Genomic DNA, 72,089 nt, shown 5'->3' on the forward strand with positions numbered 1-72,089 from the left:
CATTTAAAAAAACATGATAAAAGTTAGCCGTTGGGCAGTTTTTGCAGATAATACTGTGTAGTCGAACAAGGAAGGAGGTCCACCCTTGGCTAATGGATAAAACATGAAGTAGCACTGATGCCTCATATGCAGCAATATACAGTTACATGTCCTAATTTTAGTTTGAACACAGCAAAATCTTAAAATCTCATGAAATTATAAGTACTGTTCCAAGTCAGCTGGTTAAGACCATAAATGCACAGCCGTGAACCTTCTGTATCATGATGTCATTTAGTCATAATAATGCAAAATTTTAACAAACAGTTTCTTGTCCTTTTCAGCAAATTATCGCTAACTCGGCTGACAAAATTATCTACAAACTCACATTACTTTGTGCAGTGCAAGCAGCTGAGATAAACAGCATTTAAACATAATAGTCACAGTCAGTGAGCATGGTTGGCTATGGCGGTTTGAAAGTAATGATTTGAACTAAATACAAATGATTGGTTATCTTTAAAAATAAGGAAAACAATTTGTGATTCATTATTGAGTGAACTGTCTTATCCTGTATTGTGTATTCATTATTGCTTTTGATTTTCTATGTATTTAGTTATTTGATGGTATTTTCTGCACAATGCCCGATTACTAAAATATTAAATATTTGCAGCCCTACCTAAAGATGCAATTCTCTACAGACACTTTTCGTCACGGGCCATTAGAAACTTAACCACTTTTTCCTATGTGGGGCCTCTGTGGACCAGGTTAAGCAAGCGCCGTCATTTATGGACGTTGAGTAGTTTAATGTTGTCAGTGAGTTGCTCATTATACTGACAAGTAGTCTCAGCAAGCCAAGTGATGAGGCGAGCATCGCAGTACAAAGCTCACTTTAGGTACGACAAAGGGAGGCTCGGGCTATCTAACGTTTGGCATGAAACACGAGAAGTGTAGCTGTAGTGATCAACTGTCCGACGGCAGGTGAACGACGCCAAAATGTATTTCGTTGACCAACAATTCTGACCAAAAGGTTTTCACTTAGCCATTTAGCATTAGCCAGCCAGGTGTTGCCTAGAACATCATCTGCAAAGTTTGTGATTCTCGGAATTGCCTCGGAGTACAATGATCAGTTCAGTACACCACCTGCACCGGAGGAAGAAGTGACGGTGTCAACAAAACACGAGCAGGCTCGTCTCCGATGCGGTGGTCACTCTTCGGCTAGCTGGGGGTTAGCATGCCAAGCGTCAGCTGTCTAGCTACGGTTAGCCAGCAACAACTCGCTGAAACCCAAACGCACCGTGGCCAAATTGGACAAGGTCCACCAGGCTTACGTTCAGCGAGCCGTCGGGGGTGGAGCTGGGAGACGCGTGTGTCATATTCTGAGGTGAAAATGTCGAAGTGAAGCGTAGACTGAGCCGCGACGGCTTTCGAGCCGAGGGACCAACGCAAGGCCACGGCTAGGCCCGACGAGCTGCCATTAGCTAGCCGTGCAAAGCCTTTGCGTCTGCAGACACACAAGAGACGCTTTCAGCTACAACGTTCTTGCCCTCGTCAAATCGACACGTTACACTCCGTTCTTACCCGAGTACGACGGTGCATGCACATTGGCCAAAGAAGAGCGAATAGTCCAAGCGAGGGCTCGTTCTGATCTTAAGGGGGGAGTAAAGGAAACCTACCCATTAGTTCTGTTCTATCTGCCTTTGCTGGTTCTCCTACACTGGGATCTTGGAAATGATGGAGAGCGTCTCTGCGCATGCGTGCTGGCGACAGAACAGAAGCGATGCTCCCCCAAAAGACCCAACACGCTATCAGTTATCTGACGACCATGAATACCCGTCCTAAAAATAAATAAATACATATTTAAAAAATTATCTAACAGTAATTATAGTGCTGGGGATAAATGTTTAATAATAATAATAATGTTCATAAATACATAAACAAATATTTAAAACTACTGTATCTAATAGTAATTATCATACTAGGACACATATTTAATAACAACGAACTAATATAATGTTCATAAATATAGACAATAATATTACAGTAGTAGCGGCCCCGTGGTCCAGTGGTTAGCGCGTTGACCTCACAGTGTAGAGGTTGTGGGCTCGTTCCCAGCTCCGGCCTTCCCGTGTGGAGTTTGCATATTCTCCCCAGGCCTGCGTGGGTTTTCTCCGGGTACTCCAGTTTCCTCCCGCATTCCAAAAACATACATGGCAGGCTGATTGAACACTCTAAATTGTCCCTAGGTGTGAGTGTGAGCGTGAATGGTTGTTCATCTGCATGTGCCCCGCGATTGGCTGGCAACCGGTTCAGGGTGTCCCCCCGTCTACTGCCCGAAGACAGCTAGGATAGGCTCCAGCACCCTCCGCGACCCTTGTGAGGATAAAGCGGTTCAGAAAACGGATGCATGAATGGATGGATATTACAGTACAGGTAGTCCAGAAGGGAAGAGGAACTGACCTCAAAGCAAATGGTATTGTCCAACTTGATGACTGTCGAAAATCATCGTTGCCATTTAAATCCATCACACCATTCCACTGAACTGTTTCGAGTCAAATACTCCCAAATTGTACCCAAATCCAACAAAAACCAACCTCTTTTTTTGGATTTATATCTCAATGTATATTTTCAATCATGTTCACTATTTGTTGTTATATAACATTATGTTATATTATTATATGTCATATTCACTAGATAACCCTAACCCCAACCCCTAACCCTAACCCTAACCCCTAACCTCCTAACCCTCTAACCCTAATCCCCAACTCCCTAACCCTAATCACTAACCCTAAACCCTAAACCCTAACCCCAACCACCCGAACCCTAACCACTAACCACGAACCCTAACTCCTAACCCTAAACCCTAATCCCAAACCCCAACCCCAACCACCCTAACCCTAACCCCTAACCCTAAACCCTAATCCCGAACCCCAACCCCAACCACTCTAACCCTAAATCTAACCCTTTAACCTCAGCCTAACCTAACTATTGGCGTTAGGATTTGGGAAAACGGTTTTAGGTACATGGGTTCGGAGTTTAGGTTCAATAGTTAGGGTTTAAGATTGAGTTAGGGATCAGGGTTGGAGCTCAGGGTTTAAAGTTGGGTTACGGGTTAGAGGTTCAGGCTTATGGGGTTTAGGGTAGGGGATTCAGTGGTTACGATTTAAGTTAGAGCAGGAGTGCCCATTACATCGATCAGGATCGACCGGTAGCTCGCAGACTGAAACAACTGCTTATGTGTATGGAGTAAGGTTGAGTTTTAAGATTAGGGTTACGATTTCAGATTTATACTATTTTTTGGAGGCGGCCCGGTAGTCCAGTGGTTAGCACATCGGCTTCACAGTGCAGAGGTACCGGGTTCGATTCCAGCTCCGGCCTCCCTGTGTGGAGTTTGCATGTTCTCGCCGGGCCTGCGTGGGTTTTACAATTTATTATGGCCAACATGTAACACAGCAAATCACACAGCTAATCACAAAAAATCTTGGTGCTCTTTCTTCTGGCGCAGATTCACATACATTTTGTATTTGTTTTTTTTATTCGGTGTAACTGTGAATATTGCTGTTTGTGCCAACAAATTTCCCTCCCGGGATGGAAAGAGTAATCAGGGGTCACCAACATGATGCCCATGGGCACCAGATAGCCCCCAAGGGCCACAAGGGTAGCCCGTGGGCCTGTTCTAAAAATAGCTCACCAGTGATGGCACTTTGTGAATGTTGTAAAAGTGAACATTTCAAAAGGTGAATACTGGCAGAGATTGATAAAAAATCAAATAAAGCACTGCAAAGCAATCTGTTTCTTAATTATTGAGAGAAATATTTATTATGTTATTAATAACATTATTGATAGTGTTTAGTGCGTATTTATTTCAGAAGTGTGTGTCAGTTAAACTGGTAATGCTCCTGCACATTCATCGGTACCCAAGAAGGAGCACTCGTTTCAAAAAGGTTGGTGACCCCGGGTCTAGTATGGTTAATTTACGCCATCGTGTGGACATAATGGAGAACCACAAGTGCTGTTGGTTTCTTCCCCCATTCTAATCGAAAGCGTTTATTCACAGCCCTCTCGTGGGGACATGAAGGGGAACTAGATGTACAGATAGTCCTAACGAAACGTGCCAAAAGAACAGAATTCCCGATTATTTTGTGATAATCCTGAGAAATACTGCTCGTATATAATTTTTTAAAAAAACGCTTATGGTACAATTTTGATTTTTGTGATATTACTGTGCATGTTTATGTGGGCGGGAAGATGTCAGAGGGATTCGTAGCCAATCAGCGACGACCACAGCGGAACTGCAGTAAAAAGCCGGAAATACATAGACGTGTCTTATCCCGCGAAGGTTTGTTTTCCGATTTTGCGAGGTAGAGTCACGATATTTGGGTATGGTTGGGTTCAGACGTTATTTTAACAACGTGAATATATCAACATCGTGCGAGTAAATTTAGTTTGGATAAACATGTTTGCGATCGAGCCCAAAATACGTTTGCAAAAAGGTGCTTGTTCATAATTTTGAACTGGCGTAATAAGACATCTGTCAATCTATGTCGGGTTATGGTCAAAGCAATTCATGTATAATCGACCATCGACCTGGTTCACTTCTCGAGACAAAGTGGTTTTGCGTGAACTTCTGTGATCAAATCGCAATTAATTGCAACTGAACAACGAGAAATGGTGGGAAGTAACGAAATACTTGGTCGCTGTGTTAGATGTTAAAGATATGTGTACTTGAATATTTCAATAGTTCATGCGTGTGTCTGTCAGGGTATATTTGAAATGTCTCATTGCATGCAAGTTTCTGTTAATCTGTCTTTCTCATCCTCAAAATGCACGCCTTTTCTCTTGTCTATTAAATCATTATTCCCTTGATATAGTCTTTCCAGAGTGGCGTGATCATGAGTAAACAAAAGGCCAAAGGTGCTTCGAAGCCAATCGGAGAATGTATCTCACAGGTCTGCTGACTTTCTTTCGAGTAAGGTTTCTCATTTATAACAAGAGTGACTGACACTCCTCAATGTGTGTTTGCAATATCAGCTTCAGAAGTGTCTGAGGGAGCGACTTTGCCACAATCGGATCCCCAGCCGGCTTGAGGCATCAGAGGCCCAACACAAGTACATTTCAACTTGCTCTCTCTCTCTGGAGTGTTGTTTGTCGCATCTCCCTGAATTCATGTTTTCATTTCAGGCACTTACTGGGCTTGCTCCAGCGAACGGCCAACAACGGGGAAAGTAACTCTGTGCTCATCATCGGTCCCAGGGGATCAGGGAAAACTGCGGTGAGATCACATAGGAACTGCTCCCGTGCTTCTTTCATCTCAGCGTGGTGCACTGGTGGTGTGCTTTTTGTATGCAGCTCCTCAAGTGTGTGTTAAGAGATCTGCTGCAGGAAAAGGAAGTGCAGAAAAACCTCCTGCAGGTCCATCTCAACGGTGGGTCACCGCTTCACTCTTCTTTGCTCCAGTCCAAGTTCAACACATCTTTTGTCTTTTTGCGCAGGCCTCTTGCAGACTGATGACCGAATAGCCCTAAAAGAAATAACACGCCAACTCAACCTGGAAAATGTTGTTGGCGACAAAGTGTTTGTGAGTGTCAGCTCAATTCCCTGAAAAAGTGAATGCAATTTAACAATGTAATATTCTTTTGAGATTATTTACTTACTCAAGACTACTTTCTGTTGAGGGTTTTTTTTTTTAAATGTGAGAATGCTACAGCCATCACACACATATTTACCATTTCGCAACAAAAGTGAATACACCACTCACATTCATGTTAATATTTTTTTAGACGGTATCTTTTCATGGGGCAATACTGGAGAAATGACACTTTGCTACAATGTGAAGTCGTCATTGTAGAGCTGATTCGACTGTAAACTTAATTAGTTTAAAATAACTCGACACAAATTAATGTCTGAGCCGCGAGGAAACAAAAGTGAGCATACCACTAATTGAAAATGTTCAATTTTTGCACTTTTGCTGGCTACTGACTTTCTTCCAGGAAGAAACTGTGTTATAACTTTATTTTGTAACTGTAGACGTACTATGCACGGGCGATAATTACTTCCGCCCTCTGCTGCTTGATGCCAAATCACCACACAAATATCACGGTGGCAAAAGACGTCATGTTCTCTACCACCGTGGTTTGAATGTATAATTGTCAGTTTAAAAAATAGGTTGCATGAGGGTAAAAAAAAAAAAAGTTGAAATTCAGATATATTTAACACGATCATTGTGGGAATTTGAGAAAATACCTTTCACACACCCGATGATGGAGGTTTGCTTCCCAGTCTTTCCCTTGAGAAATTAGTGGCTCTTGTTTGAGGGCATTCTGAAATGCTCCGTGGTTCCACTGTGTGCTGGTGATGGATGGATGGTGACGTGAATGTGATCGGTTTCAGGGGAGCTTTGCGGAGAACTTGGTCTTCTTGCTGGAGGCGCTGAAGAAAGGTCAGATCACAACACGCAGATAAATCTGCGGCATTGTTTCCCCCTTTGCTGGTTTGACACGAGTTTGTGCTTAGGCGACCGCAGCACCACGCGACCAGTCTTGTTCGTCTTGGATGAGTTTGACCTGTTCGCTCACCACAAGAACCAAACTCTGCTTTACAACTTGTTGGATGTGTCTCAGTCGGCCCAGGCGCCAGTTGCTGTGGTCGGGCTCACCTGCAGGCTGGTCGGTTATCCTCCTGTCAAGTTCACATCATTATTTGAACTCGATTGTGTCTTTATTGTTTCTGATTCAGACATCTGGCAAAGTTGATGTAAAAAATGGGGGTGTTCATGAGTCATTCCATTAAATCGGCGCCATTTACAGTAGGTTCCCAGGGAATGTAAAATCAGTGGAGGTTTTTGCGCCGGTTGTCAGGATGTCCTGGAGTTGCTGGAGAAGCGGGTGAAATCGCGGTTTTCCCATCGTCAGATCCACCTGCTGAGCACTCTGACCTTCGCTCAATACCTGGAGCGAGTCGCATCCCAGCTCAGCCTGCCCGACGACTTCCCCGACAGGGAATTCGCGCTCGACTGGAACAGCAGCGTGCGGGTAAGGCAAACAAACGTTGGCGCCGTCAAACAGCACTAGAGTCTTATAACTGTTTGTTCTCATATTTTATCACCAGAGATTTTGTGAAGACAAATCAGTGGAGGGGATTTTACAGAGGCATTTTAACTCCAGTAAAGACTTCCGCTCTTTGCACATGCTACTGGTGAGGGAATGATCATCACTCAAGCTAGAAAACCTTTGCCATTTGTTTCTCCAAAACGAATGAGTGAATATTGACTCCATGTCACAAAGTTGAACCCGATTTGTATTTTCCCTCCCAGATGTTGTGTTTAAGTCGCATCTCTACCGTAAATCCAACCATCAAACCTGCCGACATACTGGAAGCCGGCAGACTGCGTTTCAGCGATGCAAAGTCCAATATGCTTCATGGTAAATAAAACATGACAGAACGGCATCATTCAGGGATGGAGTTGGATGGTCGGACCCTTCAGTTCACATCGGCCGCTGCATATCCTGCTTTCCTTCAGGTCTGTCGATCCTCGAGCTGTGCCTGGTCATCGCCATGAAGCACCTCAATGACGTCTACGAAGGAGAGCCATTCAACTTCCAGATGGTTCACAACGGTACGGGCGATTAACATGCCAACGGACATGATCAGTTTGCTTCTTTTCTGACCCCTTTTCATTTTCAGAATTTAAAAAGTTCCTCCAGAGGAAGTCCAGTTCCGTGTACAACTTTGAACAGCCTGTTGTCATGAAGGTGGCCGCAAACGCTCAAGCTCCTTTAACCCGCAGGCATTGTCACCAGCGGCTTTCTTGCTTCCCGCAGGCCTTTGAGCATCTGCAGCAGCTGGAGTTGATCCGACCCGTTGACGGCTCTTGCGCCAAAACGCAGCATGAATACCAGTTGATGAACCTGGCGCTGGACAGCAGTCAAATCGTAGAGGCCCTGCACAAGTATCCTCAATGCCCCACAGATATCAAACAGTGGGGCATGTCTGCCTTCGGTTAGGGTTCAAATCCTCACCATGTAAGAGAGAATGTGTCATTTTATCGTTGTACTGTTGTCTTTCTCAAAGAATAAAGCTAATCTTTTGATGACAGTCTGAGGTTTTAATGTAAGGGGCATTGCTGAACGACGCTCACCCGCACTCGTTAAATAATCCGTGCCAAAATGCAGCAACATTCTTTTACAAGTAAGTGTAATTCTTAAACTTTTTTTTAAAACAGAAAATACCTCCTCAGGTTGTGTCAGTGTACCTTGTGTATTTGAATGTCGCATACCCAATCTGTATTTTTGGCTCTGCAGAAAGAGATGTGAAGTGTCACAAAACTTAAACGTGTGTGCATGCAGGGAAAGAAAAGCCAAGTGTCAATTCTCACAATCTAGAAACATTTATTTACATCACATGGATCACTTAAACGGATTAAAAACCTCCACCGGCTAACACCAGTTACAGCGCTGATCACAGATCAGGTTCATCTTTTGCGGGATGAGTCCAGAGTTGCTGATGGCTTTCATCTCTTTTGTCACCGACATGAAAATACACACATATTCCATCGTGTATCTATCTTCGAAGACCAGTGACCCAAAAGGAAAAGAACCTTCCTTCTGTGTTCTCCCCATGAGAAGCTGTATGTCTTTGATCAGCGCTGCATTTTAGAGAACCTCAAGAATAGTGGGGTCAGAAACTTGTAGTGTTTTTTTCTGTTTGTTTTCCTTTTTTTTTTAAAAGAAACTTCTGACCTCGCAACCAAACGATCACAGTCGTGGTAATGAGGTCATTGGAGATCAACGCTTCCTCTTGAATTCTTAACAACAGCAGGGACAAGAAGGAAGTTGAGGCGGTGGAATGGAACACCAGGAGCAAATGATTTCATGATCACATCGAGAGTATTGCAAATGTCAGGGGAACTGCTCGGGTTCCCTGAGCAACACCACTTTTAAGTGCTTTCTGGGGAAAATCTGCAAAATACTCCAATGAGCCTCTAGCTTACACAAAGCTCAATTGTGGTGGACAGTTGAAACCAAAACACAAGAAATACAAATGAATGTTCTGTATAGGAAACCGATTTTTCACACACACACACTTATAAAGATTCAGCTCGTAGTATATACTTGATTTAATACGTTCGCATGTCTGTACAGGTCCTCGGCTGTTTTCAATAGAAGGGCAACAAGACACAAATGATTCACTGGTATTCAGAAGCACAGAAATGCCGCTGGCCTGGAGGAAGTCAGGATCGAAAGGGTAAAGCTTCTCGCTGGGAAAATCCATTCATACACCTTTAAATATTCCTATTGAACACCGAGACCACGGCGGAGCCACGAGTCGAGCCGATTTTCCAAGATTGTCTCCCATGACCTCATTTGGAAACGCATTAAGTGCTTCATGAAGACAACTGAAGTGCTTCTTTCTGTGGTTTGAACGAATGAGCAACCCGCTGATTTTGGTTTCGTCAGGAGGCGTATGAATGAACCTGTAACAGTTGGACCGTTTTCTACCAAAACAGCACAATCACAGGATGATCAGCTGAAAGCGCAGCCCGACTTAGATGCGCGGGCCACGCCTGATCTGTCAAAGTACACCAAACCAGAGTCCAGGAGTCTCAACAACATTCATTCATTTGCGGTCTTAGTACGGAGACGAAAGAGTCAGGAGCAGTTTGCATCTTTTCTTAAAAGAATGAACTGAAGTCCTTCCTGAATTACAAGTAAGGATACCCCAACCCATTTCCCGCAAAACGACAAGCTGAACTCATGCCAACTCTTAGTGGTTTGAGTTGCAGCCGAGTTTGGAGCCCCATAACTTCAGGTCTTTGAGTAAAAAATAAATACCGCACGTCAATATGCAAGGATTAAAATCAAAATTAAATGCTACCCCAAGTTATTTGCGTGCGTACTGAAAGTCACCCTTGCAGCTCAAGTGTTGAGTGGTTTGCGGCTCTGGTTGCATATAACTTGCCAGAACATAGAAAAGCATAGTAGTACTGAATCCCTGAATGGCGTTTTGGGACTGTTTCACTGATGCAGTTTGAAGTCACTGAACAGTCAGACGCTGTTGACAAGATGTGGGTTTAACTACACATTGCAGATCATTTCCCTTTTCTAATGGGAATCTGAATAGCGGGAGCGATTTGAAATTGCAAAGGCTTGATGAAAGGAGAGTTTTCAATTTGGTTTACTTGCCACACCTCCCGCAACCTGAAATCCCTGTGAGTGAGGTAGTGCCAAGCTTTGAGAGGGCAATAAACAAGGAGCCAATCAAGGGGCAGCGACAGCAGAATTAAGAGAAAGGAGAACGTTGCACTGATGCAAAGATCATGCTGCGGTAACAAAGTACATTGATGGCTTTGACTTCCCTCAGGTCTACCGTGCTGCTGAAATAATGTTTCATTCCAAGCTTTGGGTCTGCTTGACTTTAACAGCAGTTCTGAATTACGACGCGAAAACAGACAACAGTCCACAGCTCCGCTCACTTTTAGAACGCCAAACGGTGTCTGCATTCACACATTTCCCCAACTCATCTGCTGATTTTAAAACCGCATCATGTGGAACAAACCCAAAGCTCGAGGAGAGACTGCAGTTTTACCGGCACCGGTGTTTGATGTCCATTAGAGCAAATAAAAAGCTGGAGGAAAAAAGAAAAAAAAACCCTGTTGCCTCTACAACAGCGACAGATGCATCCGTTTGGCCTGACATCTACAAGAGTAACGACTGTACGGTGGAAGAAATGGCACCAGGATGAAAGATGCGCTCCCTCGTCTACTCTCGTTTGATGGCGGCACATACTTGACGCGTTTGGCTCGGAAACGGCATATGACTGGCAGTTTAGTTTGGTGGGAACCCGACCTGGATCGTTACTACTGTGGTGACTTGATTTGACTATGAAAGGTGCAGCGTTAAAAGTCACAACCAGTGCGGAAGCGAGACCTGGTACAACGCCTCGGTCGGCGAGCTCACACCGTAACCTGAATTGAACAAAGAACGGCAGTCTTGTGACTTTACTGTCCAGCATTAGTGTCGAGATGAAGTGAGAAGAAGCACAAGAAGTCACGACCTGACAAACGCTGTTCTGAGAATCGCGAGAGTGACGAGGATGGCTAGCAAAGATTCCTGAGGCGTATAAACAGAGAGCGAAAACCCTTAATAGTAGTCAAATGAGATGTGTGCTATCAAATAAAGAATTGAGCTGGCTCTGCTGAATACATTTCCAAAACGGGGCTGGTACATTTGGAACCTTCCTCAAAACCACACTTGAAATCTGAAACCTCGAAGACAAACAAGGGCTGATTTACTGTGGCATTCAGGCTATTAAAAAACAAATAATAATAATTCAGACAACATTAACAAATTTCCAAATGAAACGGGGGGGGGGGGGGGGGGGGGGACACAAACTTGACGGGGCTGTAAGATTTTGACCGCTTCCTTTTGCTGGAGCAATGCTAACTAATCAACTGCAAGAAAAAAAAAATAATCATGGCTAAACAAAGGGCAAGGTATTCAATTGACAAGCAAAGAAGCGGGAACACTCGCTGATGTGCGGCCATGCCTACCGATAGTCTGCTAACTACATTACCCATGAGCACCAACAAGGGTTATATCGTTTCGATGTAATGAAGCTTGTGAAAGGTGATGAGTGAGCTGTAACTATGAACAGTGAGAGGGACTAATCATGTGTGTCCATCTGAACTGAGGTATACCTGGTTGAAGGAGGTCTATGGTTTTTATCATCGTAATGCTTGAAAAATGGATCGCCCGGCCCATCCCCACCCTATCCCCTTAAAACAAGATAAAATGGATTAACAAGTCGACTGGGTTCATAATACATTATGTACAGCAGCATTACACTATAAACATTCAAAAGCCGTTGCTTATTGGCAGAATGTTAGTCGATACTTCAAAAACAAACAAACAAACAACCAACCCAAAAAATACACGCACAAGAAAACAGCAAAGGTATCAAGAGCCACATGCCCGTATTCTTTTTTTTTTTTTAATGTATTGAGAGTTTGGTGAAATTCTGCAAATTTGCAAGGTCTTTTCTCACTGTTGAAGATCCAGTTGACCCTCTGACGTGTCGTACATAAAACCGTGATCCAGCCGTTTGTCGAGTCTCGCCGTTTCTGCACCGTCACTCGTTTGCTCTGTCATAATTAGCCTAAACGGTTCCAACTGTTCAAATCCTCAGGCACACACGTCGACATGAGGTGGAGATCATTTGATGTGGTGAGGTGGGCGCATGGTATGTCCTGAGCGCGAGTAGCGGCCGGTACTTTACAAAAACTGAAACCGACAACAAAAACGACGACCAAACCAGAATGACAAAAGCTAACGCAACCAACCAACCAGGGTCAGCTGCTCATGCCCCGCATCTGATTCCGATGCTCGTCGGGTAGCGCGTTGGCTGATCATAAGCTGGACTCCTTCGGTGGGAGGTCCACGTTGGTCACCATAGTGACGACGGTGACGATCTCCTCAGGACCGATAATTGGAGCCTGTCGCTGCATTTGGCCAATGCGCTCCTCTACACAGCCAGCGGAGAGTCGGGCCTCGGCCTCGTGGTCCCAGCAGTCTTCAATAGTTTCACAGAGCATGGCTAGACCCTGACGGATGCCAGAAGATCAACATGATTATCGCGGCGAGAAACAATTACTCTATTGGCAAGTGATGGATATTCATCTTTAATCTTTAGAGCTGAAATTAATTTGACCGCACGCAAACATTTCTATGCACATGACCAACTGTTCAGTGTCGTGGTACTTTTTGGACAACTCGCTGTTCTGCAACATGGAGCAGAAGGTTAAAAAAGAAAGATCCACGAATCAATCAAAACATTTCCGAGGACGTTCAATCGGAGCAGGAGAAGCTTATACGTGCTTTTATCTCCAGTAGACTTGATTATTGACATCATCCTATTTGATGGAGATTCGTCAATTCAGCAATTGTTAGATGGGCTGGCACAACTCAAGCGGTAGAATCAGCCAACCCTAAATGTTGCAAGTTTGCTCTTGAGCCTCTGTGACAATGTCACGACATCATTGAGCAAGATCCGGAACCCCGAATTGCTCCCGATGCCGCTTCATCGACAGTTGAATGAAGACAGTGCTTTGAGCTTGCTTTGAACTGTATGACCTGTGAAAGAACATATGTGTGTTGTCTGGGTTTTATGATGTCAAAATGCGATCATGATGATGAAGATGACTGTAAATTCCATCGATTTATTTGTGAATCAAACATCCGTCTTGAATTTTGCCATTACACTTCTTGTTTGAGAAAAGCAAGTGAAAACAATATTAAAACACTGAACAGTGGGACGTGGATTTACAAGTCTAGAGATGGTCAAATTCAGGCCACCTGTAAAGGTAATAGTGCATTTTTGATTCATCCTGAAATTTCAGGCAAAAGCTCAACATCTCAAAATTTGCACGAGAAGTGCATTTTGAAAATAGAGCTACAATTTAAAGGGGAGGGGGGGGGGGGGGGGAGAAAACAGGGCGCACCGTGTGTTTCTGCCAGCAGTCTCGAAGGCAGGGGCGCAACTTCTTATGCACAACCACCTCCTGCATGTCCTCCAGAGACGGATGTTGACCCACCTCTTCCTCAAAGGGCAGCATGTACTCGTCTACTGGGCCTGGTGGCACACGACTCCCCGATTAACGTTGTCATTACGATATTATCACATGATCCAGCAACGGCCGATCAGCGAAGCGGCTCACCATCCGCGGCAGTGCATCGTGAAGAGAGTTCCCACAGGACAAGACCGAAGGCGTACATGTCGATGCGCAGAAAGGAGTCACGCTGGAAGTTAATGGCTCCCTCGAGGACCTCTGGAGCCATGTAACGCCGCGTTCCCACCTTTATGTCCAAAGGAAACACATTTCGAAGGTCAAAAGCACATTACGGATGGCACAATATAATACAATACATGCCGATTTATACAGCGCTTTCACAACAGCGGCAGCTGTAACAAAGCGCTGAACAAAAGAGTTAACAAAGTAAAATAATAAACACAACACAGAACATAAAACGCGGACAGTCTACACAAGGCAGGTGTCTGAGCATACTTGGCCATGTGTGTCTCCTGCTGATTTTCCAGCTTCGAATTTAAGCGCAAGACCAAAGTCAGCGATGCAAGCTGTAAGGTTGTTCTTCAGAAGCACGTTCTTGCTCTTGATGTCCCTGAAACAGAACCACGGAGGTTTAGGATGACAGGAAGCACCAAACAACAACAGCTCTCCAATCTTCTTTTCATTTTCAGTTGCAATAGAAAAAAAAAAAAAAAAAAAAAAAGGTGATTATTTTATTTGGTTTTTAATATCATTAAAAAGTGAATAAAATGATTAAAAAGACTTTTAAAAACGGAATTAATATTTAACTGGTTGTGTTTAGGCAACCTGGGCGACTGAGACATAAACACAAAGTTCCTGCGTGCCATTGCACGGCTGAAAGGAGAATGGAAGTCGCGGTGGTATAAAAAGTGATTTTCCACAAGTCAACATTCGTCTGTGTCTTCCGTGTCCCCAATCAAAAACCACAAAATAATCAATTTGTCATTTTCTGATTTTCAATTGCCAATTGAGCATGGAAAGAAGAAATGCGACACTGATTCAGAGGTCCGGCCGGAGAACCTGTGAGCAACGGAGGGCTTGTGTCCATCTTTATGTCCCGGGATGTCTTCGTGGAGGTAGGCCAGACCTCGGGCAGCCGTCTGAGTGATGTGGCACAGCTCATTCCAGGACACCACATTAGCCTTCAGATAGTCTGTCAGTGAGCCCTGCCAGTGGGAGCCAACTGTCAGTTTTGGCATTCAGGCTTTTGAATCCATCACATCATATCATATCGTGATTTCTTATTTAACTCCCTATTAGCTTCAAATGTCAAATCATCCTTAATTTCTGCAGCAATTTAAACTTCCAGGGAGTGATCATAAAGCAAATTGTCTGCCAAGTTTTTGTTAGATGGACCTGTCACAAGAAATTTGGGGGGGGGGGGGGGATATATTGAATTGATATCACAATAAATGATAGTATCACTGATGCTATGTAATGCCACTGATATTAGGATATTCGAGCATCATACTTCACATTAACCTCTAAAAATGCTTTTGACTTAATTCTCAAAAAATATCCAATTTTAGCAATAAAACGAAGAACAATAAATAGGATATCTTAGATTTATGAAAAATATCAATTTGGAATGAATAGTATCATTAATAGTAACTTGTATTATGCACAGGGTGTACATCTGCTCACTGAAACGGGGATGGCTCTATGCAATTATTTGTGTGATACAGTAATCAATATAGATTGAGTTGAGAGGCATGGTTGCTGGCAATACTGCCCTTACAGTGTCAGCAGTGCAAAAAATAAATTAAAAATCTGGCAAGTAAATTCTGACGTTTCTACACTAATGACCACTAGAGGGCAAACAGCACCTGTTGACGTTCCACTGATCCGTCGGTTTGTCCTGTTTTTTTTAATTTTAATTTTTATAAGACAGTATTATAAGCAGATGACTCAAGATCCCAGAACAAAAACAGCCGTCTTAATGGGAATTGGCCAGACAAAAAAATCAAAAGAAAGGCCGTTTTGCAGGTACAGTACACGTGGTGCTGTAGGAGAGCTGCTATGTGTGAAATTCGACCCTCGCATTCAGACCTACGGTGGCATTAATCAGCTGTCGGGCATCATGAAAAATCCTGGCTCCAGCTGTGCCAAAACAACTGAAGGCCGACGAACATTTCACCATTTTCAAGGCTGTTCTTTCAAACCGGACGAAGGAGTTGTGCAGATCCGAGTTATGAATCCTCTAAAGACCCCTGCTGAGAAAACAATTACAGGGGCTGATTTACGAGCCACTTAACTGTGATGTGCTCCGTCTAGTGCAACCTTGCCAAAAAGTCCTTCAACACAAATGTTTTCCAAGCGATTTCTACTCCAAGTAGAAAGATGAGTGCACTACACTGTGCGCCTATCATTTTTCAGATCAAGAAGGTGGCATTGGTGAAATGATTCAAACTGTTGGGGAAGCTTAGTGTGCTAACAAAGCGCGCTTTCCTACATAGATATAAGACGGTATGATTAGGGATGATGAACTCTGAAAATGTGATGGTTTCCAGAATTTACAACTTTTCTTGACGGGTGTGCATAAGCACGACAATCTGGACACCCACAACATCTTAAGGAAGCAGAACAATCCACTACATCAATGCAATAACATGGCCCCAAAACAACAACAACCTGGAATCGGGCAGGAAATAAAGAGTTAACAGGTGCATCCGCAATATACAGGTCACTAGTCACGTGTTTTGACTTGAATAGGAAAAGAAAGTTTTCCAGGCAGCCTACCTTGTCATGGTAGGTGGTGATGAGCCACAGCTCCAAGTCCAGGTTGTTGTTCCTCTTCTCCACGCCGATGAAGTGGAGGATATTTTCATGCTTCATGCCAATCACGCTGTAAATCTCGTACTCGTTCTGCCACGAAAGCTTGTCCTACAAGATGCAAGATAAGGCTGTTATTCCTGTGACCAAATTACTTGACTAAACTTGGTATTGAACATGACATAGGAGTGGGAGCTCTCAAAGTTGAAAACTTTCCATGGAAATTCATTGGAATAAACGAGGAACATATTTTTGTAAAATCCAAACAAAAAATAAATAAAGTGCACTTCATGCGTGGAGAATTGAAGCTCGACATACAAATAAAACTGGTGGAATGTCATACTGACTCCCATTTTCACCCTTTAAATTTGGAATATGTCCCCATCTTATCAATGACAGGACAATGCTTGTGAACTCCTCATCCATTCTGATTCAAAGTCACTGCTCTCTTGTTCACATTTTGCGATGTCCCACTGACACTCGAATCCATCAAGAGATGAACACCTGAATCGGGAAGATCTTCACGGCCACATATTCGCTCAGAAGCTGGGCCTTCCATACGCATCCAAAGCGTCCCCTGGCCTTCAATTCAATCAGCTGCAGTGGTTTATGTCCCAGGATAGGAGATGGCGGCGAAGGGCCGGGATCCTGCCGGAGAGGGCGAAGCATTAAAATTGTGTTGAATTAGAGCTGGCCCGTCATTGCTTTTAGCCTTGCAATCATGTTCCGCATTCCGACCAGGTCACTATGTAGTAACGCTTGGTTCCACAAGAGGTGATAATGAGCAACAGGCATGGTACTTGGAAGTCGAACAAATGGTAAGATTGGAACCACCTTCATGCATGATGTCTCGTGAGAAGCCTGACAGTATCTAACAAGGCCTCAGGTTCCACAAGCAAAGGATTAACATTGCATCTGTTTGCCGGTCTTTGGACTCGCCTCAAGACTGGAGGCCAAGAAGGCATACTGGTTAAACTCAAAAGTTGAATAGTATTGTTACCACAGTTAAAGGAAGATTTAGTTGTTTTATGTTTGAACATGTTTTTACAATCGTGTGACAAGTGAAAATGTTGCTCATCATCACCTCATGTGGAACCGAGTGTTACGTGAGTTGCGTTGAGTCATTGCACTTATTCCATTCATCTAGTTAACATGTTTTGTTTTTACTTCTCATACTATCAGTGGCTAAATTATTTGTACGGTGCGCTCGTGCGATACATAAGAACTTGGAAATGTTACTTTACCAGCAGTAGTAATCATGAATGGCTTTTTGAGTCTTTTCTTTACATGACTTTCTAACAGAATTGTCTGATGGCACCTGTCCAGTCAAGCGAGACTGTTTGCAATCTTTGTATTGAAAAATTCCGGGCGAAATCTGTATGACGTTTGTTTGTTGTTGTTTTTTTTAAATGGGACTTTTACTTTGTCTTTTGAAGACAAAAGTAGATTGCTTCTGCTCTAATCGAGGAGGAAAATGTCCATTGCCTCCCGATTGGAAATTCGGTAAACGAATAAGATTGAAAACCCACGTGCGGGTGTGCCTGTTCATCACATAAAAACGTCCGTGAAAGCAAAAGACAGCAAGTGTTCCAAATCAAAGACAGGTTAAACACAGCAAGTGATCTGGATTAATCTGATCACTTTCACATGTGACATCATGGAGAGGGCGGGGCTCGGGTTTGTTGGCAAACAGAGGGAGAAACATCGAGCAAGGGCAGGGTTACAACAAGGCATGCTTTTGGGTCACATTTCGCACAGCTAAAAAAGTTGCCCATTGAGGCTGGTTCATGACTGATGGACTCGGATGTTAGTAGATGTGTCGCTGGAAACTTTCCAGACCTCTGCAGTGATGGTATGAGAGAAATGAACAAAGGAATCTTTCTGCCACACCGGCAAGGTTCCTGTTTTTACTTGAACAGAGGGGCTTACGCGATAAGCTGGGGCAAGTTTCAAAACCCGAGGCCGACCGGATCCACTCCATCATTGTGTTCATGCAGTGGAAGTGCAAGCTTGTCAATCCGAGGCTGTTTGAATGGCCAGTTAAGGGCGAGGCTCAGCATACAAATATCACCTCCAGACAAAAGGCTGCGGATATCTCGCATACATAAAGTCTGACAAAACTAAGAAGAAGGAAGAAAACAAACGTCAGGTGTTGTTGAAGGGGAAAGCATTGGTTTACTGTGAAAGCATTTGAAAGATATTCCAGCAATTCTGGTGAGAAACGAAACATCAGGCCAATTCGCAAGTTGAGCAGCTAAGGTCCCATTTCGAAAATACACACGAATGAAATCTGTCACTTAGGCCGTTGTTGACACAGCAATGTTGTATTGGGGGGGCCAAAATGCAGTTTGAAAATGGTGTCAAAGTACTGCAGGCGCATTGTCGAACACAAGGCCGTTGTAACGTCGTAGTGCCGCTCAAGATAAATGAGCTCGATAGCGCTATTCCAGTAGACACGCGCTTCTCCCGCAGCTGAAAATTTCAACTGCAATATATGCGGTGCAAAAAATGGCTTTAGAATGAGAGGAAAGTTCAGTAGCTGTCCAGCAAGTTATGCAAATGACTTTTCAGGGTTACAGTTCAGTATAAACGGAAGTCGTTTCAATAACGTCAGAAGACAAAGAAACAAAAAACTGTTGCTTTTGTCTTTGTGTGTGTGTGTGTGTGTGTAAACATGGCCTGAAAATCTGAATCCATGTTTAGCAAAACCATAGTGCAATGTTATCCATTTTGTTCTGTCTGCCTGTACCATACCGTGCTGATAAAAGCTGAATATCTATTGCGCTTGAGGATGTCTGTCAGGAATAAGAAAAGGTTCAGTGAGAGACAGCCGACTCCTAAACCTTTCAAGATCTAATCATGATTTGGGTCTGCTTCGTGTTAGAAAACCCGATGGCACATCTTTTATTGAGTTGGTCCAGTCTAAAAACAGGCTACAGAAAGACCGTCTCTGCAGAGGGTCAGATTAGGTCTCAGTCAGGAGTCACTGGATCCCCTGCCCACTCAGAGAGCGCCATTGCATCCAGCGGAGGTGCGTAACGCTTAGTCAGCACAAAACAGAAAGCCAGGCACCAACAATCCGCCGCTTCACACCGTCCCTCTCAACAATCAGCCATCTCACAGGCACTAATCGAGTCAGCCTGATATTTCCTTGAATTGGCACTTATACACATTTAGTGCAAGTGCGTGTAACTACTGAAACACTACTCACAAAAGGTGAGGGATATTCGGCTTTCGGGTGACATTTTAGGATTAACCCACAATGCACCAGAGCCTTCGCAACTGTTCAATGTTTCGGTGCTTTTTACACAACCTGCTGTCCTCTAACAAGGCGCTGAATGGCAATAATTCTAAACAGGTGTTTGATTCTCCTCTCCGGTCTCTTCTGCATCACAAACTGCTGATGAGACGATGAGCTCAGTGACCCCTTTATCTCTAAGACCATCCTGGTGCAAACCTTGCAACGATGAGGTACTGTTGATCAATTGTTACGTGTCATCTTGGTTTCATGATGTCGAAAAGCACGATGAAATGAACGATTTAAAATACGCATTGTAACCGAACCGGGACATTTACCGGTCCCTTCATAGAACCAACACCTGTTGTTACGTTACCAATTCAATCCTTGTTCGAGAACAGAAAAGTCTACCCCCACCCAAAAAAAACAAACAAACCTAAAAGATTGAATAGTTGGACATGTGCATTTAAAGGCTTAAAGAATATTGTGCATTTTAGTATCATCCTGAAGTTTCGCCCTGAGCTTTTAGTGAGTCGTGTATTTGGCTTTGCATGTTGACAGAACGGCATTCCGGAAGTTGACATTCAGCTCAGGCTTGGGGTCCTTTTGACAGTGACAAAATGGTGGGGTGGGAGGTGCATATTTGGTTGCTCTGCAATTTCGTGTCAACATGGGAAAGGGCAGCGAACTGGCCATCGGTGGAGCAGATTCAAGCACAAAATGTTACAGAGACATCACATGTAGACATTCTCATGAAAAAGGGGGGGGGGGGGGGACTGGGGGGCTGCATTTGGAGCTGTGGAGTCACCTACTTTCCACCATGCACAATATACTGTATATTTTCAGCAGAAAACACAAAAAGACATTCACGCGTGCAATAAACCCAGGCAGTAAAATACAAATATTTGAAGAAAAAAAAAATACAGACAGAAATGTGCTGGGTATTAAATGAACAAGATGCTGTGGAAAAGTGAAGAGAATTAGAAAATGACAGCCTGGGAAAGAAGTGTAGAATCCATACCGAACCCAAAAGGAAAGGAGAAATTAACAGTGTTTTAACTACAATTGAACTGCTCTTACCTCCACCATAATGTGAAAGGGGTGCTTTATGAAAAAGAACATAAGAAGCAAACAGAGAAATTATTGGTATTTTATGTTCGTTAGAGGATGGAAAGAGATTGACGGTTAGTCGATGATGGAAGGACTTCTTCCTGCCTTTCACACCAACTTTGTCAGGTCTGGAACGTTGATGGTATCGTTAAAACTAAAGGCAAGAATAGGATGAGAGCAATGCAAGACGACACAAGTCCGAACGTTAAGAAGAAAAAAAAAGAAAAAGAAACTTTCTAGCATGCAGCAGCGATTATGTCAAGACACAAGTAAGCAAAGTGAATTTCAGAATCCCAGCTTCGTCTTTTCCATTGTTTGCATCTCGAGCATTTTTGTATTGAGCAAATTGGTCCAATGTTCAGCTGTTACCTGGAATGAATTATACTGAAGACCACCCCTTACACTTAGTTGCAAGAAGGTTTGCAGTGTTTGACTCACAAACAAAAAAAAAAGAGGAAAGAAAGCGCCATGATCTTTCAACACCCCCCCCCCCACCAAATAAAAAGACTTAGCAACGATATGCAAAATTCCCAGTGACTGGCACCCATACAAGAATCGAGGTAGTTCTAAGAAAAATAATACACACTTGAAAATAGCTCGTGTTGAAAACAGGGTGCACATTCATGATTAAGTGCTGCGAGGCTCTCAGTGTAAATTCTGCAGGTTGAGACAATCAATTCCAGTTTGCCACACACAGGTGTGAAAAATGGAGGCCTGATGGCAAGTATGCGGTCCATGAAGAAACGGCTATTCTGCTGCATGCATTTCATCCTGGATGGGGTTTTTGGCAACCGTTTTGCTCCATTTTTCCCCTCAAGTCATGATCACACAATCTGATTATGATCCTTATGACTTCATTATTTAAATGTATTGTGCCACGCAATACACTGTGGGAACAGAGTGACTACAATGACCACAGCGCACACCTGTAAAGTGTAGCTGCATTCTGTTCATTCATAAAAAAATAAAGGATGTTAAGGTCTGTATCGAAGGCTCAAGTTTTAGAGTTGACAAAAAAAAAAAGCCTCATGAAAAACGCTTGAGACGAACGAGCAAGATATCGCTTATTTTCAACGCACATGAATTGGCTTTGCCTTCTATGGGAACGAACGTCACCGCCGGCAAAGGACTAGCATTAGCATCTCGCTTCATTGCGCGCAGCTGAGCATTGCGGAAACCTTGGATGGTCGCAAGAGTTTCAGAAGGGGCGGCGGTTACTGTTTGGACTTGTCTGAACGTGCTGACATTCAAGTTTGATCGCTGCAATAATCTCACAGTCAAGTTTATATTTATTTATTCATTCACGTAGTAACGATGTAGTAGAGCGCCATGATATGATGTTTGGTCAGAGTTCTTCTTCACTGCCACCCAGTGTTCAAATAGAGAAACTATAGTTGAAAACCTAAATGATACTTGAATCACTTTTTGCTTCTACAAATTATTATACTGAAAGGAAACTAATTAAATCATTCATTTCATACTCCAGCAGGATTGGCAACAGGAATATAACACCCCTTCAATTTAATCATCAATTTAATGATACAGTTGAGTCTTCTTGATTGCACGTTAATGTACTGACATCAACCAGTAGATCGGCATAATTTTCCTTCTGCTTTTAATGATAGATGTAGTTAAAAGCAACCTATGCCTTTTCAAAGATTTGCAGCTGAAACATCACGGCTATCCATTAAGTTGCAGTCAAGGAAAAAAAAACAGTTAAATATAAAGCACTGAAAACTTTATGGATCGCTTTCATACTATTATGAAGACTGCAGTTGATCACATCTCCTATTTTGCCGAGTTATCAAAAGTTGTTCCATAATGTGATGATAAAGACATTGATGAATTATTCAGCGTGATTATGCATCATTTCACCAAACTGTTTTAAATGTGTTGACACGGTGAATTGCAGGACAGGGTCCTCAATTAGTTAAACGTCTTTGGACAAGTATTAAAGAGCAACTTAAAGGGATACGGTTGAGCATTAAAAGGAGGGATCAATAACGCCTTCAGGACTCTGTGTTAAGCATGGAACTACTTTTAATTGAATGTATTATTAATCATGCCCAAGGCTTATTGTTTCCACCAATGGTTTTTCATAAAAAAATAACATGAACTGTTGATGCTTAGTTCAGAAATGGAGCCAATCTAAACTGTCCCGACTGTCTTAATTTTCATTTATCTAAACAAAGGTATCCCAACATCATACTGTTTACATGACTAAACATCTTTTACTGCAGGACATCAGCGGTGAAGCAAAAGAATGATGTAAAGAGAAAAAAAAATTAAATATCCTGTCTCAAATAAATTCAAATCTAAAAAAAATAAATAACGGAAATTTTACTTAGTGCAGTGACAAAATTAATATCTCAAATGGCCAATGAATTGATTTCACATAGTGCGACATTAATAAAGTAAAGCTTCAAACAATGAACGGCGCACATTGCTGCGTTTCGTAATGTAGTTTTCCGATTGTGTATCACCAAGAAGCTATGTCATCAGGCACGCATCTTAGTTTAGGGTGCTGCTGGGTGAGGATGCCTGCTCACGCTCGGACGCGTTCAATAGAACTTCAGCATCAAACAAACATTTTTTGTGGAATCTCAGCACTCGTGTGAATGTCGTTTTCTCCGTCATCTTTTTCACACCGTCACATGGACCCAAAGCGTTGCAGAGCAAAGTATAAAAACGAAGCAATTAATGCTCCATTTTTGTCCATGTATTTGTATGTAAAGATTTTTTTTCTTTAATTTTATGACCAAAAAAAAGAGGAAATAGATAGGTAGATAGGGATAGGGAGAGAGACAGAGACAGGGACAGGGATAGAGATATAGATGGGGATAGATGGATAGATGGATAGATAGATAGATAGATAGATAGATAGATAGATAGATAGATAGATAGATAGATAGATAGATAGATAGATAGATAGATAGATAGATAGATAGATAGATAGATAGATAGATGCATGCATGCATACATCCACACAATCTGACCCCTTTTCATCCAATACAGATCCCCTTACAATGATGTCATCAGTAGCAGGACAACTATAATAAAGTAGTTTGAAATACTGCTTGTCCCAACCCTCCCCCCCTCATTGGCTGCCTCCTAAAAGTCAAATCAATCACTAAACAAGCCCTCGAAGCAGAATAACCAAGTCTAGACGTAGACTATTTGCTTTTGCTACTTTCCAAGAGTGCCGTAAGTAGGTGAGGTTCTTAGAAAAGCGTGAAGGATGACTTCTACAGAAATTACTGTGACCTAATTTTCACCTCTGAGGCATACTCCAGCTCAATTTCGATCTTTTTGCCCATATGCGACAGGCATCGTTTCCTCCCCCATGCAACGTGAACAGTTAACATTTTCCCCCCCCAAATCTGACCTGAGCTTTTTTTCATATGTGGATATAAATCAGACATGCATGCGATGCATCTGCATCGATACACATCTGATCAGTAGATCATCAAAAGCCCAGGAGAGAGTCCTTGGGAGGGAGACGAGTGACAATATAATCACTCGTGAATCTGCATCGTTTTGAGTAACAGTGTGGACTTTAATTGAATCCCACTTGAAACATGAAGCATAAATTTGACATTTGTGATGACCGTAGAAATTCAGCCAAGCAAACGGTTCGATTATTACGCACGACAAAGAAGTGACAATCTTTAGTCGATGTCTCTATGAAATGTAGAGCTCAAAAAGCGCCACATCATTTCCCCAAGATATTTCTACCTCCTCCCGCGTCTCTCCTCTGTTGACATAAGATGTTAAATAGATGAGTTCGAACACGCCGGACCACACTAATTGTCGTAAACACTTCCTTCCGTGTCGCGTTTCTTTTGTGTGTCCACTCAATGTTGTGCATGTGTGTCACATCAGGGACGCATTGCATGGTGTATGTTTTTATAACATGTACGAGTATATAAAAAGATTGGATTTAACACACACACACACACACAAAAAATGCGAATGGGAAATCATGTCCTGCAGTGCGAACGTAGCCTGAGTGTATTGGATGTAAATTGCATGCACAAACAATATACAGAATCACTTCTATGACCTTGATTGGTGTTGCTTTTCCCGTGATCGCTGGGGCAATGTGTTATGTTCTTGAGATCTTGTTCTGTTCTTATTTCACCTATTCTTTATTCCAGATAACATGTCTGATCTGGTTCTTTGTAGTGATTTATTTTTCATGGCATGATAGTATTTTCGGTCTACTATTCTACAGGCCCGTGTAGATTCAGCCAGTAAACTGAGAGAACTGCATGTCTCTCTTCTCTCCCTCTCCCACACTATCCACCCACCACCGCCACTCTCCAAGGCAGTGCTGTGAGCGCTTCTGTGTTTAGGTTTGTTTGCCTATATAAAGCGTCATCAATAATGCAGAGGTCCCTGACTATTCTTCCATACAATGAAGAAGTTGCATGTTTTTTCTTGTCTCCTGCTGCTGAGGAACTTCGACTGAAGAGCTGGCCCAGCAAGATGTGCTGAAACCACTTTGCATTCCAAATTCAGTGGACACCCCCACCATGTAGGTTAATTGACAGCAAGGATGAGGGATGAAAATGGCGCGGACGGGGCTAATGAAGCCCAGTGTGTGTGTGTGCATGGTTTTTTTTTTTGTTTGTTTCCTTACATGCGTAGGGACGAGGGCTGCCGGATATGCAAACTTGTGGTGTCGCCACATCCAGAAGGAGAAGAGGACGACAGCGGCCAGTCCGATGATGGGAACAAGGGAGTAAAGCAGAGTGCTGAAGAGCTGAGGCTTCTGGGAGAAAGGGTTGGATGTGGCTGCAAGGAAAGGAATGACAGCATTAAACATTTTACATTTTGGTGACCAGCCATTATACTGTGTATAAACCTGTGTATATATATACACACACACACACACACACACACACACACACACACACACACACACACACACACACACACACACACACACACACACACACAGTATATATATATATATATACACACACACACATGTATATATATATATATATATATTGAGTCGGGTGTGTCTTAACCTCCATGACAGAGGCTCCGTCGAACCCCTGAAACCGATTCACCGAACCCCTGGAGTTCGATGGAAACCAGGTTAAGAACCACTGAGTTAGGGTCATTGCTTTATTGTAGCTGTAGACAAAAACATTTGTGTTTGACATCGTCAAGATAAATACGAGAAAAGAGATCGACGGGTCAGCTCACTATAAGCAAGTGTTCTTTATTTCAGGGAACGCTGAAAATGACAGTAAATAATGGAATGAGATTTAGTTGCAAATCATTTGCTTGCAATAGCTGCATAACTAACCTATCGATACCACCAAATGGACGCTACCGTCCGTTGTAATGCTTTTCTAGGCTTTGACCGTAGCCTCTTTCGGGTTTTTTGGGGGGTGGGGGGGGGGGGCAGGTAAAATGCATACTCCATAGGGTTCACGTCAGGAGATCAAAAATCCTACACTGATGAACTCCTTTGATGTTTTGGAATTGTGTTTTGCAGCATTGCTCCACAATAAAGCATATTGGCTTAAGGCTGCTGGAAAAAAAAAATTAAATGATGTGAAAAACAATTGTAAATAGCACCGCGACCTTATCCATATTTGTATTTATATTGCACTTAATTGAACGGTGTTTGTTTTTTTTCTTCTTTCTACCCACAATCTTGCTGCTGTAGACTGTAAATTTCCCCAGTGTGGGACAAATAAAGGATATCTTATCTTATCACAATCAGTTTGGTTGCAGTGTTCTTTCAATAGGCAGAGAAAATGTTTCTGTACTTCTGAATTCATCTTTCCACTGCCCAAAATGAGCGACAGCAATGAAGATTAGTGAGCCCGTCCCAGTAGAAGCTTGCAAAGGCAAGCCCTGGCAATACGTCCATTGAGTGTCACAGATGTTTGTTTCTTTCTGTCACCAAAGTTTGGAATTTTCCATCACTATGTTAAAAGTTTATCGTTGTCTCAAAAATTCATGAAGCTCGTCTCTGTGATCTTCTGCCGTGGCCGCTGTACTTGAGTTCATAATGTCTTCTGCAAACAGTAGATTGTGAAACCTTCGCTCCTGCCCTCTGGAGTTTGTTGCTGATCTCACCAACATTTGTTTTTGGGCCTTTTTTACAGCTCTCACAATGAAAAATCGCCAACTGCTGCAGTTATCTTTCACCTAATTGTTCACAGTCTGTTAGTACACTCGTGGTTTCTTTCTTCTTCAAGACATTACCATCGTTTTATTGGTCACTGTGCAAGGCTCTGATTGATTTTCAATTTGTCAGCCACACAATTGCTATTAGGAACCCTTGGATAGATTCCTAGTTTTAACGTTGGGAACAACTAGACCAAAGCCTGAGCCGAGTGTAGACATTCATACATCTGGGAATCAAAACATACATTTCAATGCTTTTCCAAGCATTAAAATGGGTGGATTAAAAAAAAAGACCTATCATTTCAGTTGTGAATCAGATCCACATCTAAATACCTGGAAATAAACCCCGCAATGTGGATCTCTTGTCTCGCGTATTTATCTTTTCATCTCAGTTTCAAATGAGCAATCTACGGAAAGAATAAAAGAGTTGACCTCACTGTTCCAAAACATTTGGAGGGAAGTGTAACTGCATGCACACACATGCACACAGCAGGATGAGCAAATCCATCTTGTGACATCACTTAATCCTCTAGCCAAAAATAACAGAGCTCCGAACTGTGTGTGACCCCTACAGGAGCAGGGTGGTGCGTGCTGGCCGTGCTCATCCTTCCATCACATGGTGTCAACCACATCGGACCTTTCTCGTAATTGTCAAGACATTTTGATCTCCATCGTCAACATAAGGGCAAACAAAGGTTGTGCAGAACCCACATGGCGGGGGGGGGGGGGGGGGGGACACTTGAGGATTCAAATATACATGCAAGTGTTGGAGTGGTTCTCAAACTTTTTACACTAGGTACCGCCTCAAAAAATATATGTTAAGTATCACCATAATGACCAGCTTTTAATACAATAGCATAGTAGGCTTACGTGCTCATCAAAGCAACGTTAAGGACGGTAGGAACATGGACACTGCTTCATTATAGGAAAGTAAAAAAAAAAAAAAAGAAAGAAAAAGAAGTTAGTGTTTTTATACGATCTGGCAGATTTTACACCTATTGCATATGCTTCTGGAACTTATCTCACGCGAAATGGTAGTACAGTTTAAACAGAGTGATTAGAAAAAAGCCACGTGTCAGGAAATTTATCATAATATGATAAGCAGGTATGTCGGAGTGATGGTTACGAAAACCGAAGCACGAATGAGTGCAGTGCAATGTGTGTGCGGGCGACAGAATATGCCAGGAAACGGCGATTTCACCAAGACACATCTGCAGCAGGTTTACACAAGAATGGTGCAACAAAAACAAGTTTTTTTTTAAAGGTAAACACAGATGATGACACTTTGTCAGCTGACTGAAAATTATGCTCTACAAACTGGATAAACTGTGTTCAGGCAGCCAAAGTAGCGACCACCCTGAAATTGGACTGGCTGGCCGTCTGGCAAACACAGATGTTCTCAAGGTGAAAGTGTTTATGCATTTCACAGTATCTTTTTGATTTTGATTGGCATATACGGTATGTGCGACCAAACAGATGTACTACTGTATCTGTCAACTGTGCATAAAATGAAGACCAAACACCCTGATGGTTACTTTGCAAATTCCTCAACTTTCTAGATATCAAAAGCAGAGGGCACAGCAGGTGTCCTGCCCGTTACACATTCTTCACAACAGTCAACCATGTATATAAAGTAAAGGTGCACCTTTGGTAATGTTTGTTCGGTGCAAATAAAACACAGAATTCATAACTTACTGACTACGCAAGAGCATTGAAATATGTGTTAATATGAGTACGAAGGATTCTCAACGAAATAAATGGCCATTATTGACATGACGTCTCATCTGTGCGGGCGCCTGTGTGTGTGAGAGTGTTGACAGTACATACTGTAGGCTGTTGACTGGTGTGTGTCGCTTTGCGGGGTGGTATCGGGTGCGTAGAGGAAGCGCTCGTTGCACATGTTGCCTTCACAGCAGCAGAAGAAAACGTCGGGATTCTCCTTCCTCTCCACACACTCATTGCTGCAGGGAGGAAATGAGAAATTAGAACATGTAACCTGGGGATGCATTTTTTTTGGCCGGTACTGATAAATTCCTGTTAAGTCTGATTCTGATAACTTTTCATCCATCTATCCATTTTCCGAACCGCTTTATCCTCACTCGGGTCGCGGGGGGTGCTGGAGCCTATCCCAGCTGTCTTCGGGCAGTAGGCGGGGGACACCCTGAATTGGTTGCCAGCCAATCGCAGGCACACAGAGACGAACAACCATCCACGCCCTACACTCACACCAGGGACAATTTAGAGTGTAACTATCAGCCTGCCATGCATGTATTTGGAATGTGGGAGGAAACCGGAGTACCCGGAGAAAACCCACGCAGACCCGGGGAGAACATTCAAACTCCACACAGGGAGGCCGGAGCTGGAATTGAACACGGTACCTCTGCACTGTGAAGTCGACGTGCTAACCACTGGACTACCGGGCCGCCTTCTGATAACTTTTCTTTTTCTAAATTTTAAGTTAAGTGTAATTTGTGCACACCTGAAAGAAAGAAAGAAATACTTAAAGATCTCCCCTAACCAAATATGAAAACTTTATTGTAACAAAAAATAAAATACAGATCTGTTTATAGAATTGCCTGTTTATTATTTTTTTAAAGAAAAAACTTTACTTATCAAATAAACTCTAGCCATAGTTCTGTGCATAGTAAAAAGATACAGTGAATGAATGTCAAATGGCGTGTGCACCCAAATGAGTACAGACTTATGACTGAAGACGTGCGTGAAATAAATTGTACAACAGCATAGACCAGCTAGATGTTCTTTTAGTTTACCAAAATAACTACTCCATGTCCCTCTACTGGGTTCACATGGGAGATACAATTCCTATTATCGGCACGATAATTATTGTGAATTCCTAATGTACAGAATGGCCAAACAATTCTGGACGGTTGGACTAGTTATATTAGTTTCCAGTGAAAGTTGGACTCTGCTATGACTGCCCTGTGTCAACAATACTTTACAAGCAGAATTGCTATGCTCAGCATTTCACCTTTTTGCAGATGACTCGAGTTGGATTAAAGGTGTTAATAGTTCAAACACAACTGATACAAGCATGTGCAACGGTTGCAATGACTACATGCCTGTGTGTAATACTCATCAGAAATGGATTGTTTATAATATAAGCATGTGCCAGCCACTCATACTGACAGGATATATTTAAATGCACCTTTCATTTTGTAGTATGTTTAACAAAATCCTTATTTTGTGTCCGAGATATTCTGGCCATGTTCATATAACCGCCTTCCTAGAATACAATCACAGCATAGGGCATAAGGCAAAAAAATAATAAATAACTTTTGTCAGGTTACAACACATGGTCACAGTGTTTTGCTGTTACTAATTTTCGTGTATGCGTGTTAAAATTGAAAAGTAAAAACTGCAATAATCAAGTTGAATGTGTCGTAATCACAGATTAGGGGGATGAGTGTTTTTAAGTGATGTCATTGAGTGGGGCACAAGAAAGAGGGGGTGGGGGGGTGCTCAAGATTGCAACATCAATTGTGCATGAAATTAGGCATTTAAAAAAAAAAGACTCAAATATCCTGGCGGGAGAGACGTGCAGTGTGTCACGTAGGCTGCAGCATGGCATGGATTCCCTATAATGAGTACGCCCTTAGACATGCAAACACACTTGCCATTTCCTTGCCTCGAAACAATACAGAACACTCCGAAAATACATTTGAACGAGTTCCAGTATTCCCACTCTGTCTTTCACACTCTCATAGCCATCAGATAAGACAGAGGAAGTGGCAGCCGCCCTAGACTTGCTGTGAACTCTCGAGGGAGGCCGAGCGGCGCCGTCTCAGCCAGGGTTCCAAATCTATATTGACCGCAAATTCAGGAAACAGTGAGTGATGTTGGACTAAAGAACAATCTATTGGATATCAGCGCGATGAACATCATTTTACTCTCCTGGCTGAACCCATTTCTAGACGGCAACGTCATAGCACTTTGCGTCATTTAAAACTTTTTGGGGGGGGGGGTGATAAAAGAGAGAACTACTGTATAGTTATGGTTTTCATGAATTGGTCTTTTCAAGTCTGAGCAAACTGATCTAAAATAGATTTTCGTACAGCTGCCTTCTTTTAATTCCCCGAAGCGTACCTGTCATAGCAGTTGATGTCGTCCAACCAGCAGCCCTGCTTGACTACCTCCACGGTGCCAGAAATATTCTTCCACGTGGCAAAGCAGTGCCGCCTTTTGTCCTTATCGCCATAGCACGGTTCAATGCCGCTGCGGTTGGTACGTTCCTTTTCCCAGCTGGAGTTGTAGTAGCTGCACTCCTGCGTCTCGGAGCGTCCCAGGATTGCGCCTGGTAAGAATAAAGACAACAAAAGTGCAAATCTTGTTACTTTCATTTTCACAAAAATAAATTGCTTTTCTCGTTTCTTGCTTGGCTAAAAGCCATCAAATTGGGGACATCAATTGATGCTATTTCATGATTTCATGCATATTTTAAAGTTTATGAAAGGAAAATGACAGTTTTAAATTGTGATGCAATCCCCTGAACATATCCATGTGTCCACGCATCAAGTAGAATATTTCAACTATCACGAAACTACATTTTTCTGTTTGTATTTGGATTTGAAAAGTTAGTGTGAAAATTTTGCATTTTGCTTGCTTAACAACATGATACTGGTAAACAAATATGTAAGAATGTAATTGTATTGTAGGTGTATAATAGATGAAGGCATTTCCACCAATGTTTTCAAATGCTGAATCCAGACAAACCATTAGAATGTATACAGAACAAAATATCTTACCACTGTTTACTTTTAATGAGCAACCAACAATTATGACAGGAATATTTCATTCAAACTGTTAGATATATGAGCACATTCGCTAATTCACATTACATTAACGCAGGCTATGTGCCAATTAAAAGAAAAAATGAAACATGACCTCATCACAAGGAAGATCACTGAGGATCCCGCAATTGCATTGTTAAAGCTCATGAAAATCAAAAAGAAATCACTGCGACAATGGCCTTTAACATAACAGGAAAAAATGTGTGCTGTGGATTCAGCGTTAGACTTTTTTTTTTTTTTAACTTTGGACAAACGGTTTGAAGTTGGACAAACTGGTTTAAAAGAAAATAAACTGTCCTTGGGGGGGCCGTTATTCATTCCAATGGGGTGGAGGGGGCGGGGGGGGGGTTCAGACAGTGTGTGCGCATGCTTGAAAAATGTGCTGTCGGTAAGCAGATAATTTAATATAGTTTCTGTGCATTAATTATCCAAGCCAATCCATCAGCAATCTTATTTGTTATTTGCGTGCTCATTGTTAATTTTGACGTTTGAGATCTGGTTAACTCAATAGACTTGTTTTAAAATTGAAAACAGAATCGGTAAAGGCTAATTAAACCATGGACACAGAAAACAACGAAATTGAACACCACTTGTACCGTTTTCTGTTTTCAAAATGCCAATTTCTTTTGTTTGTACGAGGGCTAACATTTCATTATGATTTGAGATTTGAACAATACTATCACAATTTATCTTCTCTCCCGGAGTACACAATTAACATTTTCAGAAATGGCAGGTCTGCCACCCCCAGCAGCAAAGTGGCCAAGCAGTGGTGGCAGCAGGGCGGACATAAGGCAAGGAAATCAATCCTTAGGCCAGAAGTAGCAGCTCAGAGTCCTGCAAAGCAGATAATGTCAGAGCTGATTGAGCAAGGACATACGATAGGGCGTCCCCCCACGAGCAGGTATACCGTCATTGAATGAGAAAATCCTGTTTGCCTCATGTCAATGAGAAATGTCCAAGTGGAGAAGCCACACCACGAAGGAGAAAGCTGTGTCGTGCCTGTTCATCTTCAAGTGTGATTAATAAAATGGCTGATGGTGTGAGCATCAATTGTGCAAACTGGGAAGGTCAGCTGCAGCATCGTGAGGCTTGCTTCTGAACAAGTCAGACCGAGTGACTAAACTGCTTTTGAGAGCTTCGTTTCATGTTTTTCTTTGAAAAACAGGTCAGTCTTTGTTCTGCATCAATCAGAATAGTCATGCACAGTCCCCAAAATAAAAAGGTGCAATGGCTCAAAGCCCTGGAGTCAAACTGACCAACAGGCGCCATTCATTCCTCCAAATATGAGATTTAATTAGGTGAACTGTGACCTAGTTAGCTGCAACTTTGAGTAGGGGAACAATTAAACACCAAAGCCACTTCTTAACTCACAGTAGGCAGCTTAAAAAGATGTGAGCTCGTGAGCTACATAAAAACAGTAAGATATCCTTTATTTGTCCCACACTGGGGAAACCTGAACATTTTGACGTGCTAATTGTTGAAGATCATATGAACACTATATTTATACCTTTCAGAGCCAAATAGACGCAAATTTAAATGTCGTTGACATCAGGTATCACCAGCTATCACATCATGGCCTAATTCTGAACGTTTGCTGCTCTTTCACTGGTCTCTGTCTCTTTTTCATGCAGTAGCAAGCCTATTTTTTGTGTAGGGTGGGAGGGCGTTACACCTCTAAAAATACATTCATCTTTCCTGATTAGATCACACCAATTTAAAAATGAGAGCAGTGTAAAAACAAAAACAAAAAACAAAATAACATCTGAAAGAAAACCAGCCTAAAATATAGTCAATATTTGACTATTATGTGAAAACTAGGGATGGGAATCTCTTGCCACAACACGATTCAATTGTAATTCAGAGGGCTAAAATTCAGTATTGATAATCACAGCTTCTGGAATCGAAGCAGATTTCCATAGAAATGTCTTTACTACGCCCCCTACTACCCCCCACCTTACTGTATGACTACTAGCTACTTTTAAAACAGAACAGTATTTAGAAGGATCCTTGTTTCCATTATGTTCATAAATGACAGCTTCACTTAGTCTCTTCAAAAAGAAAAAAGGAGAAAAATGCTACATTAGCCATTTAGAAATTGAGTTAGCAAATAGGCATACATGTTGGTCGCAACACACAAATAATGCATTCCATGCATCGATATGAACCTCATTGAAAATTAGAAAGGACTGACATGGATACAGTTCACTTCAAAGTTCGAAAAAGTACTTTCAGCCATGCATGTGATTTAATAAAATAATAGAATAAAAACCGCCACAAGAGGCCAACTTCGTATCGGTGAATGTATCGGCCACTATTGTGAGTTCTCGATACATTGAATTAGGGCCGGCATTTGCCTAATACTGATATCGCTTATTGGTACTTGCCCATCCCCATTTGTATAATTACATTGCAATATATTTGTGTTTATATTTGTTATTTTAGAAAATAAAATATGCATACACTGTGAGTGATTCCCCATCCCGCCCATGCATTCTAAAGTAGTTGAACAACTCCATCCTTGAGATCTTATGGTTTGCCTCCAGGATTGCGGGTTTTTGGTGATGACAACATGTGTTCTTAGGATTTTGATCAGAAACGACTCAGCACAACGTATGACTGACTATTTGGCCCGACCACTGCTTCGTTAGGGAATGCGCGCCACCATAAATGAAACTTCTTTCAAACTGTAAAGTGTCAAGAGCCAGCGGCTGAGGGAGGGGTGGTCTACGGAGCTCTTGGCCTCTTAGCTTCAGCAGCCACAACAACCTTCACCGGGAAGCCATTTGACAACTCTCCCACAGAACACAATTAAAAAAACGTTTTCCTGTGCACAAATGAGCATATGCTTTTAGAGCAAATATCCTGTTCTTAGAGACACATTCAGGTTCTGAGTGCTGTGCCTTGGTTGGCTTCAAGATTGTGACAATTATAAATAAATAAATTAGTTTAACATATCTAGAGTAAATAGGTTATTTAAAGAGACGTATTGATCCATCTTATGATCAGATCGGGGGCCGATTACCTGTTCCTGACATTGTGAAGCATTGGTCCGGAAAGCAGACACGTTAGCACTAGAAGATCATTAGCTAAAGCACCACAATGACAAGATATTAATGCTGCTACCTCCCTCGCAGAGCAAGGAGACTGGTGGACAAAACATCTGAGCTCAACACTTGAATGTAGCATCTGGCTGAGCTTTTTTAGGCCACGTCGAGATGTCTGACAACCACAGTTATCAGGCCGAGACAGCGCAACATTAGTACACAATAATTCACTCACCAACACTAACTTTACAGTAACCACACTAATAACTGGGCCTTGAAGGAGATCAGATGGGGTTGTGACATGGCAGCGGTGAGTGGCTGGGTGGGCTAGCTGGTTACAAAGGCTGCACTCTTTCCACGGCCATGGTGAGAGGGGGCATTAAAAAGCACCATACTCAGCGACTGAATTCAATCCCTTTAATCCCCGCTGGTATGCCGCAGCGACAAATGCCCATTGCTCTGAGCTTCAATAAGCGCTGATGGGGAGGACACTGGACAGGTCATGGGAGCGCCGGGGTCCCTTAACATGAACTGCAACGGTTTGGTGAGGGAGCACCATAGCCCTGTGTTACTTGTGCGGCATGTGTTGCAAATAGCCACCACGTTCCAAACATTCCTTTCAAAATGCCTTGTTATCTCCATGAGTACAGGAGAAGGACCTGCATAGACAGCAAACCCCCCCTCCCCCCCCCACCTCCCTTAAATTGTTTGGATTCATTTGAAGGGTGTGTTAAGTGCCATTTGGGGTTAAAGCTGAAGTGTATATTGAATTTGCAGTAATGTTGCTGTATCATCTGCCTGCAGCACAGGTCATTTGTCATCATCAAACAGCCAATGAGTGAAGAGGGGAGCAGGTGAGAGGGAGGCGCAACACGGAAGCCATCGGACACACTATTTATACCCGTGTGTGTGTGTGTGTGTATGTGAGATGATTTAGCTTCCAGTTCAGCGAGAGTTCCCTCCCATCTGCTTTTAAGCGATTTAATGGGGGAAGTCAACCCAACCATTTTCTTTACAAGTTCTATGCAGTGTAAACCAGGCTTTCAGATTAATATTGCGTTTGTGGAATATGAATTCATCAGTAAAACCCATCCGTGTTTGTCCATCTCAGGTGGCGGCCATTTTGCCACTTGTTGTGACAGAAAATGACATCACAGTTGCTGAGAACTCAGGCAACGATCAATCATGGCTCGGCTTCAGAAAACGGATCAACCGTTGACTTCCCCTTTCAAGATGGAGTTTTTTTGTTTTGACCCATCATCAATATTTATCTATTTTTTTCATGTTTTATCTCAATAAAACAGGATTCTAACAGCTGCCACTTTCGTTTTTTTTCTTGGCAAACACTTTTGTCCAAATCTACAACTGACTTCCACTCAGCCTGTCTTAACATTTAGTGTTCAATCATGACACACACGAGTTCAGGGGTCTGGAACCTATGACGCTCGCGAGCCATATGAGGCTCTTTTGATGATTGCAGAAAAAACTAAATATTCTCGTTTGTTTAATCCATCCAACGATTTTTTTTTCCTGCTCATTTCCTGTTCAGGGCTGCAGTTGGCTCCATGAGCAATTCTGATTGGATAATACTGGCCTACGTTGCCATTGCTGCGGAAACAGGTAAACACCCCCTTTTGAATCAGCCCGCTTGGTCATTAGAAAAAAAGATGAAGAGTATGGTACACTTCGGGACGAATGGAATGAAGGAAGGATTAAATTTTGTGGAGAGAATTGGTTCTGGCATGCGTCTAATTTGCAATGACAAAATACCATCAGTAAAACGGTCGAATGTAAAGCTTGCACTTTGACACGCGCCATGCTACGTTCGCATCAAAATACTCTGCGAGAGACAGCGGAAAGGAACCGTGCAAGCTACTGAGCAGGGTGCAAACTTGCCAGCAGCAACTCCACGGATGGACCGGGCAAACCGACTATAATTTCGCTCGTTTTGCTTGATTTTTAGCAATCGCGAGGAACGGAAAAGCATTCACATTAATGGTGAGTATTATCACAAAATTATTTAAAAGAACACATTGCGAGGCTTATTATACTGACATTTTCTTGAATTCACGTTTAAAATACAGTTTATATATGTATGGCTCTCACTGAAATACATTTTCAAATATTTTGCTGATATGGCTCTCAAAAAAAGGTTCCCGACCCCTGCACTAGTTATAAGGTACAAAATAAAACTGGACCAAAATGTCACTATTTTTAATTGCGATCATATTGCATATGCCAGATCTGGTAATAAAAATGCAGAGAATAACCTTAAACTATCTGCAACATTTATGGTTGTGTTTATCAAACCCTATCAGTTACTGATAACGAGGAAGGGCAGCACTTGAAAAAAAGAGGGTCTGGCTGCAGACCCCCCTTTTCCTGCCCTTCCTCCTCACATCTTTGCAGACCTCAACGTCTCCCGTCAGCCTGGGAATATGTTGAGTAATTTCAAAATAAAATTGCTTTCCATTTCCGGTTTCAGCGTTTAAATAAAAAGCATGTCAAAGTCGGATTTTGTTCAATAAAGGTTAATTAGCAAAAGAAATATCATAAAGTCTACTATACCATTGTGTAAAAATAACCATGTACCAACAAGAACAATACAGGTCTTCTCTCTTTGCCACTTAAGTGGTTTAACATTTTGGCCATCAGATTATATCGTTTAAAACAACATAACAGAAAAAGGCAAATGTGCCTTTTTTCAGATGCATCATTAAACAGAATGCAGACTGTTTTTTGCAACCTAAAATTGTGAATGAAGGGGCTGATTTGTGACTTTACCGAAAAAAGGAAAGCGTTTAAATTCAGCACCGTCTCTTCCAAGTGAAAAAAAAAAGTGCTTTCTTTCAAACAGCAATAAAGCACATATTGGAAAAATGCTAAACGTGCCAATTCACATTTTAACGTACGGTAGTACAGGTTTACTTATTTACATGTTATGCGTCCTGAGCTCATCTTCTCCCATGATTATGCATCTACGCAATAAAACAATAAATAAATACCATGACCTGACAGCCGGATTTTAGATATAAGCACGTAGCTATGACATTTCTCAATGCTGATTTACAACAGTAACAGACAGTGCTTATTCATGAGTATTTTGCTGAACGCCCTCAATAAAAGGACAAGCTATTTCAACTGTTACCCAGACCCAAAACCAAAGAATTTCATATGCTTAGAGGAAAAAAAAACACTTAAGTTCTGTGAAGATGACTATGAATAATCAATAAAGCAGAGCTTCAGCCCGTGCACATTCAATGCTTAAGTTAACCTGCAAAAGAACACAAAGAAGGTGCAGTGTGAATGAAACTCTCCAAGCACTCCCCGACCACATCAAAGCCACATGCAAGTACTGTAAAGCAGCATTAATTACAGCAACATGCTTCTACTCTTGGCAACCAATAAATTGGCAGGTGTAGATGAAGCTAACACGTGTTTGTACATAGGTAAGGAGATGCAACGCGTTCGCTCTCTTTCTCCCCCCCCTCTCCCTCTCCTCTCGCTCTATAAACCCTGAACCGAAGAATTTCAAGACACCCTCCAACACTAAAACAGAGGGAAAAAACAGTCCAAAAATGTCATACCTCGATTAAAATGACCATGGTTATTAGTATTACCACAATATTCCTAAAAGAAACCAAAAATAAATGAATAAAGTACCCTGACACCAAAAGCTTGTACTTCCAAAGTGTGGCCCACTAGGAATATCTGGTCCACAAAACGCGGAACGCTTCAGCAGTATATTCTCAAAACAACATTTAATGTAGCCGCAATGATCAAGAGTGTCAAATGAATACCCCGCTAACTGTGCCAATAAAAATTGAACATTGGTATCCTTTTTTAGGCAGACGCTACCATACAATTCAGGTTGTGCAGCGAGTTACATTACTGTAGCTGGTCGGTCTACAGCAGGGGTGGGCAAACTTTTTGGCTCGGGGGCCGCATTGACTTTTAAAATTTGACAGAAGGGCCAGGTCAGCACGAGCTATGGTACATTAAAGAAAAAAAAACTGCATTTGTTGACAGTCCATATCAAACATCAACAGAACAAAAGCATGAAAGTACTGTATTAATATACTTTTTTAAAATGACAAAAGTGTTGTTGATGACCTATTTTAGCCTGTGCATTGCTGCAGATGGGTTGTGATCAGACCAGTAGAAGTAGAGCGATACAGAGGTACTAGGTGGTCGAAAAGATTGCCCCCCCCCCCCCCGTGTTCTGCAACTTCAAGTCAATGTGCCACCTGGCGGTGAAATGCCTGTCATTACAAGTCCAATTGAAATGAATTCCAACCTTCGGCGGGCCGGATTAAAAAGGCCAACGGGCCGGATTCGGCCCGCGGGCCGTAGTTTGCCCACCTCTGGTCTACAGTATCAAGAGAAATGATATAGAGTAATCCCTCGCTATTTCGCGGTTCGTTTATCGCGGCTTGGGTGCATCGCGGATTTTTTCAAACATTCATAAAAATATATACAGTATATATTTTTTGGAAGTCCGCAAACGGTCCGCGAGAAGCAGTGAAAGTCAGCAAAACAACAGTGAGTCACATAGAGCAACATATACAGTACATGTGGGGTGAGGGGGGGCTGAGAAGATGTAAAGCCATGTCGATTGGCTGTATTTGAATGGGGATTCAATAGGCGTGGAAAAGCGATCATTTTCACACTCGGATGAGAACCAATCTTGTATGTTGTGCGGGTTGTCACTTGAATAGGGAGCTCAATATGTGTGAAGGTGGTATGTGGGGTATCGCAAGCATCGAGTGGAGACAAATGGGTTCCTTCAAGCGGATGTGCACTTATTTGAATAGTTGGTAAGCCAGCTAATGAGCAAATCTGGATTTTGGGTGTTAGTCCGAGCCCTATTACTGATAAAATTAAAGAGCTGATGTTGGAAATGACAAAACCAGACAAAAATTCACATCCTTGACAAGTTCTTTTACAATTGCAATGCAATGCAATTGTAATAAAACGTCTTTTTTTAAAGACTAGCTAAAGTCAGTCTTTAAAAAAAGTAGTAAGGTGGACACAAAAGGCTACAACAAAGCCAAACAGTTAACCCAATATGCATGTTTATAAAATGTGAGAAGCCACAGTAGTCGGAGAAAACACCCACAAATACGGAGAAAACTGCCCACTGGAATGTCAGAACCAAAATTGGAAACCCAAACCTGCTAACAGAGACCAATTTCCTAACCACACCATTCGGACTGGTATTGTACTTTGAGGTTGTTGTTTTTTTTTGGTCAGCTCTGCTCCTCCGTGGCATGTCAATACACGGAGTTTTCTGAGCTACAGCTGACAGGTCTTCTTGTCACACTGCTGATCCAACTTAATATCTTCCTTCCACACACCAAATGTATAAAACCACTGTAGGAGAGTGCTGCTGCTGCATCATCATCATGATTATAGTTTTACTTAAAAAAAAAAAAAACAACGCTTCATGGCTCCAAAGTCAGGGATTTTCAAGCAGTGTGCCATGCACTTGAGTGTGCCAGTGACAGTTTTGTTTGCTGGTGGACCTGTTTTGTTTTTTTGTTTTTTAAATACGTACAATATGTGCCTTGGCTCAATGAAGGTTGTGAAACACAGCTCTAAATAAATCAAATAATGATGATGTCAGGCAGATAGTGACTGAGGAGCCTCAGCGCTCTACATATTTGCTCACATGCTCATCCTGTTTTGGCTTTCGAGCAAACAGCAGCTACTGGAACCTACATGTGCAATTTCTATCATTAAAAGAAAGGTAGACTTAACCCTCCTGTTGTCCTCATTTCCTGTACACACCCTGTGTCCTCCGGGTCAAAATGACCCATCTTCACTAAACCCCCAAATAAGCAGCTAAATTGAATTTCAAACACCAAATTTCATATTACTTGAAGAAACAACTTGTCCTTCACCACATTATGTGTGATATACTGTAGTTCTCCCTCTTCACTTGGATTTCTATAGCTTAAGAAAAGAAAGAAAATGTGCGAAAATGAGTTATGGTTGCATTTGTATTCATTCCAATGACTAAAGTTTCTTTCTTTTTTTTCCTCCAGTAAACTAGTTAGGACAATACAAGACAAAAATATGAAAAATAAGATAACCCATTCAACTAATTAGCACATGTAGCGCAGTATGCAAGTGCACAGCCTTTGCAGATATATTTCTTTCACCTATAGCACACAGTATGTGTTTTACAGTCCTTCTTTTGAGGGTAGAACTGGCATTTCTTCTTCTTACTTGCCCTCGCTGGGGAAGTGGCTGTGGAAGGTGGATCATCGGGTTTCTCAGGAGCTCCTGTACGTTTTGTTCTGCACGCCTGCCTTGGTTGTATGCTGCTGAGGACCATGTTATTTTGCCATTTCTTGAAAGGAAAGTCTCTCTTTCAGCTTCACGGATTTCTTCTTGTTCTGAAGATGATTCATCATACTCTGGGTTATATTCCTCCCCATCTTCTTCTGATACATCCTCTACTTTCTCTTCTGAATCAGTTGTCTTGCTGGACAGCAGAAAAAAATCAGCTCTAGAGCCTCTTCAATGTCATAACGCACACTCATGGCATCAGCACAGAGAGAATTCAGAGTCCTGTCATCTGTAGCACCTTTATAGCCCCTTGAAATCCACAAAAAAAGAGTTCTGCCATCTACGAGAACGCCACCTATCTTGTCTTGTTTATGTCTGCTACTGTCTTGTTCACGTGTTCTACTAATTGATCCTGAGACACAACTAAAACATCGAAACATTCTATGGTGTGTAAATAACTTTGTGACCTTGATTTCAACCCTATTTGCCTCATGGGTCATTTTGACCCAAAGACCACCTTTGTACTTTTTTTTGTACAGCTTCCATGGAAATGTGAATAAAAACAACATTTCCATTTTTCTGCAGTTGGGGCCAATTTAGGAAAAGTCATAAAATTTCAAGTTTAAAAAAAATATCATTTAGGGTTTTTTTGTGGCGTTTTTAACACAGTGACGGGTCATTTTGACCCGAGGACAACAGGAGGGTTAACTGCATCTCAGATGCTTTTCTCTTCTGACGTTATTGAGATTACAATGTCCAAAAGCATGCTGAAAAATGGACTGAACTGGTGTAGCACATTGTTTTTCTGGTGCTGAGCCTTGTTACTTGGTCTAGGTGGGAAGTAGTGGCTCCATCTGGCCTGAACAAATACCTGTCCAACTGTGCATTTGGAGCCTCATGCATAATGCAAGGAACATATTGATTGGGGATGGACATGGCACCTCGTAGGCAGTGCACCTCAGACGCCTCTTTCAAACCCACAACACGGAAGGAAAGTGGAGGGTTGAAATTGAGCGACAAAATGTACACTTCATTTCATCCGCATTCAGTCACATTAACAGATTTGTTGAAATATTAACGACACACATTTAATGTCTGTATTGCTGCTTAAGGACCAGACAACCCATTTCGAAAAACCAAGTTTAAACTGAAATCTATATTTGCGTTTGAAATTGACCCACTAGAAGTGTTTCTAGCCAATTACTGCAATTCAGAATGAGAATGTGAGAAGTAAAAACTGTTGGTTATATAAAAGAGGAAACCAGTCGTTCATTTGTCAGATTGTGAAATTCAATTTGGTTTTAGTAAACCCTTGCCTCAGGTCCCTAGGATTAACCTGCAAAAAAATCTCCTTAATTAAAGTTTCTCCTAAAGCAGGGGTGGCCAACCCGCGGCTCGCGAGCCGCATGCGGCTCTTTGGCTGGTTCAATGCGGCTACCGGGCTCTCACACGACAAGCGTCGAAAACGCCTCGGCAGCGGTGATGCCATTCAAACAAGGCGCCAACGTCACACAGCGTACTCCGTCAGCCTACCATCAATCCCGTTACTTGATTGACATAGGGGGCAACCAATCAGATGACTGCATCACCGCTCATGCGCAAACAACAGCGCTAAGTGCTAAGCTAGTCAGCGAATTACCTCTGATTTTAAGGCAGGGGTGTCCAATACGTCGATCAGAATCGACCGGGAGCCAGCGAACTGGTCCCAAGTCGACCGCAAGGGGTGGGAGGAGGAAATGCGTGGGGGAAAAAAAGATTCGTTTGTTTGTATCTTGAGCTTTCATTCATTTTCGGCCCGTTCCGACTGTTGCTCATCGTAGTGTGCGTGCATATGTGCGCGAGTGCATGGTGGGCACCGGCGTGAGTGCTTGCGTGTGTGTGTGTGTGTGTGTGTTTGCACATGCGCGATCGGGTCGTTCGTGAGAAGTTGGTCGCTTCAAAAGTCGATATTTGGCCAAAAAAGTGTGTGTGTGTGTGTGTGTGTGTGTGTACGCGCGAGGAAGGGTATGATGTGGCTCTTTGCAGTAACTCAGTAAAAACAATTGGCTCTTCGTCTCTGACTGGTTGACCACCCCTGTCCTAAAGTGAAGTCACTGATTAAGGGGGGGCGGGAGTTATTTTGAGCCTTGCAACTCGGGGGGCTTGGCTCACACGGTGCTTATATGTACAAAGTTTTAAAAGGGGCATTGTACACTGCAAATCATACAAACAGACATCGGCAGACTCCCGCCAGTTAGTCATGTTTAGATGTGGCCCTGGTATTAAGTTACATTTTTCGTACATTTGGGCACACAAACATACAAGATAATGGAATTGCTTTGTGAATGAGCCAGCTGTCAAGTACTAAATCAAATTAATGTTGTAGTTTATTGACCTCCAGTTGTTAACATGAACACAACGCGAATCCAAAGCTACAAAGGATCTTGTCTCAACGTTTTGCGAGGAGCTTCTTTGTTCAATCTTGCAGATCTTGCGGCAGAACAAAGACTTCCGAGACTGACCAGGTCAGAAGATCCTCGCCCTGCTAATGTAACCTTACACCGGTGAGCAGGAGGATCGATATCTGCCCAATATTGCCGCACTGCACAAAACGGGAGCCTTAATGTGAAGCATCCACTAGTCCCAATGGCAAAATGCATTCATTTCACCTCTCTACGGAAACGAAATGATGTTTACATGCAGGCGTGACTTCAACGCCTAATGAGTTCACATCTGACAGAAAAATACAAAAGGCTGAGCTGAATCAAGTGCATAATTGCGCAAAGGTGGAAGTGAAAGCTCGAGTAGCATTAACTGTGTGCGCCATGTTGAACATTAAGGAATAACGCATTTAAATTAGTCATGTATCACACTTTTTTATGCCTTCACTTCACTGACATGTATTTCATGAGGCAGCCCAATAAGTATTGACAGTTACCAAATTGCAGTTCAACAAAACACAACATCAGGCACAACGCGACCGTCATCCAATCCCTACTCCACTTTGTCTTTGCACAAACTTTTACCTTTGAGTTACCAGTTTTATAGTCACCGAAATCAGCTGATACAAATGTCAAGTTAACCTCAAATTACATCGTTTTGAATGGGCACAGCAAAGCAATGCCTTGGAACATCACAACAATAATTCCGGAAAATTCCTTGAAATGACTCGCCACCGCATCAAATGCCGTCAGCAATTAACCTCTGCCGGCCATTCGGCAACAGTGTCTACACTGTCAAACTAAAATTCCACAACCGCCATTTCTTTGGCGAAACATCTCCAACTTGTTACCGTTTTTTGGCCCACCAACTTGACTTAAGAGGAAGGACAGTTAAATCCAGCCAGATAAAGCTGTGGATGTAATTATACTTGGAGAGACAAACAGATCAGTTCCATATCAGACCAGCTTAAACAAAATGGGCCTCTAAGAGAACTTCATGCCATACAGCAGCCTTTAACATGTTTCGCTACTGCAAACATGGACTTTAAACTAACTAACATTTAGATAACTTCCAAATAATGGATGTGGATATTTTTGTATCATAATCTGGATGCCCGATATGTAATGAAGTGCAACTTGAGCAGAGACTCCAGCTCCCCTCTGGAACCCTTTACATACGGTTCATTTGGATAGTGAATAAAATATTGATACGCAATCAAAACATGAGAACAATTCTGTATGTGGATCAAGTGAATCAGATGGGCTGTGACCTTTGCAACAAAACTGTTGGTCATTGATTGAGCTGCATCAACAGCTGTTGTAAACTGCATACAAATACTTTGACAAAGGGAAGAATAGGACATAGACATTTGTTTTAATAGTGCCCAGTGTGATTGTCAGTTAGGCTTTACAGCTTAGGTCACCCACGCAGTGTCCGCGGGCACCAGGTTGGCCTCAAGGACCATATGAGTAGCCCGCAGGCCTTTTCAAAAACTAGCTCACAAGTGAGAAGACATTGTGACTTTCAAGGAATGGTGTGCAAGTGTTCATTTGACAATGTTAACCGACAGCGATTTGTTGTTAAAAAAGGCATATATATTTCTAATTTCTCATTATTGTAAGGAATAATAAACATACAATAGGAAGACATCATTAAAGATCATTTGAGCGAATTTGTCTTTTCAAAAATGTGTATCAAACTGGTATCCCTCTGGGCTGATCATTAGCAATGGAGTAGTGTTCAGTTTCAAAAAAGTTGATGACCCTTGCTTTACAACAAGTAATCAATGTTTACATCAGACCCTTTATTAAGGGATGGTCTGACTTGCATAAACAAAAAAACATTGTTCTGCAACACAAGTGGTAACGTGCAAAACTTTCCCAAATCATGAACAAATATATTTTTTCGAAGCCCCAAAATGTATCAGTTCAAAATAAACTATTCCTCATATAAGAAGATATACTGTATTGTACTGCAACAGTGCTATCCTGGAAGATCAGAATTTAGCATTCAAACATATTCCTACAGTATGCAACTTAATTCTGTTGGGCTTTGATGCATTAACCTGAGTTCATATTTCACAATTTCTACTTAATTACATACTGTACATACTATAGAGGAAAATACGATCCACTCACAATGAACGGTTGTCGTTTCATATTTGTATACAGTACTGCTCGCAAAGTGTGAGGTCCAAAAAAACACAAAGAGTAAAATACAATCCACTCAAAGGAACAATTGTCGTTTTGTATATCATATGCTGCTAGCAAAGTGTGAGGTCTAAAAAACTTAAAAACAATACGGGTCACGCAAACGATGCCAGGATGAGATTAACACACCCCACCCCGGACCACCTCCCGCCCCCCGGGGTTGCATTTGCACCGCATTCTGCACAGATAACGACCGGCATACATTACACACAGCAAACATGAGCTCAAATGCAAGTCCAGGATCTTCACACCCACCTGAAGAACAGGAGATGAGGAAAACGGCGAGGGCCAGTTTGGTGGCGTCTCCCATTTTCCATCCGAATCGGATTCCAAGATAAGAAAAAGTAAAAAAAAAAAAAAGAAAGAAAGAAAAATAGAAGAAAAAAAAAATAAAAGTACAAAAACAACCTCTCGGCGGCAGAATCAGAAGAAGCTCTGTCTCTGCAAACAGCACATGTTCAAAACGAGATAAATCCAAAGCTATCTCGGGTAATGCAAAGAGGGGGAGGGGGTACTTGCTTGGTATTTCCACGTTTACAGATGAGCAATGGAGGGCAATCTCTTCTTGGCATTCAAGCCAACGCTAGCATACGTTTGGCATGCTGCAGCATCGTTACGAACAACCGTGGCTTTGTTGGAACGATTGTTTTGTCAGAGGAGCGGAACAGTGAAGCGAACCACAACCGGACAGAGGCAATATCCATCGGACTGGAAATCAAGCGCACTCCGTCCTCCAATCAAACTTGTCCTCGCAGGGCTGCCGAGCATTGCATTAAAACGTCAAATTGGCAACCATTTCCCAACAGTCGAGCACGACAGTGCGGTGCCTGGTGTCGATTTTTTGTCTAACTCCACGCACAAATATTACCCAATAGTCCGACAAGGCAGCGAGGCCAGAGCTGAGGATCAGTTCGCTGCTCCACAAGCGAAACCAGCACCAATAGCGAGGCGCTCTTCGTTTCAACCTCTTCAACAGACGTCCTCTTGGAAATATGGTCGACAAGATATGATCATTTGACGAGTGCAACCAGCGGAAGCCCCGTTAATCTGCGTCAGTAATGTGGCTTTCGAATTTAGGACGCGTAGCTCTGCCGACCCCAAAATCCTCCTCCACCGCCGCCTCTCAGCTTCTGCCCCGGACAATTCAAGATGGCGAAGGGAGCCGCAACGAGACATGGATTGGTAGACTTCCGCAATGGCATTTCAAAATAATAGTAATTCACAAAATTTGATTGTCGGTCAGATTTCGAAACAATCGCGCATGTTTTCAATATCTTAAGTGATCTAAACACCTTGCCCATATTGTAAGCACATATTCTTGTCAGTATTTTCTTGTAAAAAAATTAAATCAAAGATTTCATATCTGGCAGATATTGTGCTAATTCCTGTGAACTTTATTAAACTGCTTTACGAGCGACCAGGGATTATTTTGTTGGCGAAAGTTGCCAGTTTTGTTCATTGCGTTTTCCATTGTCACACAGAGGTGTAGTTTATTCATTCATTCATTAATTTTCCGAACCGCTTTATCCTCACTAGGGTCGCGGGGGGTGCTGCAGGCTATCCCAGCTGTTTTCGGACAGTAGGCAGGGGCAGGGGCGGTTCTGGATCAATTTCACTGAGGGGGCCGGGCTGGGGCCAGGGGTTTTGATGGGGGGGCACATTCAACCCAGGGCTAAAAAGACAGATTCGAAATCTTATTTGACTTTTTATTTCTTCAGACTTTGAAATTGTAGTCATAACATTACAGTGATGAGAAAAAAAACAGTATTAGGAGGGCTAAAATGTCTGCAAGCGTAACAATACGCCGTGTCCATCTGTTGAGAATATTCAAGACAGGGGATGATGTGGTACCAGCCTGCCGGGGACAAAAATTGCAAATACACTGAAGCTAGATGTTTTACATGCATATAATTATCCAAATTCTAAAAGGCAATGTCTTATATATTGATCCTGTTAAATAAAAATTAAAATAAAAAGGGAGACTAAAAAAGTTACACACACACACACGCACACACACACACACACACACACACACGCAAACACACACGCGCGCGCACACACACGCACACACAAACACGCGCACACACGCACACACACGCGCGCGCACACGCACACACGCAAATAGCACTCGTGTCGTGGTAATTTCCTTCTCTGCGGACTGCTTCTCATTTTCCCGCTCATTTTTAAATGGCGCAGCGCACTAAAGGGTCCGACTAGAATGTTAAATCACGCACTTTGGTTCCACCTTTCGCGTCGGCGACTCGGCACGACTGCGTAATCTGCGCTCGGAGGGGGGGCCACAGGGGGGGCCAGAATCGGTGCTACAGGGGCACTGGCCCCCGTTGCCCCCCCACCCCCCCCCAGAACCGCCACTGGGCAGTGGACACCTGAATCGGTTGCCAGCCAATCGCAGGGCACACAGAGGCAAACAACAACCACGCCCACACTCACACTTTGGGACAATTTTAGTGTTCAATCAGTTTTTGGAACGTGGGAGGAAACCGGAGTACCCGAAGAAAACCTACGCAGGCCCGAGGTTTAGTTTAAAGCCAACTAAATCAAACTATTTAAACGTATCTGTAGTTTTATCGGTCCTCGAGTTATGCTAATTCACACAATCTACAATTCTCAATTCAAAGGTGTCCAAAATTAACTTTTAATGGAGTCCTGCAATCACCTTCAAGTCATCCTTGGTGTTCTGTAACACACTGAGAGAGGCCATGAATTGGCAATCACAGCTATTGTATCATACAATTCTGAGGGTTTGTGCAATTTAAGTTTGAATTTGACTTGATTTTACAATGGATGACTGTAAGGTTTTGTCTCTTTTGTGTTCTTTAACAGTGTTTCAATGCTTAATTTTTCACAAATTGCATTGTACATGTTACAATGGAGGCTGGTTAGCGTGTCACAGTACAAAGGTGCAGGGTTCGAATCCGGCTCTGGCCTTCCTGTGTGGAGTTTGCATTTTGCATGTTCATCCCGTGCCTGTGTGAGTTTTCTCCGGGTACTCCGGTTTCATCCCACATTCCAAATACATGCGTGGCAGGTTAATGGAACACTCTAAATTGTCCTTAGGTGTGAGTATGAGTGCGGATGGTGATTCATCTATGTGTGCCCTGCGATTGGCTGGCAGCCCCGCCTACTGCCCCAAGACAGCTTGGATAGGCTCCAGCACGTCCCGTGACCATTGTGATGATAAAGCGGATCAGAAAATGGATGGATGGATGTTACAATGGCTTTCAGACAAATAATGAATATTTTTAAAAAATCAAAATATACAGAAATGTGCAACACAACCTTTTGGTTAGCACTTCTGCCTTGCAGTTCAATGGTTGTGGATTTATTTAAATCTTGGCTTTAGCCTTTCTGTGTAGAATTAGTGTGGTCACCCTGTGCTGGAGTGGCTTTTTTCCCCGGTACTCAGGCGACCTCCCACATTCCCCAAAAGTGTATTTTGGATTAATTGAAGACTAATGATCCATCGGTGAGAATGCAATCAAGATGTGCCCTGCAATTGTCTGGTGACCAGTCCAGGGTTTACACGTCCTCCCAATCAGCTGGGATGGGCTCCAGCTCATCTGCAATATTGAAGATAAGCACTATAGAGAATGGATGGATATACAGGAATTACATGGCCCTGTATATTACAGTATACAACTACTGTCTGTCATTGGCAACATGCCTGTATTTTTCCGTTTTGTAGGTCAACACAAATTACAGACAGTATGTACAAATAACACCCATCTGGAGAATATACCACACTGTATTCACATAATGTATTAAGTTTCAGCATAGATTGGGTGTTCTGTAATAAATGCTGAGAATACCATGAAGTCCAGATATAGGCTTGGCCCATCCCCAAATTTCTGTGACACTAATCTCTCTAATAGCCCGGAGCAGATCTCAAACGTAAGCGCTGCTAAACGATTAGGAGGTCAAAGTTCTCAGGGGATCGTTCTGCCAAGCTGAGTCACCTGTACTAAAGTGGGGTGTTAGCTCTCATTTTCAGCAAAACAACATGTTTGTACATAGCTTCAGGCACAAACACTTTTGGGGTGAAGAGTTCAGTTTCCTGTTGATGATATTTCCCTCGCAGCGATTCGGAAGTATCTCTGCAACGGGCTCCTGAAATTGAGGGAGATTAACGTTTATTATCGCATGCATTCAACAATGAAAGACTGTAATAGTAATTAGCACGTGGTGGTCGTCACAACTATAAATTGCAGGTTCATTTGTTTACATACCATTGTCAGATTCCTTTGTCTTGCGTCACAATGGATAAAAAATCGACACCATCAATGATTGTTGAATAGCCGCATAATAATTTCAAAACATTTCCACTATTAAAGTGATGTACAACCCATATATATTTTTTCTTATAGGGGAAGTAGAAATAAACTGAAATAATCTGGTTTCACAATCATGCACATTTTATACTTGGATGTGGATGGACGTGTGCTGATTTCCATTTATATTTGTATCAAAACATTCAGGATGAACCTTGCAGAGGAATCATCTTTGGACAACCGCCAGTAACATTAACCATTAAGTTACTAATGTTACTAAATTGGAGTGACATACAAATTCTGTGGAGGCAGCCTTTTTGGTATAAACGCCTTGACAAAGCGACAAGCCGTAAAACGGAAAGAACATAGTACCAATCCAGCTAATGCATGACAAAGGGGACTTTTAGCCATCTCATGTGAAGAAGATTTCTCTACCTTTGACTGAGTGAGGAAGACTTCCAGCTCTGCTTCTGGAGATTTACTGTCCAGTTCATCCCATTACTCAACTATCAGATGCCAAATCCCTCCTAATGGCATTACACGTGCCAGAATTACGTATGATGATGCTCACTAATGAGAGCTCAGCAGATACCTTACTGGAACCAATGGCCCCTTTGCACAGAGCAACCCTCAGCCTTAATGGACTCAGTATTGAGTGTCGGGGGAAGTCAAATTTATTGACAAAGGGCTTTTAACAAAAGCAGGTAGCTGGCAAAGTGCAATGCAGCACAACAAAGGATGTAAATACACCGTGATGTGGATACCCGTGTTGTATTGTTAATAGGTGAGGCTTGAATTGTGTTTATAATGTGCCAGTGTAATCTTTCAGAACAGAGATTGCTACCTCTATGACATATTGAGTCCTCAAAATCTGACTGTTGCTCTCAGGCCATCTGCATCTGTCTTCGCAAAGTGATTCATCCAGTTATGGAGATGATCTAAATGCAAACATTTCAGAATGTCTATTTTGGCCCGTCAAGTCGGCTGAGTAGCACAGAGAAACACACAGCCAATAGGTTTGCTCAAACTAACTGACAAAATCATTTTTAAACCCGCTTTGGGTCTGCCACAATGCCACTGCCAGAGAGATTTAACGTGTCTTCTTGCTCATTCTGAGCACTCCCCATCCAGTCGTTTGAGCATGAATGAGCTTTCCCATTGACATCTCTGGTCGTGCCTGCAGGGTGATCAGCACCTGTAACCAAAGCCCAGTGGATGCCGGTCTAATTACGTTTTCATCCTGTCCTTGCATGAACCCACATGGTACAGCATCATAAGAAGAGGAATTATTGAGCCAACATCAGCTCCTATGGTTCTGTCCTGTGCTTGCGTTACCGATGCATGAGAAGTGATCTGCGTCTATCAATCAGAGCACACATAGAAGAAAGTTGTTCAGGACCTTCAAGGTCGCAGCACTGCAAAAAGACGATGCATACATCACCAATCGTTGACAGTTCACATTTGAATTGTGCGAGAAGTTATCAGCATCTTCCTAATCCCTGTAGCATGCCTGACATAATGTGCAGCTGTTCTCTGGCATGCGGCGTATGTGGAGTGATGTATTTGGGTTTGTTTTTCCATCTGTTTGCTAGTTATCATGCTACTCCAGAGGGCTATGAGCACCATGGCGGGCGGTGCCATTATGATCGTGAGGGTTGAAGGTTTCTTAAATGGAGAAAATTTCTGTATCCGGACCCTTATACTTACCAACATATAATGGGTTCCTGCTGGTGAAAATTTGTTGCATAGTCCTGTTGTGTACAGTATGTCTGGCTGTATGTCAACATTTTGGTGGCCTAATACTTTTGCACATGTATTGAAATGGTAAATTTCATGAAATGGTAAAATTCATGGTATTGAAATTTAACGGATTATTACGACGTCTGGTCCCTGCACAAATAAGTATGAAAAAAGCTCTGAAAGACGATATTAAATTATGTGACTAATCAATTGTGAAGGTCACACTCTTTGCAACGAACTGAGATCACTCGGAGAATGTCATCAGGCCTGCTGCAGTAGCATTCAACTGAAAAAAATGATCTATGCTAAGCAGGCTGCTGTTCTTTTTGTCGAACTCTTGGAAAGTTGTCTGCATCCCCGAATTTTTGTCAAAGCAACATCCAATTCTTTCAGCTGTGATTCAGAAACTGACTTTGGGGGGTGGCTCAACTTAACTAATGCTCTGGAATTATGATTCTGTATTACTTTCCTCTTTGCAGTGGCTCAGTGTGAGTGACAGCTCTAAATGTAAAGTGCAAGGTTCCCAAAATATGAGTTGGCATGACCAGGCTAGTTTGAAAGTAACACCAAGTAACACCAATGACGAAACAGTTGCGTCGTTGTGCAATTAGGCCACGGTATTTGTGGAATGTAACCTAATACACTGAAACCTTTATAGACAAGTTGTTCCCGGCCTTCTGAACAGCAACTGCAGCAGCGAGTAAATGCATCCAAAACAGGAGAGGGCCTTGGTTTTTTTTTTTTTTTTTTCTTTAAGGTGTTAACCATACACTCCCCAGTGTAACTAAGAACCTGTATGGGACCAGTGGCGTCAGAGCATATCACCCCATTGCGTGACTCTCACAGTAGTCTGTGAAGGTATTTAAATGCAGGAAGCATGGCGATGGTGCCAGCATGACATGTTTGTTTTACTGCAGAAGCCCAGCCCACTGCTTATTACTGCCTTATGCTCACATCCAATCAGAGAGTGCAGACGCTGGTTTGGAGTGTCAGCATTGCTGTAATCCCCACAGTGTGTGTGTGGAGGGGAGGGGTGGTAGTTGTAGATAATAGTCCTGGAGTGACAGCACTCAACAGCTGTAAGAGCCTCTTCCAGGGCTCTCTTCCAATGCTATCTCAATATTCTTCCATTTATTCATCTTGCTTGAAATGCCAAAGTGATTTCTAAAGTTTACGGAAAATAAACATGTTTAAAACAGTCACATAAAGTATTCCTAAATCTGAAATCAAAAGAAATGGTAGCTTTTTGGAGCAAGACAAATATCACTGTACTGTGTTCTTAATTTGTTTCTTGGGGTGCATGATGTGCATCTGTTAAGACTTAGGAACTCTGTTTCAGATCACAAACATGACTTTCCCTTACCAAAAATGTCTAGGATCTGCCAAGGGATACAAGGATTGCTTCCCAGGTACTGCCGAAATGTCCTGGATCAACTAACCAACTGTACTCTGTTCTGCAATAGAGCTGTGCATCTCCTTCCCTGCATGCTGTTCCATCAGTTTGCATACATGACTTTCGGTGTATGTGTGCACTAAATTCAACAATCTTGTTCTTCTCGCAAGCAATCAACACCGAAAATGTTGCAGTCTTGAATGAACCCTTCTGTGTTTTGTAAGTAAACACCTCTTATGGCCTTTTTTTTTTCAAGCAAGTTAAGGACTGGAGGAGGGAGTGATGGAGGGAAGCTTAATGGGTTCAGAGACGGTGACATCATGGGTGCTGTTGGCGCCACTTATCTGCACGAGATCTCCCAGCTGCTCTGGCATTTCCTGAAATGGGTCACATACAGTCCAAATAAAGATTCAAAAGCAATGCATATTCTGTACAGCTGAAAAGAAACCTCAAAGCATCTAATAACTCACCCTTTTGTGAGATGTTTCAAAAACATGTTTGCTCCCTTCAAGCACCTGTTTTAGAATCTTGATGTAGGAACTGGTGACATGGTTGATGGTAATTTTAGCTGTCACGTGATGACTTTTCTGAAGCATATCTCTGATGGTAGGAAAAATGGACACCTCAAAGTGTCTCGATATGGAACCAAGAAGGGTGAACACAATTTGTTTTTGTATGTTCATTAGATGAAAAGACATCCCCATAAAAAAATGATGCAAATTACCTTTGTGAGATTTTGGAAGATTTTCAAGTGTTTGTCAAATATTAAACCGCAATGTTTACCTTTAACTCTCAGGAATAGTTTGCTCTTGGTTTATTAATTCGTTCACAGACATTAGTACTTTAAAATGCCAATTTAGGAAATCATGACTGATTCAAGATGACAGGCGAATAGCATTTTGAACTGAAAGGTATTTAATGGACACTGAACGCTTTACTACAATGGGAAGAGTTGGGTGATTTCCTTTTATTTCCCCACCATAATGACAGATATCATCACATGTTGACCTGCAGTAATTACCAATCTAGCACTGCCCACTACTACATCAATCACAAAACAAAATCTGTTCTATGTTAGATGATCATTTGTGACACATATTTCACCTTGGAATATCCATCCATCCATCCATTTTCCGAACCGCTTGATCCTCACTAGGGTCGCGGGGGGTGCCGGAGCCTATCCCAGCCGTCTCCGGGCAGTAGGCGGGGGACACCCTGAATCAGTTGCCAGCCAATCGCAGGGCACACAGAGACGAACAACCATCCACGCCCACACTCACACCTAGGGACAATTTAGAGCGTCCAATCAACCTGCCATGCATGTTTTTGGAATGTGGGAGGAAACCGGAGCACCCGGAGAAAACCCACGCAGGCCCGGGGAGAACATTCAAACTCCACGCAGGGAGGCCGGAGCTGGAATCGAACCCGGTACCTCTGCACTGTGAAGCCGACGTGCTAACCACCGGGCCGCTCTACCTTGGAATATGTCCAAGTAATGTAAGGGAGAATGGCGTGAATGATGTCTCTCCAACGTTTACTTCATTGGCAATGGTACTGTGCATGCTAACTCAATATGGAGTTTCATTCATTTCATAAGGGTTTCATGAGTGTGTTGCTCAGCTTTCCTTATCTTTTATTTTGTGGTTGCAATGCTGGAGTCGTGAAGTGAGTGAAGGAGTAGGGGGCACACACAGATGTCTAATCGGGGGCGTAAGGCGGTCTCTGTCCTTGTCACATGCAATGCCGACGACATAATCCGCAACGGGAGATCTTACAGTTTACCTGCCAATGTCATGCACCGATCCCAGTAAGTCTTTTTCTATAATGTCTAGCAGAGCTTGCTCAGGAAGATTGCACTCGGAATGCCCTGATTTTGAATCAAATGAGGGACGTTGTGAGGATTGACTGGGAAAAGACGACTTCCATCCCACGACGATGCACAAAGATGCAAACACCCCGTTACGCCCAATTCTACCTGTGCAAAATCTCAGCCTGTCCGTGAAGTGCGATAACATCAAAATTGTATTTCTTTGAAGTAAGGATGTATTCCGTCCCTCTGGCAAGTAAGGCGATCATTGCATTCAAAGTGTCATCTGCTCACAAGTTGACCGGACATGAATTCTTCGATGCAAAAACAAGATGACAAAAACAAATCTTCAAATAGAAAAGGCAAATTCTGGAAAAACCGATTTCATGTGCATGAAAACCTTCATCTTCTCTTGCTGTGGGTTTCTTTTCTGCAGAATACAAAGCAATACAAGATAAATCATAAACATAGTACAAAAGTAAGGTAATGTGTGTTTGTTAGATTATTTCTTTGTTGGTACAGTGCTTCTTGGAATCAAATAATTTGTGGAAATCCTGTTCACTTTTTTAAATGGTGCTGTGCATTTGCGGGACGAGCAGCAGAGCTGAATACAGTGTGTGAGCCAAGGACTAACTGGGCCTGAAATTTGATCCGAGAATTTGGGGTGGAGAGGAAAAGATGGACAGGCTGAATCTTTTTTTCAAGGCCCTAAATATTAACCAATGATCATAGCAGTGAAAGTAATTTTAGGTCTCATCATTTTGTAATACTGTATCCTATTGACAATGCAAATGTCAACAAGGAAGCTTGACACACATCCCTACTCGTCTGGTCATTGCTGCTCCATTGTCCCCCCAATCAGATCACCACATCTTGCTCCTCCTCCTTCAGACTAGCACCACCTCCTCATCTATGTAAGAAAGTCTCAGCATAAATGTCTGTCTGTCTGTCTCTCGCTCTCTCTCTCTCTCTCACACGCACACACACACACACACACACGTGCGCATACTGGTTCAGTGCATTGTTATCTGATAACAAAGTCAGATCACAGACACCTTCTGCTGGTGCTATGCAACAACATGTATTAATCATGCAATAGTGTAGGCCTAAAAGACTTAACCTTATCACCAATTGAAAAGTGTTACTGAAGCATTTGCATAAGAAATACACGGCCTTCTCAGTCCAATATTTTGCCTTTTTGTTTTTCTACGCTGCCTACTGTCGTGTTGCCGGATCCTGCCTCAGTTGCATCTTAGACAGGCCTCCTCCCTCTCCACTAAAGAGATCTGTCTGCTTTGCATATTTTGGCTGTACCTCGTTCTTACGATTTTCATGTTTCCGACACGCTCAGGGCTTGTACTCTGTCTCTTTATTGGTCAAAAAACAACAAGCAATGGTCCAACGAAGCACAAAACACACATTGCAGACTGCAGACGTACTTTTTTGTTGTGTCTGACATAGAGCTACGGTACTCTTGTTAAGTGCACTCGGCCAGCCATGCGCACTGCAGTCTCTCGTCTTGCGGTCTGTAATTATGTTTTGTTGAAAGATGTCTGCGTGAACATTGGAAATTATATAGGAGGAATTAGAAAAATTACAAATAATCACTGGGAAATTTCGTCTTGGAATGGGTTGACCATTTGGGAGTAGTCCCGAATTTCCCAATGGCCACCACGCATCTGATGTGGGCCCATCCACACTAACAGGAGTAACAGAATTTCAAAACAAGAGTCAAGAGTCATTGGCAACAGCAAAAGAGCTGTTCAGCATTGGAAGAGAATAGTTGGCAAACCATTGATGGCTGCAACCGACATTCTCAGCTCTGCTACATATCCGACAAATGCATATTCCTTACAAATGAGGCACCATTTCAAAGGGAAATTTACAGGATTTTCAGCAGTCTCACTTTTTTTTGTGCCAGAAGCATTATAACAACAAAGAAATAAAAGACCAAATGCTACTTTATTTACTTTTTATGTTACGTGCATATGGCGAGGTGCACAATGTGCATTCGTTCCCTCTGTGTGCAGCTTCTTCACATGGCCACATTACGCTTATAAAGCAGTTTTTGCCATGTGTACAAAATTTCAACCACATAAAAAGAAAAAAAAAATACCCAAAGAGACTACTTTAGTCCACGGGGAGTTTCGTGTCAATTCAACACAGAGGAAGCATTTGAGTTAAATTATAAATGGATCATTCAAAATACAAACAAACCCTTTGTCACATTTTTACAGCCTTATAGCCAAAAGAACGAATCCTGAATACTTTAGTTGTTGTTAATTTATCCCAGGTCTTTCGTTTGTCTAGAATTGGGTTTTAGACATTGGTCTGGGAAGGTTGATGTCATCCAAGTACTGTATATTGTGATGCGGCAGTCATCGTATGTCCAGCTGTTCATCTTTTGAATTAAAGAGGTTTATTTTTCAAAATCTTGTAATTATTTCATAGCTTCATTGATGAGGAATTAAAGGTCAAATAAATTCTCCACCCTGTTACGTTTCGCACTAGAACAAAGTCCAAAGTGTCCAAGTCCAGTGCTTGAGAGTGACTTTCCAGCCTGTTTGACATGCTTCCCTTCTCCAACACGCCTAATTCAAATGATCACCTTATCAGAAGCCTGATAACCATCCTGATCGTTTGAATCAGATGTGTCGGAGGAGGGAGTTCATCTTAAACATGCTGGATAGAGGGTCTCCATGACCGGACTTGGGCACCCCTGCACTAAAACTTATTTTTATACGGAGCTTGCTGGATGGGAAACCAACACAAATGGCGCTAATAAATCTCTGGACAAGTGGGCCGTGAATCTTTTCTGAAGAACATTTGGGAATAAAATTCACCCCAACAGTCCACCAATTCTATTAAAATGATAGAAGAACACAAAAATCAAGCCTTAGAAATAAATGAATAATTTGGAAGTCATTCGAAGGAAGGAGAACAAAATCAACTTGCGCATACACTAAAACATACACCATGACACCCTGAAGATATCAAACAAGCTACGGAGAAAGCAACACCCTCCTTATACATCCTCAGATAATCTGATTGTCACCAGGCGATGATCATAGGTGCACTCAATATCACCGGTTTCTTCTGTGGAGCAAGCCACGGGATATGATTCTTCAGTACTATACTGCTCCACAGTTGCGCTTCATTTCTTGGGGTCAATCTGAAAATCGCTGTGCAGGAACCACAGATCAGCCTTTATGAGCACACAAAAGAAATTGCATGATAAAACAAGAAACGCTAGCCAACAATCTAATGCCTGCCAGCCCGAAATGTGTGACATTCTAGCAAAGCTGAGCTCGGCAACATTTCCGGTTTCTGCAAAGCCAAACTAATTTAAATAATTTTTACCGGACTGTTGTTAATGGATGCAGAAGACACACCAAGGCGCGCAATTAGGTTGAAGGTGCAGCAAGGACGTCTCAGTTTGCTTGAATCAGTTGCGGTTCGAGAAAAACGAAAGCTGCGGGAAATGTTCAGACTCCATTTCTAGTCAAAGAGCTGCCACTGTACATGCTGACTCCCTGTCGGGCTCGGAAGCACGCAGACTCTGACAGGCTTTGTATGACTTCAACAAACAGACAACAGACGTGTTATGAAATAAAGAATAACTGTTATATAACTTGCTCAGAATTACTGGCAGCATGACTGAAACAAAAAGTTCATCTTGACTGAGACCGTGGCTGAAGGTTGTTTCAGTTAACAGATTTGAACACTGAAACCAAGTGATTTAAAGCAACCGAGATGGTGTTTCCCCTTTCTTGGCGCCTGTGTAGTAATTGCTGAGCAGGATGATATAGTAGGAGGCTTTTGCTTCCTCTGACTGGGATCAAGAATGGGAGGCGCCGGCCTGCCTTTGGGGCTTTAAGAGCCTCACAAATCTCTGTCCCCTCGGCCTTTGAAATATGACACCCTGCTGCATCTGCTGACTACAGAATGCCAGCAATCGCTGGTGGTGCGAGGGACTCCCACTGAGCAGAGCAAAACCAGGTGGGCGTGGACATCAGGATGTCAGGTGTCCAAAAAAAATGAACTTCTTTGGTTCATACTTCTTTAAAAAATATGTCTGTAAAGAAGCTCTTCTAAATTTTGCCAATGTGAAAATACACGGATCCGCACACTTATTGACGTCTGTATAATTCTGCAGCCAGGTGATGAAGTGCTGCCCCCAGGAGTGAAAAGACAATCAAATCTTAGCGAGTGCCCGCTTTTTGTCTTCGCCCTGACATTGACTTTGAGATAGAATGAGGTGGAGAACCCTCAAAAGTCAAAACTCATCAATAGCCTCCTGCTTTGAGTTATCTGGAAACATGCACACGAGTTAGACGGGCTCTAAATAACTACTTGTAATCCAATAACGATGAATAAATCTGTCCAAAACACCAAGATTTTTGAATGGTTGAAATGTGTAACATATGAATCTGTTACTCTGTATGGTACTATCATGAGTAGGCTCCCACTCACTTCTCTCTCTCTCTCTCTCTCTCTGAATCCATGCTTGTTTTATTGCTTCTTTTCAACTTAGATCTGACAGGCTCTTAGGAAGCTATCTCCTTTTCTATGCAGATGTCTCACCAGATGCGGGAGAGAGGAGCAAACTATTATGATGACACTTTCTCGCTCTTATCGGCACATGAATTCATGAGCTGAATTAGAAATAGATATGGAGAATTTGGACCAAAGATGCTGTGCTCTCATCTGCAGAGGTGTTTTCTCTCCGCAAAGATCTCATCTTTCAAACATTCACCCCCACCAAATCGTCCTTAATCGCTATTTAAAAAAAGCCATAAAAGCTTTTACTCAGACGGTATGTGTAGGAATAAAGTAGCAGAATGACTCTTACATTTGGTGTCACGTTATGGATACTTGAGGCGACCATGTCAGCGGATGCTGAGGGCAACACATCCCGAGGAAATGATGGAACAAGCCAAGAGAAGAGACGAATAGGACAAAAAAAAAAAAACCCACACATGCAGTCATCCATCATCCAGACATCTCACATTCAGTTTCTGAGCGAGACAAATGCTGAACGTTTTGGATGACCTCCCCATACAGTAACGATCACTCTCTGATGATGAATTCACATTGTCAGGAACACTATGTTCCAAGCACGTCCACGATTGCGCCTTTCATATGCTTTCATATATATTCAGTTTCAATGGACTCTCTTTGAGTAGGTGAAAAGTTACTTTAAAAAATCAAATGCACCGATCAAATGGTTGGGGATTTATTAATTTGCATTTACGAGTAAGGTGGAAAAAATATTTTACAGACTGCTTTTGTAATTTGGAAGGAAAGAAAGAAAGGAAGCAAAAACAAAGCAAAGAGGGACTGGAGAAAGAAATGCGTCAGAAAGAAAGTAAAAGGGACGATAAGCTACGTCAGAAGCGGAAAGGAAATTAAAAAAGGAATCAGTGAAGTAGAGCAGAGGAACCAGAGACGGCTCGCTTCACAGTTTTCGGCTCCTGACACAGGAAGGAAAAAGAACGGCATGAAGGTAGGTCAGAAGGGAATCGAGGAATCAACCAATCAAAAGGAAAGGAATGAGGAAGACACAATTGAAGAAACGACCGTCCACATGATTTAAATGAAGGCAAAAGCAATACTCTTGATTGGGATCAAATCAAAATTCCTGATATTTGTATAAATGGTATGTAACGGCAGCCGACTTCATTATAAACATTCACGTAAAAAGATATCGTGCAATGATGAATTATATATTACAATCTGAATGATCACCCGTGCGTGACTTTGCTGACACCATTCCCGGGCTAATGCACGTTTTGAACCTGCAGCCTTGATTATTGTATCGTTATTTTCTCAAATATCAAACTTGCTCATTTACAAGCATCTCATCGATACTGATTTGGCCTCCATTTCCATGCGCAGTCATTATCATGGAGGCAGAACACAATCCATCCAAATTGAAAAGTTAAAATAGAAAGTAATGGTTTTGGATGCTCTAGCCTTCACTCTCAGCGTGCTTTTACCACGTGGGCTAAAAGGGATGACAATTGAGTTGGGCAACAACCTCTTTGCAGCTATAACAGAGGGTCTTGGTCTGTTTGAGTTGAACTAAAAGGTGGTTGACGAGTAAAGGTTGGGGTTCTCTCTAGCCGGTGATTCTGTTGGTGTCCCTTGATGCTAAAAGAGTCAAATCACCAAATGTCCTCAACTGCTGGCCTGCATGGAGAGAGAGACACAAATCTGCCTCCAAACCCCCCACGCCACCCTCGGCGAGTACCTTCCAAACGTGAATACTCTATAAGACAATTTTCATCTCTGACATTTGTTTTAAAAATGATTTGTTTGCCTCTGCAAAGATATACGGATTTCCTTTGTGGCTGAATGGTGTTGTTCAAATAAATGCGTCTTGCCTAAAAGTGGACCTAAACAGACGGGTCTATACAATGGATTTGAGAGCGCTTAGGTTGTTGACATGTTAGAGCAGTGATTCTCAACCTTTGAGACGAGGCACGTGGTTTAAGTCCGCACATGGTTTCAGTCGGCCAAATCTCACGGCACACCACCAAACAAAAATGTCACACAAAGTGTATCCACTTTCATGTCAATTATATCCTTTCTGTAAACAAAGAGAAGATCAGTTGAAAGTGTTCCATTAACCTGCTATGCATGTTTTTGGAATGAGGGAGGAAACCGGAGCACCCAGACAAAATCCACGCGGGCATGGGGAGAACATGCAAACTCCACGCAAGAAGGCAGGAGCCGGAATCGAACCCTACATCTCTGCGCTGTGAGGCGGACGTGATAACCAGTTGATCACCGTGCTGCCAATTTTCTGACCAATTCGGTAAAATCTAATTATTTCCCACGGCATACCTTAAGAGCTCTCACGGAACACTAATGTGCCCCGGCACACTGGTTGGGAATCACTGTGTTAGAGTGAGGAGGAAGCTATGTTAGAAGGCTTTGCCCGTCATCGCGGAGGGCATTGAAGGTGTGGAGGAGGAATGGATGCGCTGGGGAAGGTCAGAGGCCAGGTGCATTCACAAGATCGGAAATGAACGTGGAGACGATCAGAAGAGTATTGAAGTAAGGTGAGGACTTTAGAGGACCGTAGAGCACAGGTGTCAAACTCAAGACTGGCGAAGACCGGACACATAATTTTATGTGGCCCGCGAAAGCAAATTATGTGCATGGTTTTTTGCTATAATACCAAATTGCACATCGTCTTCACTTTTAAAAACATTGGGATATTGCCCCATTTACAATAAATGTCATAATATTTGAACACGCAGTTTTTACTGGTGCTCACGTCTCAAGTTATTCATCCCATATTTTGTTTATATGTACTGTAATATGGGGCAATCATACATTTATTTGGATTCACAGTCACAACAGCCCTGCGAAGGAAACTAGAACTCTGATGTGGCCCACAACAGAAATGAGTTTGACATCCCTGCCGCAGAGAATGCTCTTAAAGTAATCAAGTCTGAATGAGATGACGGCATGGATTTATATCATGGAAGCAGCAAAGGAGAGTAATGGGCAAAGGTAAGTATATTTTTGCATGAACAACAGCTTTTCTTGTTATATACACACAATCCAATGCATCTTTATTTATATCGCTCTTACACAACAGCTACAGCTGTAACAAAGCCCTTTACAGAACATTTAACATAAGAAAAACAATAAAATGTCTTGAGTGTTGAAAACAGAGGCAACTGCCAGATGTGATCCCAAGATCACAGATTTGTGAAAACGGAGACCGCATGGAGAAGGGAACAATTGTTAACTCACAAATCACGTGATGCACAACTCAAAGGAAATTGCTAGCGCGAATGGTTGTTTTTCTGTATGCCCTGCGATTGGCTGGCAACCAGTTCAGGCTGGATCCCGCTTGCTGCCCAAAGTCAGCTGGGTTAGGCTCCAGCACACCTTTGACCTTGTGAGGATGAAGCGGTTCAGAGAACGGAAGGATGGATGGATGTTTTTAAATCATCTGAAATGTTATCTTGTATTTGGTTATCACTGCTATTGATTATAAATTAGCGCAATTTGTGATTCCAAATAGATGAACTGCATATATGATTTATATAATAATAAATAATTTTAAGAGGGGTGTAACATACAGCAAAAAAATTGTTAAATGACTTGTTCATGTCTTGACACGCAGCTACGTGACTCCTCCTACCACGATGTATGCATGTTTAAAACTTGCCAACCACTTTATGTGATGCAGAACTCAAAGGAGTTAAACTAGAAAACATTACAAGATTTGTCTTGTGTTTCCTGTGGCTTTGGCGCTAAGGAAAGTAAGCAAGAAACAACATGGATGCGTGACTGAAAAGCAAAATTGACTTATGAGGGACATGAAAGATGTGTGAAATTGTGTGTTAGAAGACTGCAGCAGAGCCTGTAATGCAAGGATTCATTTATATAGTATAGCATTACTAATGGTGCCATGGTGTTTTTTTTTTTTTTTTTTCACCAAGAGTTTGAATACTTTCAAACCGGTGTAGAGGTGTAGTTGTGTGCAGGCGGCATGGGATCGGTACCCTCTCAGTGAAGGCGTGGATGTAGTTGTGAATGGTTGTTTGTCTCTATATGTGCCCTGCGACTAACTGGCGACTAGTTCAGGGTGAGTGTGCCTTCCGCCCCCAAGTTAGCTGTGATAGGCTCCAGCAACTCTCTGTCACCCTGTCCAGGATAAGCAGTGTTGAAAATGGATGGATGGATGGATGGATGGACCTAGGACTTTTCATGTCCATTAATGGATATTAATGGACACGTATTGTTTTGTGTTTTTTGTTATTGTAAAGTGTCCTTGGGTGTCTTGAAAGGCGCGTATAAATACAATGTATTATTATTATTATTATTATTATTGCGCTATGATTATTAGCTTATGTAATTATCACCGCCAAGGATGTTGTGTATCCATTACAGCTTGTTCATTTTTGTTTCACACCTTGTAAGTGGCATGACGCAAACATTGGCTGAACAGTTCATGGCGAGTATTCATAGAGGCTTGGGAGCGATCCATGATATTTTTAATTGGACCGGGACAAGTTTGTAAATGTGCTTGAGCTGCTCACATTTGAAGAATGTGTGTATCAAGGAACGGAAAGGGCTAAGATGTGAAAAAGGAATCACAGACAGAACATTAACAGCTTATGTGCAGATGTCATGAAGAATGAAGAACAAAGAACAGAAAGTATCTTGTTTCATTTTCCATGTTTGATGTACACAGTGAGCTTAATATGGCATTCGACATGGTAAGCTTCCACTCAAGCTTCAGAAGGAGAAATAAAGTAACATGGCTGTTCGATGGTCTCAGACTGTCTAAAGCCAGTGTAATTGGTTTCACTTTCCTTGGCGGACAGATGCTGTGAATGTTCCACATATACTTTACAAGCTGTGTTTCACTGGCTGTACAACTCTTACTTGAAGAGGCCTTTCCTAAAACGATGTAATAATTCGTACATCTGGGAACACTGTGTCAAGAGATGCCACTTAACACTAAGCCCAAAAATCTTGAATGAAGCCTGCGTCTTTATTTTCACAGCGCAGGTGCGCTCGAGCGCAAAAATCGGCACATCTTGATTTTCATGCTGGTAAATGCCTAATTTAGCGTGTTTGGGGATTTTGGCGGTGCCATTTATTGTTTGATCTCAGCAAGGCACACATTTTGATTACAGCAACTGTCAAATGCATCGCTGAGATTGAGTCAGGTTGGTAGGCGGTCTCCAAGCGCACATTTCACAGCATTGATCTGCGATCACCCCAGTTCAAGATTTTTCATCACCAACATCAATATAATAATAATAATAATCGATTTCATTTATAAGCGCCTTTCAAGACACCCAAGGACACTTTACAATAACAAAAAACACAAAACAATACGGGTTGAGCAGCGGCAGCCAAAACGCGCCAGCGTTCACTCAACCCGAAAGTCAGAAAGAAACAAGGGAGGGAGAGGGGGAGAAAAAAAACCCCACGCTCGAACTACCCTCATTTGAGGATAATTTGAGCGAGGCAAAAAACTCCTGCACAAGCAAATGACAGTTGCAACAGGTCACAAGACATAAACAATGAAGAATATGGGCTTATACAGGATAACAATAATAAATAAAACAACAAACACCAGTCTTGTAGCATTTGACTAAATAGTGTGAGAAAAAAAGGCCTTTGAGAATTTTAAGAATTCGATCACTCACAATGTATTTGGGAGAGGCAAGTATGCAGTATGTGAAGACAAGAGGTGGTGACTTGATTTTATTATTCCTATATTACTCGGAAAAGTGCTTTTGACACCAATTCAAAAACTTTCTTTGCACACATTCCGGGTCAATTTTAAACATATTACCGCAAATGAAGAACTATAGCTCTCAAAATGTATTAACAGCTTATCTGACAAGAATAAATCAACAATTCAATCTTAAAAACGCCGTTTCAGCGAAAAGGGACATTTTTTTTCTCCTTGACAGTTTTGTTTTGGACTGAAAGCTGGAGTAGAATCAACTGTCGAGCTCAGTTGCTGAAATGTCAGATCAGGACGCCTCATAAGCTTATTGCCCCCCTTTTTACATCTCTTCATTAAATAAATTGAAGTTGATATTTGATTTTGCTTCATTGCTGGTGCAGATCTCAAATGTGTGCCTACGTACCCTGTGACCTGTTTATGACTTCTGTCCCCACTGTCCTCAAATATCAAGGCCAAACAGGGTGACAGAGTCGCAAGGGGCTAGTCCCAGAACAGGGGTAGGGAACTCCGGTTCCCCGAAAGCCATATCCTGCCTGTTTTAGGTCCCTCCCTACTCCAACACACCTGATTCAAACGATCAGCTCATCAGCAAGCTCTGTCGAGGCCTGAAAATTTGAATTCAGCGTGTTGGAGTAGGGAAGGACCTAAAACAGGCAGGATATGGCTCTCGAGGAACTGTCCTAGAAGATTACTCAGGGTGTCAATAAGCAATGCAGTGGTGATGAGCAGTTGCGGACTACTGCTCAGCTGAGCGGGGGGGGGGGGGGGTGGTCCTGGTTTGTGTTCAAGTCTGGTGGCCACGAGAAGTGGACGAAGGCTTCTCCTTACTCAACTCTCATCTCAATTTTATTTATAGCGCACAAACAACCACCGCTATATACAAAGTGCTGTACATGGAGTAAAACTAGACATACAAAAACACAACCATACACGGGTTTGGAGATATCTGCAAATCTCCCCTTTCTAATGAGAATGACAGGGCAAACCGCAGACTCATATCTCCCATTTACAAAAACCCCGGCTAGGGGTAGACAAGGCCAAAGACAGTTCAATTTTCGAATATGAAAACACTGATCACCAAAAAACACACACACACACACGCACAAACACACACACAAAAAAAATGCCGGGTTTTGTGCTGATATAACAGTCAAAGAATAAAAACATGATCGTGTTTAAAGGTGGACAGAGAGGGGGCTTGCCTAATATTTAACAGGAGGTCATTCCAATGAGAGGGACCAGCGATGGAAAAAGCTCAATCCCCTCCGAGTCTCCGCTTTGTCCTCTGTGCCCCCATCCGGTCCACTGACCTGAAGCATCAGGGAGGTGCGTAGGGGTTGGAGCAGCTCAGAGAGGTAAGGTTGGGCGAGACGATTTAAAGGCAAATCAAATCTTTAAATGAACTCTAAATTGTGCAGGGAGCCAGTGAAGGGAGGCCAGAATTAGATTTACGTATAGTCCCTCCTATGAGCTCCAGTTGGCAGGCGAGCAGAAGCATTTTTGACCTACTGGAGACGCTTGAGGGAGGACTACCTGACTCCAAATAAAATAGAATACAGTAGTTCAGCCGAAATGTAACAAAGACATGGATCTCACTGCATTAGATTCTCATCTGCAAATTCCATAATGTGATCAACTGCCGCATGGACTCTAACAACATAGCGCTCATTCTGTTGGCTTGGCTCTCTCAGCCTTTCATCTCTCATTTAGGCTGGAGGCATTGATTTAATGTGCCATTGACATCAAACCCGGTCGCCATCGTTTATTGTCTCCGGTTTCATAAAAGCGAGGATTCACAGGTACTCAGGTCGGCTTTGGTACAGGATTTACATCAAAAGGTCAGATTACCTATCATGTATATGTCATGGAGATGTCCTTCAGGAAATGTGAAAGGAGGATGAAAAACTGCATACATCATTGGCCAGTTTGAAAGAATGACATGATGAAAATGGATGCTGCTGCATTTGAATGTGATTTTCTTTTTAACTTTAAAGGAATATTGTATCATGTTTATCTGATCTTTCTTCAAAAAGAAAGTGAAGAGTTTCAAGATGTTAAAATATTGCCAAGGTCACAAAGACAGCATGTGTAGATTCCCGGAGTTCTTCTCCAGATGTTTATTTTGACTTGCTGACAACTTAATGACTTTGTTTGTGCGTGTTTCTTCATTAGACTGTAAACTCTAACCAATAATATTGCTCCATTAATTTGCCAGCCTTATTGGTGGATTGATTTTAATTAGACTTGCATGATGGGAAGTTAATCTCCATCAATTATGTAAGAGACAACAGAATAACAATGATGGAGCCACGCTCCTCATTATTCCTCTGCTGATGATTTGCTTAGCGCGTGGGATGACAGACATTGTGGGCTGGCCTCAATCTGTCATATTTCAATATGAAATACTTAAAATAATCAATTTTTTTAAAAAAAATCTCCATTTCTACAGGGTTGCCTGAACTATATGAAATATTTTAAATGTGTAGCATCTCTCGGTCCAGTCATAGATGGTGCGAAACAAGTTTCACCTAATCTGTGTTTGTGCTTGTTCCATCTGAAAGTAGACAATGTCATGATTACAAGTGTTTAATACAAGTCCCTCCATGTAACATTGCTCTGGTAGCATGATAAAAATGATGAGAGGGATCAAACTTCGTAACCCTCATCCTAAAGCAGTAAGTCTCGAAATTCTACACAAAGGACCACCTAAAAAAATACCACCATCATTACTAACATTAAATTACATTCTAACAGCAGGTCTGAATGTTCATCAAATATGAGGTTCATTTCCTAACATTATATTTGATATTATTGTAAGCCATTATAACATTACGCAGAGTTGAAACATTAAAACTGAGCTTAAAAACTGAAAATAATTCATGCATTTCATCAAAATGTATTGCATGTAAAAGTTGAATAAAAATTGTCACCAGGAACGAGCTGGGAACAAATACACATCGATGGCAGCCATCACTTGCAGCAAAATAATCTTTGATGGTGGGGGTGGGGAGGGGAGTGAGGCTGCCATGCACTGAATAGTTGTCACCGACGGACCGTCGTACGCTGAAATGTAGGCGACAACAGGGTGTGGCAGTACCATGCCCCCCCCCCCCCCCCCAAAAAAATCGCCGGGGGTTAGGCAGGGGTGGTTGGTTGGGATGCTCAGGACCGTTCAGGAAAATTAACATATTTCCCGAAATTCCCGATGGCCACCCCACCCCTGATTGTGCTGAAATAAATTGTTGAAAACAAACAGTCCTAACAGATTACTTGCAAACATATTTTAGTTGAAAGGTGACTACAACTGAAGTCAAAAAAAGCTTTGATACCCTGTAACAACATTGATTCATTCATTCATTTGTTCATTTTCCGAACTGCTTTATCCTCACTAGGGTCGCGGGGGGTGCTGGAGCCTATCCCAGCTGTCTTCGGGCAGTAGGCGGGGGACACCCTGAATTGGTTGCCAGCCAATCGCAGGGCTCTGTAACAACATGCAGTTTAAACATTTGAGTGATTCTTTCACACACCACTAGAGGGAGACCGTGTGTGGACCACAATTTAAGAATCACCGAACTTAAGAGAACCCTGAGATTTTCCCATCAACCACAAAAAAATATATTCAAACGATTGAAATTAATGTTCAAAATGAAATGCAAATGTTGAAACAGAAAAGTTAAATACGACTGAACTGTACTTGGGCAGTGATTCTATCGCATACCGCTAAAAGGATCCCACCTACCTCTGAGGATCACTATAGGGTTGAGACTTGAGATGAGTATGCTGTGAATCAAATTAACCATCTGCATGTTTGAAGAGGAACCCATAGGCGTGCAGATTTCAGGGGTAATTTGAACCGATCAATCAGTCAGTCAGTCTTTACTAAAGTGCTTTTCACACGCAAAAAAATATAACCAAAAGTCGTCTACATATGCACATGCACACGCGCGCAGGTTCAAAATTCTAATGTTATTGCCACTCCAAACATGTCGCAAGTAACACCTTAGCACTCATGCCAACACACTGTCATCTGATCACTTCATACTGTGGAACTTTCTTCTTCCTTGGAAACCTGAGAGCACAGAATACCCTTGGTCAGTGATTCCATACCAGTATGGCGTGTGCGATCATCAAGTGTGCTGCGGGAAATGATTCTATTTTACTTGGTTGAAAATTTGTTAACTATAAATACAACGTATCTTCTAGTGGATGGCAGACCTGTGCATTCACTCTTTGTAACTTTGTTTTGGGATAGTATACCATAAATGTTTTTCCTCATGTAAAATATGTGCCTCAAAGGCATTAGGGCCTGCCCCAATTTACCATGGCGTCGCACAATAGAAGGTTTGGACTGCGGAACACTCTTCGAACCTGTGACCCGGGGTTGATCCACCTTCTCAAGGGCAGGGTTAGCCCGAGCCAATTCCCACAAGCTCAACTCATGGACAGACGCTCATGTCAGGAAGAAGTGGATTGGCCAATGGTGATGTAATGGACCTAATGAACGTGTCCAACTCCTCCTCCACGTCCAGGCAGCTGGCCAGGCAGCATGAGCTCATATGTCCTTGGAAAAAAATAAATGAGCAAGGGGCATCTTTCATTCTTAAGTAGGCCCTTGACAAATGAAATGGGACAGAGGCACTTTTTTTTTTCATAATACTTCAGAGAATAAATGCACTGCGCTGCATTAAATCCACCAATCAGAGGGGGCAGCTTTACTGTAATAAAATTAATGTCACATCAAATGAAGCAACCTTTTTATTGGCTTTCTTTCGTTAGCTGTGTGCATGTGAATGATACATTTTCCTGGAGGCTACCAAAGAATGGTGGATAATTCCATTTGGTTAAAACGTCCATCCAATGGTAATTTAACTTCCTCTGTTAAACTATATGTAATTTGTTTTAAATTAAATATTTGGTTTAAAATTTTAACTTAAATGTACCTATATAACACATAACACCAAGGTATACTAATAATCGATCATTCAGATTCAGCTTTTTCAAAGATCCGCTTGTATAATATAATCTGTCTAACACTGACCTCCCGTGGCCAACAATTGCAACTTCAATGACAATGCAGTGTTCATTTTCCATGTACGCAAAATATGTTTTTTTTTTTTTTGACCCGGACTACAACTACCATTTTGTAATCATTGACTATAAAATTATGAATTACAAATCTTTTCAAACTTTCTTAACAACCTCCCTGACATTAACAAACGAATACGTCATCTTTAACCAATGTTTCAGAAATAAGGGAAGGTGTATTTTATGATGACGTTTTACACGACTTCTTATTGTATTGAAAAAAAAAATCCACTGTCAGACAACGTGACAACCTATTTATGTATGATCATACCTCTGCTGTTTTACTCTTTCACCGTTTTGAGATTGACCTTCGAAGGAACAGCAGGTGCATGTTTCTGCGGGAGCCAGGCCTATTGTGATGAGATCACAGACACTTCTTTGACCTGTTTCAAGCTCCCCGGTGAACATCACCCATACTATTCAACAAAAGTACAAATATACTGTACATGACTTGGACACTTTTACTGTTTTGACATTCCTTTGTGGCACTTCAAGGACCAATGGGGGCACATTACCATTTGAAACTGTCTAAACGTGGCAATTACAGACAGCTCTTCAAGCTCCTTCTTGAACACCCATAGTCCCATGACAATGCATACGATTATGGTACGCGCAGTTTCAAGATTCTCGCTATTCCCGTTGGGAAAATCTAAAATCACACAAAATCCAGGTGTGCAGAAAACTTTGTAGCAACTGTACAAAAGAATGTTTTTTTAAAATGTATTTTTATTAGTCTTAATTTTGGGACATCTTTCAGGTATCCCTCCCCTTTGCATTTTGTCATACAGGTCAAATTTGAACTGTACAGTATGCATTTCAATGAGCTCCTCCCCACCCCACCCAACAGTCAAATACATTTTCATTAAAGTGGTTTTCTGTTGGCATCTTAATGTAAATCATTTGTGTTTGCCTGGGCGATTTACGCCCCCTTGCGGAGACATTACTTAAAATTTCGAATAAACGTTGAGAGAGGTGGTTCTATCGTTTTTAAAAGAATCATTACATCTTTGTCATTCGAAGATGTATCTCTTTTGCTTTGCGGAGAAATTACTTAATATAAAACGTAAGCTCGCAGCCACTGAGGCAGGGGTGTCGAACTCAGGTCCTGGAGGGCCGCTGTCCCGCATGTTTCCCAAGTCTCCCTGTTGCAACGCACCTGATTCAAATGAAGAGGTTCAATATCAGGCTTCCGCAGAGCTCGCTGATGATCCGCTCATTTGAATCGGGTGTCTTGCAACAGGGAGACTTGGAAAACATGCGGGACAGCGGCCCTCCAGGACCTGACTTTGACACCTGTGCACTGAGATCTCGTTATTGCTTAATAATCAACGACCGCTACTTGCAAGTTGAGATGTTCTCTTTTTTTTTTGGGGAGAGTTCAAACATTACATCAGAGTACTGGAAGAATATGTGAAGTATCTGAAGTTACACATTCCAATTTGATATTTTTGTCTATTTGATGTTCATGCTTCGATTAAAACAAAAAAGTTACTCAGTATTTACTCTTATTCAAGTATAAATACTACTGTTTAGGTACAATATTTAGCTATCATACTCACATCAGGTTAAAGACAAATAATATTTATCAGATGTTCACATACAAAAGCCTGTCCAAATAAACCTTTTATTTAATATGACTTAGACAAAATCAGCTCTTCATAGAACAACTTCATCCTTCACTCGCTGTGGTTAGTTCAACACAACAATGGAGCGCTACATTAAATGTGTATTCACACTTTAAGGATCCAATCCATCACGGGTGTCCTGTGATGCATCAAGCACTGACGGAGGAGGTAAGAAAGACATCTGTCTTCATGGGTTATAGTTTTTCCCCATATTAGATGGCAAATAATTGGCTGTTCGTCAACAACAATAAATGAGAGGCCACATGACTTATTTCCCTTAAAAATTGGAC

The 72,089-nt window shown here is 42.2% G+C and overlaps 3 protein-coding genes across 7 annotated transcripts in view; 1 reads left to right on the forward strand and 2 right to left on the reverse strand.

Annotated features, from left to right (window-relative positions):
• mbd5 (methyl-CpG binding domain protein 5) overlaps nucleotides 1-1,695 on the reverse strand; it is a 20,450-nt gene extending 18,755 nt beyond the window's left edge. For both annotated transcript variants that reach the window (XM_086126110.1, XM_086126033.1), the window contains exon 1: nucleotides 1,555-1,695. The gene's annotated coding sequence lies outside the window, so the exon portion shown is untranslated. The remainder of the gene's footprint in view (nucleotides 1-1,554) is intronic.
• A 2,570-nt stretch (nucleotides 1,696-4,265) lies between these two features.
• On the forward strand, nucleotides 4,266-8,067 carry orc4 (origin recognition complex, subunit 4). 3 transcript variants are annotated; one of them, XM_086126539.1, is made up of 13 exons: nucleotides 4,266-4,312; nucleotides 4,845-4,922; nucleotides 5,005-5,081; nucleotides 5,155-5,398; nucleotides 5,466-5,551; nucleotides 6,364-6,412; nucleotides 6,487-6,638; nucleotides 6,831-7,004; nucleotides 7,081-7,167; nucleotides 7,286-7,394; nucleotides 7,493-7,588; nucleotides 7,657-7,724; nucleotides 7,794-8,067. In XM_086126539.1, exons 4-13 carry the CDS (start codon nucleotides 5,317-5,319, stop codon nucleotides 7,974-7,976), a joined length of 1,086 nt encoding a protein of 361 aa, XP_085982665.1. In that variant the 5' UTR covers nucleotides 4,266-4,312; nucleotides 4,845-4,922; nucleotides 5,005-5,081; nucleotides 5,155-5,316; the 3' UTR covers nucleotides 7,977-8,067. The 3 variants fall into 3 exon arrangements, with proteins under 3 accessions (XP_085982665.1, XP_085982551.1, XP_085982582.1); XM_086126425.1 differs by having other exon boundaries at nucleotides 4,286-4,922; nucleotides 5,155-5,245; nucleotides 5,323-5,398; XM_086126456.1 differs by having other exon boundaries at nucleotides 4,286-4,922; nucleotides 5,155-5,245; nucleotides 5,323-5,398; nucleotides 6,885-7,004.
• A 269-nt stretch (nucleotides 8,068-8,336) lies between these two features.
• Nucleotides 8,337-46,839, reverse strand: LOC147209963 (activin receptor type-2A-like). 2 transcript variants are annotated; one of them, XM_086126233.1, is made up of 12 exons: nucleotides 45,882-46,839; nucleotides 30,954-31,161; nucleotides 28,677-28,810; nucleotides 25,339-25,493; nucleotides 20,667-20,690; nucleotides 16,853-16,996; nucleotides 16,316-16,459; nucleotides 14,597-14,742; nucleotides 14,033-14,147; nucleotides 13,685-13,823; nucleotides 13,469-13,599; nucleotides 8,337-12,571 (listed from the first exon to the last, which is right to left on the reverse strand). In XM_086126233.1, exons 1-12 carry the CDS (start codon nucleotides 45,934-45,936, stop codon nucleotides 12,377-12,379), a joined length of 1,590 nt encoding a protein of 529 aa, XP_085982359.1. In that variant the 5' UTR covers nucleotides 45,937-46,839; the 3' UTR covers nucleotides 8,337-12,376. The 2 variants fall into 2 exon arrangements, with proteins under 2 accessions (XP_085982359.1, XP_085982438.1); XM_086126312.1 differs by lacking the exon at nucleotides 20,667-20,690 and having other exon boundaries at nucleotides 45,882-46,806.
• Nucleotides 46,840-72,089: the final 25,250 nt, after the last annotated feature.

Source organism: Hippocampus guttulatus, chromosome 1 (genome assembly GCF_054856545.1).
Source record: "Hippocampus guttulatus isolate MCC_2025c chromosome 1, RoL_Hgut_1.0, whole genome shotgun sequence".
Lineage (NCBI taxonomy): Eukaryota > Metazoa > Chordata > Actinopteri > Syngnathiformes > Syngnathidae > Hippocampus > Hippocampus guttulatus.

Bases quoted from the DNA above. Each gene is read 5' to 3' on its own strand.
- orc4 (XM_086126425.1), top strand. From the start codon at position 4,866: ATGAGTAAACAAAAGGCCAAAGGTGCTTCGAAGCCAATCGGAGAATGT. The intron at 7,168-7,285 runs GTGAGGGAATGA...TTTCCCTCCCAG, and splicing joins GCTCTTTGCACATGCTACTG to ATGTTGTGTTTAAGTCGCAT. The intron at 7,395-7,492 runs GTAAATAAAACA...GCTTTCCTTCAG, and splicing joins AAAGTCCAATATGCTTCATG to GTCTGTCGATCCTCGAGCTG.
- LOC147209963 (XM_086126233.1), bottom strand. From the start codon at position 45,936: ATGGGAGACGCCACCAAACTGGCCCTCGCCGTTTTCCTCATCTCCTGT. The intron at 25,494-28,676 runs GTATGTACTGTC...CTTTCCTTGCAG, and splicing joins ACACCAGTCAACAGCCTACA to CCACATCCAACCCTTTCTCC. The intron at 13,824-14,032 runs GTATGCTCAGAC...TTGGACATAAAG, and splicing joins CAGGAGACACACATGGCCAA to GTGGGAACGCGGCGTTACAT.